The sequence below is a fragment of the Staurois parvus genome, unplaced genomic scaffold, assembly GCF_062004578.1.
Source record: "Staurois parvus isolate SC_StPar_1 unplaced genomic scaffold, SC_StPar_1.0 ptg001334l, whole genome shotgun sequence".
Taxonomy (NCBI): Eukaryota; Metazoa; Chordata; class Amphibia; order Anura; family Ranidae; genus Staurois; species Staurois parvus.
Genome location: NW_028319130.1, coordinates 86,692 through 158,780, shown reverse-complemented (window position 1 = coordinate 158,780; position 72,089 = coordinate 86,692). Strand labels below are relative to the sequence as shown.

Below are 72,089 nucleotides of genomic sequence, written 5' to 3'. Positions count from 1 at the left end.
TTGTCTTTACAACCCAGCAAGATCAGTCCCCCATGAAGATCTGCCCCCCTTGTCATTACCCACCAGCAAGATCAGTCCCCCGTGAAGATCTGCCCCCCTTGTCATTACAACCCAGCAAGATCAGTCCCTCATGAAGATCTGCCACCCTTGTCATTACTCCCCAGCAAGATCAGTCCCCTTCCGTGAAGATCTGCCCCCTTTGTACATACCGCCCAGCAAGATCAGTGCGCCGTGAAGATCTGCCCCCCTTGTCATTACCCACCTGCAAGATCAGTCCCCCATGAAGATCTGCCCCCCTTGTCATTACCCCCCAGCAAGATCAGTCCCCCGTGAAGATCGGCCCCCCTTTTCATTACACACCAGCAAGAACAGTCCCCCGTGAAGATCTGCCCCCTTTCTACATACCGCCCAGCAAGATCAGTGCACCGTGAAGATCTGCCCCCCTTGTTATTACAACCCAGCAAGATCAGTCCCCCGTGAAGATCTGCCCCCCCTTGTCATTACCCCCCAGCAAAATCAGTGCGCCGTGAAGATCTGCTCCCCTTGTCATTACCCACCAGCAAGATCAGTCATCCGTGAAGATCTGCCCCCCTTGTCATTACCCACCAGCAAGATCAGTCCCCCATGAAAATCTGGCCCCCTTGTCCATACACCCCAGCAAGATCAGTCCCCTGTGAAGATCTGCCCCCTTGTCCATACACCCCAGCAAGATCAGTCCCCCGTGCAGATCTGCCCCCCCTGGACACAACCCCCCCCCCCATAGCAGCAAGCTCAGTCCACCGTGAAGATCTGCCCCCCCTTGACGCAACCCCACCCCCCGTAGCAGCAAGCTTAAGTGCCCCGTGAAGATCTGCCCCACTGGATGCAAGCAACCCCCCCCCCCCCCCGTAGCAGCAAGCTTAAGTGGCCCGTGAAGATCTGCCCCCCTTGACGCAAGCAACCCCCCCCATAGCAGCAAGCTCAGTCCCCGTGCAGATCTGCCCCCCCTTGACGCAACCCCCTCCCACCCCCATAGCAGAAAGCTCAGTCCCCCGTGAAAATCTGCCCCCCTTGTCCATACACCCCAGCAAGATCAGTCCCCCGTGAAGATCTGCCCCCCTTGTCATTACAACCCAGCAAGATCAGTCCCCCATGAAGATCTGCCACCCTTGTCATTACCCCCCCCCCCCCATCCCAGCAAGATCAGTCCCCTTCCGTGAAGATCTGCCCCCCTTGTCATTACCCACCAGCAAGATCAGTCCCCCGTGTAGATCTGACCCTTGTCATTACCCCCCAGCAAGATCAGTCCCCTTCCGTGAAGATCTGCCCCCCTTGTCTTTACAACCCAGCAAGATCAGTCCCCCATGAAGATCTGCCCCCCTTGTCATTACCCCCCAGCAAAATCAGTCCCCCGTGAAGATCTACCTCCTTGTCATTACAACCCAGCAAGATCAGTACCCCGTGAAGATCTGCCCCCCTTGTCATTACAACCCAGCAAGATCTGTCCCCCATGATCTGCCCCCCTTGTCATTACCCACCAGCAAGATCAGTCCCCCGTGAAGATCTGCCCCCCTTGCCATTACAACCCAGCAAGATCAGTCCCCCATGAAGATCTGCCCCCCTTGCCATTACAAACCAGCAAGATCAGTCCCCCATGAAGATCTGCCACCCTTGTCATTACCCACCAGCAAGATCAGTCCCCCGTGTAGATCTGACCCTTGTCATTACCCCCCAGCAAGATCAGTCCCCTTCTGTGAAGATCTGGCCACCTTGTCTTTACAACCCAGCAAGATCAGTCCCCCATGAAGATCTGCCCCCCTTGTCATTACCTCCCAGCAAAATCAGTCCCCCCGTGAAGATCTGCACCCCTTGTCATTACCCACCAGCAAGATCAGTCCCCCGTGAAAATCTGCCCCCCTTGTCCATACACCCCAGCAAGATCAGTCCCCCGTGAAGATCTGCCCCCCTTGTCATTACAACCCAGCAAGATCAGTCCCCCATGAAGATCTGCCACCCTTGTCATTACCCCCCCCCCCCCCTGCAAGATCAGTCCCCTTCCGTGAAGATCTGCCCCCCTTGTCATTACCCACCAGCAAGATCAGTCCCCCGTGTAGATCTGACCCTTGTCATTACCCCCCAGCAAGATCAGTCCCCTTCCGTGAAGATCTGCCCCCCTTGTCTTTACAACCCAGCAAGATCCGTCCCCCATGAAGATCTGCCCCCCTTGTCATTACCCACCAGCAAGATCAGTCCCTCGTGAAGATCTGCCCCCCTTGTCATTACAACCTAGCAAGATCTGTCCCCCATGAAGATCTGCCACCCTTGTCATTACTCCCCAGCAAGATCAGTCCCCTTCCGTGAAGATCTGCCCCCTTTGTACATACCGCCCAGCAAGATCAGTGCGCCGTGAAGATCTGCCCCCCTTGTCATTACCCACCAGCAAGATCAGTCCCCCATGAAGATCTGCCCCCCTTGTCATTACCCCCCAGCAAGATCAGTCCCCCGTGAAGATCGGCCCCCCTTTTCATTGCACACCAGCAAGAACAGTCCCCCGTGAAGATCTGCCCCCTTTGTACATACCGCCCAGCAAGATCAGTGCACCGTGAAGATCTGCCCCCCTTGTTATTACAACCCAGCAAGATCAGTCCCCCGTGAAGATCTGCCCCCCCTTGTCATTACCCCCCAGCAAAATCAGTGCGCCGTGAAGATCTGCTCCCCTTGTCATTACCCACCAGCAAGATCAGTCATCCGTGAAGATCTGCCCCCCTTGTCATTACCCACCAGCAAGATCAGTCCCCCATGAAAATCTGGCCCCCTTGTCCATACACCCCAGCAAGATCGGTCCCCTGTGAAGATCTGCCCCCCTTGTCCATACACCCCAGCAAGATCAGTCCCCCGTGCAGATCTGCCCCCCCTGGACACACCCCCCCCCCCCCCATAGCAGCAAGCTCAGTCCACCGTGAATATCTGCCCCCCCTTGACGCAACCCCACCCCCCGTAGCAGCAAGCTTAAGTGGCCCGTGAAGATCTGCCCCCCTTGACGCAAGCAACCCCCCCCCCCCCATAGCAGCAAGCTCAGTCCCCGTACAGATCTGCCCCCCCTTGACGCAACCCCCTCCCACCCCCATAGCAGAAAGCTCAGTCCCCTGTGAAAATGTGCCCCCCATTGACGCAAGCAACCCCCCACCCGTACCAGCAAGCTCAGTCCCCGTGCAGATCTGCCCCCCCTTGACGCAACCCCCTCCCACCCCCATAGCAGCAAGCTCAGTCCCCATGCAGATCTGCCCCCCCTTGACGCAACCCCCTCCCACCCCCATAGCAGAAAGCTCAGTCCCCCGTGAAAATGTGCCCCCCATTGACGCAAGCAACCCCCCACCCGTAGCAGCAAGCTCAGTCCCCAGTGATAATCTGCCACCCTTGATGGAAATCCCCCCCCCATGTGACTGGCCCCCCAAATGTAACTGCACCACCAACACGTTACTGATGTCACTGATCCCCCCACATGTGACTGTACTCGCCATGTCCCAACCCTCTGCAGCTTGTAGACATCTTGCAGTTCATGTGGGTTGAATCCAGCATACAAGGGGTTACCAGTGTGACAGCGAGAATACATCTTGTGGGAGGATCGTCAGCCCCAGTGATCCGAGGGATGGGATTCAGCGGTTCATATACCTTGCATCCGGCATAAAACGGGTTAACAGTGTGAGAGGAGGAAATCGCCGATCGGCTGCTAATGCCTGAAACTGGCACATGCGCAGATACGTCGAGGGGGCCAGATCTTCATAGGAGACAGATTTTCATGCTACACCGCCAATAGTAGTAGCGAGAGAGGGTAAAAAAAAAAAAAAAAAAAAAATCCCGATCGAAGTGCGCATGCGCGGGTTTATAGGGTCACACATGCGCAGTAGCGGCCGGGAAAATCCCGATCGAACTGCGTATGCGCGGGTTCACGGGGTCACGCATGCGCAGTAACGGGCGGGGAAATCAGGAGTGAGATATTTGGACATTTAGGTGGGCACAAAAATTGTAGCTAAGCCTCCTATTTTTTCCAGCCCCCCGTGATTGTCTGTCACTGTGGTCACATGATCAGCAGCTGGTCCCCAATCATTAATGTGATGGCTCAGTCACTGTGCTGGGAGCGCGCTCACCGATGACAGCTGTTGCCATGGATACACACATATGTGGTCTGTGCACATGGGTGTTATATATATATGATTATGAAGTTCCGGGTAGAGAGCGTGCCACCATTCACGGCCTGTCGATTGCCAAGTCCAGGTGTGCTCTCTGTATGTACCACACTCCTGAACGCCGCACTCTGTACGCCGCGCACTCCTGAACACTGCACAATGTAGACAGTACACTCCTGAATGCTGCACTCTGTACGCCGCGCACTCCTGAACGCTGCACTCTGTACGCCGCGCACTCCTGAACACTGCACAATGTAGACAGTACACTCCTGAATGCTGCACTCTGTATGTACCACACTGCACTCTGTAGACAGCGCACTCTGTAGACAGCGCACTCCAGAACGCTGCACTCTGTACGCCGCGCACTCCTGAACGCTGCACTCTGTACGCCGCGCACTCCTGAACACTGCACTCTGTACGCCGCGCACTCCTGAACACTGCACAATGTAGACAGTACACTCCTGAATGCTGCACTCTGTATGTACCACACTATTGAACGCTGCACTCTGTACGCCGCGCACTCCTGAACGCTGCACTCTGTACGCCGCGCACTCCTGAACGCTGCACTCTGTTCGCCGCGCACTCCTGAATGCTGAACACTGCACTCTGTACGTACCACGCTATTGAACGCTGCATTCTCTATGTTGCACACTCCTGAATGCTGCACTCTGTACGTACCTGTAATGCCTATGAAATGTGTTGGCCTTGGACCTTTTTGTTTTTGGGTAATTTTTACAGAAAGCGTTGTTGCCCAGATGCCGGGGGATGACAGGTGACTGAGGTGTCACTTTCTCTAGATCAAAGGAACAGAATTCCAGGATATTCTGCTGACAGCGAGATAACGCCTTGTATATGGAATGAAACGCGTTGCTGACCTCTAGTGACCTCACATTAGGAGATAACCTGTTTAATGGCGTCTCAGTTAGGATTCCTTAGTCTGGGGGAGATGTGAAGATGTTTTCGGGAAGCAAAACTGTGACTTTTCAGATCACGAATATGGCGGTTGAACGTGACTCTTATCCTCGCGGAACCCTTCTGCTAGCTCCTCCCATGGTGGGTGTGGCGCCGCTCACTATTGGACAGCTTCCAGAAAATTGGTTTATAAGGCGGAGGTCCAGGCGAGAGCAGTAGAAGCCCCCTTTAGTGTGCAGAGGACGCTCTGATGCTGGGATTTTTACCAAGGCTGTATGGGCTCATCGACTGGTCACGCCTACAGCTTCCCCGTGACCCCCCCCCCCCCCGGGGCTGTTTGGTTCTGATGGGATTTGTTCCTCCCGGCTTCTAACATTGCTTTGGTAATGTATGAATCCTGTGCTGTGACGCTGTCCAACGACATGTTGATTGCGTGTATATGACTTGCTTGTAGTTATTGCACCCAGCATCTCTTTTACAGTAGTGCACTCCTGAACGCTGCACTCTGTACACAGAGCACTCCTGAACGCTGCACTCTGTACACAGAGCACTCCTGAACGCTGCACTCTGTACACAGAGCACTCCTGAACGCTGCGCTCTGTACACAGAGCACTCCTGAACGCTGCGCTCTGTACACAGAGCACTCCTGAACGCTGCACTCTGTACACAGGGCACTCCTGAACGCTGCACTCTGTACACAGAGCACTCCTGAACGCTGCGCTCTGTACACAGAGCACTCCTGAACGCTGCACTCTGTACACAGAGCACTGCTGAACGCTGCACTCTGTACACAGAGCACTCCTGAACGCTGCACTCTGTACACAGAGCACTCCTGAACGCTGCGCTCTGTACACAGAGCACTCCTGAACGCTGCACTCTGTACACAGAGCACTCCTGAACGCTGCGCTCTGTACACAGAGCACTCCTGAACGCTGCACTCTGTACACAGAGCACTCCTGAACGCTGCACTCTGTACACAGAGCACTCCTGAACGCTGCGCTCTGTACACAGAGCACACTTGAACGCTGCACTCTGTATGTACCGCACTATTGAACGCTGCACTCTGTATGTAGCGCACTCCGGAATTTGGCAAGTCTGTACATACCGCACTCCTGAACACTGCACGTAGTGCACTCTTGAACACAGCACACTGTACAAAGCGCAGTCCTGAACGCTGCACTCTGTAGACAGCGCAGTCCTTAACGCTGCACCCTGTAGGCAGCGCACTCCAGAACGCTGCACTCTGTACGTAGCGCTCTCCTGAACGCTGCCCACTGTACGTAGCGCACTCCTGAACGCTGCCCACTGTACGTAGCGCACTCCTGAACGCTGCCCACTGTACGTAGCGCACTCCTGAACGCTGCCCACTGTACGTAGCGCACTCCTGAACGCTGCCCACTGTACGTAGCGCAGAACGCTGCACTCTGTAGACAGCGCACTGCAGAACGCTGCACTCTGTAGACAGCGCACTGCAGAACGCTGCACTCTGTAGACAGCGCACTGCAAAACGCTGCACTCTGTAAGACAGAGCACTCCTGAGCGCTGCACCCTGTAGGCAGCACACTCCTGAGCGCTGCACCCTGTACGCAACGCACTCTTGAACGTTGCACCCTGTAGACAGCGCACTCCAGAACGCTGCACTCTGTACGTAGCGCACTCCAGAACGCTGCACTCTGTACGTAGCGCACTCCAGAACGCTGCACTCTGTACGTAGCGCACTCCAGAACGCTGCACTCTGTACGTAGCGCACTCCAGAACGCTGCACTCTGAACGTAGCGCACTCCAGAACGCTGCAAACTGTACGTAGCGCTCTCCTGAACGCTGCACACTGTACGCAACACACTCTTGAACGTTGCACCCTGTAGACAGCGCACTCCAGAACGCTGCACTCTGTACGTAGCGCACTCCAGAACGCTGCACTCTGTACGTAGCGCACTCCAGAACGCTGCACTCTGTACGTAGCGCACTCCAGAACGCTGCACTCTGTACGTAGCGCACTCCAGAACGCTGCACTCTGAACGTAGTGCACTCCAGAACGCTGCAAACTGTACGTAGCGCTCTCCTGAACGCTGCACCCTGTACGCAACGCACTCTTGAACGTTGCACCCTGTAGACAGCGCACTCCAGAACGCTGCACTCTGTACGTAGCGCACTCCAGAACGCTGCACTCTGTACGTAGCGCACTCCAGAACGCTGCACTCTGTACGTAGCGCACTCCAGAACGCTGCACTCTGTACGTAGCGCACTCCAGAACGCTGCACTCTGAACGTAGCGCACTCCAGAACGCTGCAAACTGTACGTAGCGCTCTCCTGAACGCTGCACACTGTACGCAACACACTCTTGAACGTTGCACCCTGTAGACAGCGCACTCCAGAACGCTGCACTCTGTACGTAGCGCACTCCAGAACGCTGCACTCTGTACGTAGCGCACTCCAGAACGCTGCACTCTGTACGTAGCGCACTCCAGAACGCTGCACTCTGTACGTAGCGCACTCCAGAACGCTGCACTCTGAACGTAGTGCACTCCAGAACGCTGCAAACTGTACGTAGCGCTCTCCTGAACGCTGCACCCTGTACGCAACGCACTCTTGAACGTTGCACCCTGTAGACAGCGCACTCCAGAACGCTGCACTCTGTACGTAGCGCACTCCAGAACGCTGCACTCTGTACGTAGCGCACTCCAGAACGCTGCACTCTGTACGTAGCGCACTCCAGAACGCTGCACTCTGTACGTAGCGCACTCCAGAACGCTGCACTTTGTACGTAGCGCACTCCAGAACGCTGCACTCTGAACGTAGCGCACTCCAGAACGCTGCAAACTGTACGTAGCGCTCTCCTGAACGCTGCACACTGTACGTAGCGGTCTCCTGAACGCTGCCCACTGTACGTAGCGCACTCCTGAACGCTGCCCACTGTACGTAGCGCAGAACGCTGCACTCTGTAGACAGCGCACTCCAGAACGCTGCACTCTGTAGACAGGGCACTCCAGAACGCTGCACTCTGTAGACAGCGCACTCCAGAACGCTGCACTCTGTAGACAGCGCACTCCAGAACGCTGCACTCTGTAGACAGCGCACTCTGTAGACAGCGCACTCCAGAACGCTGCACTCTGTAGACAGCGCACTCCAGAACGCTGCACCCTGTAGGCAGCGCACTCCTGAGCGCTGCACCCTGTAGGCAGCACACTCCTGAGCGCTGCACCCTGTACGCAACGCACTCTTGAACGTTGCACCCTGTAGACAGCGCACTCCAGAACGCTGCACTCTGTACGTAGCGCACTCCAGAACGCTGCACTCTGTACGTAGCGCACTCCAGAACGCTGCACTCTGTACGTAGCGCACTCCAGAACGCTGCACTCTGTACGTAGCGCACTCCAGAACGCTGCACTCTGAACGTAGCGCACTCCAGAACGCTGCAAACTGTACGTAGCGCTCTCCTGAACGCTGCACACTGTACGCAACACACTCTTGAACGTTGCACCCTGTAGACAGCGCACTCCAGAACGCTGCACTCTGTACGTAGCGCACTCCAGAACGCTGCACTCTGTACGTAGCGCACTCCAGAACGCTGCACTCTGTACGTAGCGCACTCCAGAACGCTGCACTCTGTACGTAGCGCACTCCAGAACGCTGCACTCTGAACGTAGTGCACTCCAGAACGCTGCAAACTGTACGTAGCGCTCTCCTGAACGCTGCACCCTGTACGCAACGCACTCTTGAACGTTGCACCCTGTAGACAGCGCACTCCAGAACGCTGCACTCTGTACGTAGCGCACTCCAGAACGCTGCACTCTGTACGTAGCGCACTCCAGAACGCTGCACTCTGTACGTAGCGCACTCCAGAACGCTGCACTCTGTACGTAGCGCACTCCAGAACGCTGCACTCTGAACGTAGCGCACTCCAGAACGCTGCAAACTGTACGTAGCGCTCTCCTGAACGCTGCACACTGTACGCAACACACTCTTGAACGTTGCACCCTGTAGACAGCGCACTCCAGAACGCTGCACTCTGTACGTAGCGCACTCCAGAACGCTGCACTCTGTACGTAGCGCACTCCAGAACGCTGCACTCTGTACGTAGCGCACTCCAGAACGCTGCACTCTGTACGTAGCGCACTCCAGAACGCTGCACTCTGAACGTAGTGCACTCCAGAACGCTGCAAACTGTACGTAGCGCTCTCCTGAACGCTGCACCCTGTACGCAACGCACTCTTGAACGTTGCACCCTGTAGACAGCGCACTCCAGAACGCTGCACTCTGTACGTAGCGCACTCCAGAACGCTGCACTCTGTACGTAGCGCACTCCAGAACGCTGCACTCTGTACGTAGCGCACTCCAGAACGCTGCACTCTGTACGTAGCGCACTCCAGAACGCTGCACTTTGTACGTAGCGCACTCCAGAACGCTGCACTCTGAACGTAGCGCACTCCAGAACGCTGCAAACTGTACGTAGCGCTCTCCTGAACGCTGCACACTGTACGTAGCGGTCTCCTGAACGCTGCCCACTGTACGTAGCGCACTCCTGAACGCTGCCCACTGTACGTAGCGCAGAACGCTGCACTCTGTAGACAGCGCACTCCAGAACGCTGCACTCTGTAGACAGCGCACTCCAGAACGCTGCACTCTGTAGACAGGGCACTCCAGAACGCTGCACTCTGTAGACAGCGCACTCCAGAACGCTGCACTCTGTAGACAGCGCACTCCAGAACGCTGCACTCTGTAGACAGCGCACTCTGTAGACAGCGCACTCCAGAACGCTGCACTCTGTAGACAGCGCACTCCAGAACGCTGCACCCTGTAGGCAGCGCACTCCTGAGCGCTGCACCCTGTAGGCAGCACACTCCTGAGCGCTGCACCCTGTACGCAACGCACTCTTGAACGTTGCACCCTGTAGACAGCGCACTCCAGAACGCTGCACTCTGTACGTAGCGCACTCCAGAACGCTGCACTCTGTACGTAGCGCACTCCAGAACGCTGCACTCTGTACGTAGCGCACTCCAGAACGCTGCACTCTGTACGTAGCGCACTCCAGAACGCTGCACTCTGTACGTAGCGCACTCCAGAACGCTGCACTCTGTACGTAGCGCACTCCAGAACGCTGCACTCTGTACGTAGGGCACTCTGTAGGCAGCGCGCTCCAGAACGCTGCACTCTGTAGGCAGCGCGCTCCAGAACGCTGCACTCTGTAGGCAGCGCGCTCCAGAACGCTGCACTCTGTAGGCAGCGCGCTCCAGAACGCTGCACTCTGTAGGCAGCGCGCTCCAGAACGCTGCACTCTGTAGGCAGCGTGCTCCAGAACGCTGCACTCTGTAGGCAGCGCGCTCCAGACCGCTGTAGACAGCGCACTCCGGAAGGCTGCACTCTGTATGCGGCGCACTCCGGAAGGCTGCACCCTGTACGCGGCGCACTCCGGAAGGCTGCACTCTGTACGCGGCGCACTCCGGAAGGCTGCACTCTGTACGCGGCGCACTCCTGAAGGCTGCACTCTGTACGCGGCGCACTCCTGTACGCTGCACTCTGTACGCAGCGCACTCCGGAAGGCTGCACTCTGTACGCGGCGCACTCCGGAACGCTGCACTCTGTAGACAGCGCACTCCAGAACGCTGCACTCTGTAGACAGCGCACTCCAGAACGCTGCACCCTGTAGGCAGCGCACTCCTGAGCGCTGCACCCTGTAGGCAGCACACTCCTGAGCGCTGCACCCTGTACGCAACGCACTCTTGAACGTTGCACCCTGTAGACAGCGCACTCCAGAACGCTGCACTCTGTACGTAGCGCACTCCAGAACGCTGCACTCTGTACGTAGCGCACTCCAGAACGCTGCACTCTGTACGTAGCGCACTCCAGAACGCTGCACTCTGTACGTAGCGCACTCCAGAACGCTGCACTCTGTACGTAGCGCACTCCAGAACGCTGCAAACTGTACGTAGCGGTCTCCTGAACGCTGCCCACTGTACGTAGCGCAGAACTCTGTACTCTGTAGACAGCGCACTCCAGAACGCTGCACTCTGTAGACAGCGCACTCCAGAACGCTGCACTCTGTAGACAGGGCACTCCAGAACGCTGCACTCTGTAGATAGCGCACTCCAGAACGCTGCACTCTGTAGACAGCGCGCTCCAGAACGCTGCACTCTGTAGACAGCGCGCTCCAGAACGCTGCACTCTGTAGACAGCGCGCTCCAGAACGCTGCACTCTGTAGACAGCGCACTCCAGAACGCTGCACTCTGTAGACAGCGCACTCCAGAACGCTGCACTCTGCAGACAGCGCACTCCAGAACGCTGCACTCTGCAGACAGCGCACTCCAGAACGCTGCACTCTGCAGACAGCGCACTCCAGAACGCTGCACTCTGCAGACAGCGCACTCCAGAACGCTGCACTCTGCAGACAGCGCACTCCAGAACGCTGTACTCTGCAGACAGCGCACTCCAGAACGCTGCAATCTGCAGACAGCGCACTCCAGAACGCTGCACTCTGTAGACAGCGCACTCCAGAACGCTGCACTCTGTAGACAGCGCACTCCTGAACGCTGCACACTGTAGACAGCGCACTCCTGAATGCTGCAGTCTGTACGCGGCGCACTCCTGAACGCGGCGCACTCCTGAACGCTGCACTGTGTGCGCGGCGCACTCCTGAACGCTGCACTGTGTGCGCGGCGCACTCCTGAACGCTGCACTGTGTGCGCGGCGCACTCCTGAACGCTGCACTGTGTGCGCGGCGCACTCCTGAACGCTGCACTGTGTGCGCGGCGCACTCCTGAACGCTGCACTGTGTGCGCGGCGCACTCCGGAAGGCTGCAGTCTGTAGGCGGCGCACTCCTGAACGCTGCAGTCTGTAGGCGGCGCACTCCTGAACGCTGCAGTCTGTAGGCGGCGCACTCCTGAACGCTGCTGTCTGTAGGCGGTGCACTCCTGAACGCTGCTGTCTGTAGGCGGCGCACTCCTGAACGCTGCAGTCTGTAGGCGGCGCACTCCTGAACGCTGCAGTCTGTAGGCGGCGCACTCCTGAACGCTGCAGTCTGTAGGCGGCGCAATCCTGAACGCTGCAGTCTGTAGGCGGCGCACTCCTGAACGTTGCACTCTGTAGGCGGCGCACTCCTGAATGCTACAGCGGAGAGGTGACTGATCCTCACAACTTCTAACATTGCTTTAGTAATGTATTAATTCTATGCTGTGACGCTGTCCAATGATGTGTCTATTTCATACTGTGACGCTCACATTATAATTTTTGTTTTATTATGCAGTTTGTGATGACTACAAGATACTCCTGAACGCTGCCCTCTGTACATACCGCACAATTGAATGCTCCACTCTGTACACAGTGTTCTCCTGAGCGCTGCGCTCTTTACATGGTGTTCTCCTGAACGCTGCACTCCTGTACATGGCGGTCTCCTGAACGCTGCGCTCTGTACGCGGCGCTCTCCTTAACGCTGCGCTCTGTACGCGACGCTCTCCTGAACGCTGCGCTCTGTACGCGGCGCACTCCGGAATGCTGCACTCTGTACGCGGCGCACTCCGGAAGGCTGCACTCTGTACGCGGCGCACTCCGGAAGGCTGCACTCTGTACGCGGCGCACTCCTGTACGCTGCACTCTGTACGCGGCGCACTCCTGAACACTGCGCACTCCTAAACGCTGCACTGTGTAGGCGGCGCACTCGTGAGCGCTGCACTGTGTAGGCGGCGCACTCGTGAGCGCTGCACTGTGTAGGCGGCGCACTCGTGAACGCTGCACTATTGAATGCTCCACTCTGAACACGGTGTTCTCCTGAGCGCTGCGCTCTTTACACGGTGTTCTCCTGAACGCTGCACTCCTGTACGCGGCCCTCTCCTGAATGCTGCGCTCTGTACGCGGCGCTCTCCTGAACGCTGCGCTCTGTACAGTCCTGAACGCTGCACTCTGTATGTAGCGCACTCCTTAGCGCTGCACACTGTACACAGCGCACTCCTTAACGCTGTAATTTGTACGTAGCTCACTTCTGAACGCTGCACTCTGTATGTACCGCACTATTGAACTCTGCACTCTGTAGACAGTGCACTCCTGAACGCTTTACGTAGCGTATTACTGATCCCTGAACTCTTATTGTAGCACACTCCTGGACCCTGCTCTCTGAACACAGCGCTCTCCTGAACCCTGCATACTGTACACTTCGCACTCCTCAGTCCTGCAATCTTTAGAACACCGCTGAATTCTGTGCTTTGTACATATCCACATCTCAATTCTTCACTCTGTTTTCAGCGCACTGCTAAAACCTTGCACTCCAACTGTAACACACTTCTCAACCCTGCTCTCTGTACAAAGGGAACCTCTGAATTCTGCACTTTTTATGGGTAATACACTTCTGAATCCTGCACTCTGTAAGTTACGCATGAACATTCTGTATGTACCACAATGGGGGGTGTTGTTTATGATGTTGATGGCGATTGGTGCAATGGGGGAGTGATAGTTTCTGCACCTATTTTCTGAGAAGAAAGCCCTGTAGCCTCATTTACACTTGTATTTCTAACTGCTCCCCATTCTATTGGATGCACTTGAAAACAAAGCTGCATTTTGTTTTGAGACAGGGGAGGGACAAGGGGTGTGGTCAAGGGTGGGGCCAGGGGGTCGAAGGTAGCATCGTCAGGTAGACCCTGCATGTTACATGTTCCACCCTAAAAACGGATGTAACATGTTCCAAAGGTGAACTTATCCTTTAACTAAGTGGTGGGGCCTTACTAGAGGTGGTACACAGAACCGGCTGGACCATATGAATCCACAGTGTAGAGTTCTCCAGTCTAATACATCTTCATGCTGCATCTCATGCCTGGTAGCAATCAAAAGGAAAGATGTCAGTCGAAGAAAATACTCTGAATAAAGCCTGACCTGGTAGAGATTCAGGCATTGATGTTGTTAGCTTATCAATTGTTATAGCTCCTAGACTGGCTACATTCATCCAGATGACTATGGGTGCATAGAGCTAAATGCTGTCTATGGACGCAGCAATACGCTGTGCTACGGCTGTAGTCCGAGGACTTCAGATTTCAAATAAGAATGCAGCCAGCAGCACAAGGGACTTTCCACACTGTATGTAAATACTATCCCTTGTGCTGCTGGCTTCTTTCTTACTTGAAGTCCGAAGTCATCGAACTACAGCCATAGCACAGCATATTGCTCATAATTGATGTCAGTGGGAGGAATGGTGCCCCATCGTTGGTGTCAGCGGGAGGAATAATATCCTATCAGTGGTTTCAGTTAAATGAACAATGCCCCATTGTTGATTTCATTGGGAGGAGTAGTGCCTCATCATTGGTGTCAGTTGTAGGAATAATGCTCCATTGTTGGTGTCAGTGGTAGGAATATCGCCTCATCATTGGTGTTCGTGGGAGGAATGGTGCCCCATCATTGGTTTTGGTGGGAGGAATAATGCCCCATCATTGGTGTCAGTTGTAGGAATAATGCTCCATTGTTGGTGTCAGTGGTAGGAATATTGCCTCATCATTGGTGTCAGTGAGAAGAATGGGGCCCGTCATTGGTGTCAGTGGTAGGAATATTGCCTCATCATTGGTGTCAGTAAGAGGAATGGAGCCCGTCATTGGTGTCAGTTGAAGGAATTGTGCCCCATCGTTGGTGTCATTAGGAGGAATAGTGCCTCATCTTTGGTGTCAGTGGGAGGAACAGTGCCCCATCATTGCTGTCATTGGGAGCAATAGTGCCTAATCATTGTTGTCAGTGGGAGGAAGGTTGCCCCCCTCATTGGTGTCAGTTATAGGAATAATGCCCGACTGTTTGTGTCAGTGGGAAAAATGTGCCTCATCCTTGGTGTCAGTGGGAGGAATGGTGCCCCGTTGTTGGTGTCATTCGTTGGTGTTGGTGGGAGCAATAATGCTCCAATGTTGGTGTCAGTGGGAGGAATGGTGCCCCATCATTGGTCTCAGTGGGAGGAATAATACCCCATCATTGATGTCAATTGTAGGAATAATGCCCCATTGTTGGTGTCAGTGGCAGGAATGGTGCCTCATCATTGGTGTCAGTTGAAGAAATAATGCTCCATTGTTGGTGTCAGAGGGAGGAATATTGCCTCACCATTGGTGTCAGTGGGAGGAATGGTGCCCCATCATTGGTGTCAGTGGAAGGAACAATGCCCCATCATTGGTGTCAGTTATAGGAATAATGCCCCTTTGTTGGTGTCAATGGGAGGAATGGTGCCTTATCATTGGTGTCAGTGGGAGGAATAGTGCCCCATATTAGTGGGAGGGACAGTACCTCAAGGACCAGATAAAGACAAGCATGGGGCTGCACTGTGGAGACTGTCCAAAACTAGATTCTAGTAGTGAGTGACATGACCCCCGATGTTGTTACTTTATACCTTGTGTGATGTAGAAGTCAGAATTACAAGTCAGTACAAAAGTCAGATGTAATGCAAATGTATGTAATTATTATTATTATTATTATTATTATTACAGGTTCTTACTATTGTGCTCAGAAGTTTGCAGCTCTGGCAGAAACTGTAAAATTTTGCCATTTATATTGAAAATTTGACCGATCATTCCAAACAAACCCGTCTTTTATTTGTCAGTAGTGATCATATGAAGCCAGTTATTATCACATGGTTGTTTGGCTCCTTTTTAAATCGTAATGATAACAGAAATCACCCAAATGGTCCGGATCAGAAGTTCCCCTCCCCTGGAATGTTTGGCCTTGGTACAGACACACAAGGTGACACACACGGGTTAAAATGGCAACAGACTCCAATAAGCCCCCCGCCCACAGACCTCCACAACCACAGGTCAGGGTTGTGGGGAAGAGGCCCTTGTCCCCATCAACATGGGGACAAGGTGCTTTGGTGGGGAACCCCCCAATGCTCCCCCCCATGTTGAGGGTATGTGTCCTGGTATAGTTCAGAAGGGGGGGCCCTCGCTTGTCCCCCCCCTTACTTGAACTGCCAGGCTGCATGCTAAGATTAGGGTCTGGTATGGATCTTGGGGGGGCCCACGCCATTTTTTTTTTAAATGTTGGTGTAGGGGTTCCCCTCAAAACCTATACCAGACCCCAAGGGCTTAGTGTGAATGGAGGGGGGGACCCCACAAAGTTGTTTTATTATTTTTAATGCCCTTTCTATGCAGCTGAGCTGCAATATGTAGGTGGGGTGTTGTGTGGGTGTGGCTTGAGTGTGGGCGGAGACACAGGGGGCCCCATTATCTCTTATTGCCCGGGGGCCCCTTAGTCAGTCCGCCCCTGCCTGTCACGTGTCTATTGCTGTCACTGGGGATTTTTATACTGTTTTTTTGTGTCTGGTCACCAGTTGGAAAATGCTGCCCAGCTGTGCAGGAAATAAGGGGACCCAAAACCAACGGTTCTCAAGGGGGTAGCGCTACACAAACACACCATAACAGAAAATTTCCTATCAAATACTTACCTTAATTTTCCTTTCCTGATGGATTCCATGGCAGCATACATATGGGTTAGCCCCGCCCTCCCCTCTCCTATAGGACCCCACTCCCGTAAATCTTTGCTCCCCACCATAACGTGTTCCATAACTAGCCTATTTATGGCATTGGGAGGGTACGCCTGCTGCTATGGAGTCCATCAGGAAAGGAAAATTACGTAAGTATTTGATAGGAAATTTTCAGTTTTCCTGACAGACTCTGTGGCAACATACATATGGGAAATAACGAGCCATACACACAGGAGCGAGCAGTTACTCAAAGACTTTATTTGCCCCACCAACCGACAGGACTTTCAAACCAAAATTAACAGAATATAAGGAAGTAGGCTCTACACAGAAATGAGCCATAAAACTGTTGATTGAGGACCATGAGGCCATCTCAGGGGATACATGCCAGGAAGCCGCCCAGGACGTAGACACACTTCTGGTTGAGTGTGCAGTCACTGCCTCCGGAGGTGCCAAGCCATCAGCTCTGTAGGCCATTTGGATGGCCTGGACAATCCAGGCTGCGATTGACCCGGAAGAAGCCCCGTCTCCTTTACTCTTCCAATGGAAAAGGATGAATAGACAGTCCAACCTACGGAAGGGTGCTGTGACCTGCAAGTACAGCTTTAAGGTCTCACCTACGTCCAAGGGGTGAACGCCATTGCCTCCAGAGGCTCTAAACAATGGCAGGACAATCTCCTGGTTTTCATGGAAGACCAGGTCAATCGCAGGCTGGATTGTCCAGGCCATCCACATGGCCTACAGAGCTAAGGGCTTGTTGCCTCCAGAGGCAGTGACCGCACACTCAACCAGAAGTGTGTCTACGTCCTGGTCACTTTAGGATTCGAACCTAGCATAGGAATGAGGACCACTCAATCCGGGAAGAATGTCAAAAACTGTTTTTGCAGCCAAGGCTCCTGATTTCAGAGACTCTTTTTGCAGATGTAACCGCCACCAGAAAAGCTGCCTTAATGAAGAGCTTCCTAACAATGGGTGAACCAGACAATTCCAGAGAAGAAGTCAAGGACAAGCAGGAGGTCCCATTTAGGCAACCTCAGTTTTCCCTGGGGCCTCAACCTTACCGCCCCCTTGAAGAATTGCCGGACAAGAGAGTGGTTGACCCATGATAATCCAGTGAAGGCCCAGATAGCTGACACTTGAACCCTGAGGGTGCTGACCGATGTGGACAGATCCAGGCCTGACTGCAGGAATTCCAGGACATCCTGAACCCTTGGAATACTATAGGATCCGCCCATGGCCGAGATTTAGTCCACAAACTTAGACCAGATTTTTCCATAGACCCTGTTGGTACTCGATCTTCTGGCATTCATCAGGGTAGGGATGAATCTTGTATATGGGAACAAGGTAAGACTTACAACGCACTAGGTCCATAGGAGGAGGACAAAAAAGGAACATGGCCTCTGGTGGGGAGATAAGATTTATGGGAGAGGGGTCCTAGAGGAGAGGGCGGGGCTAACCCATACCTATGCTGCCATGGAGTCTGTCAGGAAAATGGTGTTTCCCAGCATTCAGCCTTTTAGGCAGTAAAGGAAATCTGAAATAAAACTTGTTTCTAACTGGTTTCTTCTCTGTTGTGGGAATGTAATTAGATGTAATGTGTGAAACCTACCGTATTTTTCGCTCCATAAGACGCACTTTTTTCCCCCCAAAAAAAGGGGGGAAAATGTCAGTGCGTCTTATGGAGCGAATATAAAGCGGCCGGTCCGGTATTTCTGCCGCCACCATGTCAGAATACCGGGCCGGCCGCTCAGCTGTTCTCTCCTGCAGGGCCTTACCTGTTCCTCGCTCCAGTGCTGCACAGTCTTCCCGCGCCGGCTTCTGTGACAGCCGGGCGCCCACTGCGCATGCGCTGCGCTTTGTGAATGGTCTGGTGTCTTCTGGGACACGACAGGTCCCAGAAGGCGCCGGGCCATTCACAAAGCGCAGCGCTTCTCGCGCATGCGCAGTGGGCACCCGGCTGTCACAGAAGCCGGCGCGGGACGAAGAGGGAAGGACAACTCCGCGGAAGTGGGAGCGGGTACCTGTCAAATTCAGGTACCCGCTCCCCCTCCCTCCCCAAAGGTCTGCAGTCTCTGATCATCCCCTGCACTGTCTGCAGTCTCTGGTCATCTGTACTGTGTCCCTGGTATTTTCCCTGTACTATGACCGCAGTCTCTGGTCATCTCCTGTACTGTGACCGCAGTCTCTGGTCATCTCCTGTACTATGTCCGCAGTCTCTGGTCATCTCCTGTACTGTGACCGCAGTCTCTGGTCATCTCCTGTACTATGTCCCCAGTCTCTGGTCATCTCCTGTACTATGTCCCCAGTCTCTGGTCATCTCCTGTACTACGTCCGCAGTCTCTGGTCATCCCCTGTACTACGTCCGCAGTCTCTGGTCATCCCCTGTACTGTGTCCGCAGTCTCTGGTCATCCCCTGTACTGTGTCCGCAGTCTCTGGTCATCCCCTGTACTGTGTCCGCAGTCTCTGGTCATCCCCTGTACTGTGTCCGCAGTCTCTGGTCATCCCCTGTACTGTGTCCGCAGTCTCTGGTCATCCCCTGTACTGTGTCCGCAGTCTCTGGTCATCCCCTGTACTGTGTCCGCAGTCTCTGGTCATCCCCTGTACTGTGTCCGCAGTCTCTGGTCATCCCCTGTACTGTGTCCGCAGTCTCTGGTCATCCCCTGTACTGTGTCCGCAGTCTCTGGTCATCCCCTGTACTGTGTCCGCAGTCTCTGGTCATCCCCTGTACTGTGTCCGCAGTCTCTGGTCATCTCCTGTACTGTGTCCGCAGTCTCTGGTCATCCCCTGTACTATGTCTGCAGTCCATTGGTTCAGAATATTTTTTTTCTTGTTTTTCGCCTCTAAAACCTAGGTGCGTCTTATGGTCAGGTGCGTCTTATGGAGCAAAAAATACGGTAACTTTAAACAGAAAAAGAGTACTATTAGTTTACATTTCAGTTGGTTGCTTGGTTAGAAAAAATGTAATTTGCTTTTTTTTGTTTTTTTTATTTCAGTGGTGTCCACAGCAAGAGCTTCTGCATCAGAAAATTCAGCACAAAAAAATTTTACATCAGAAACTATAAAACAAAAAGGTAACTTTCTCTCTTTTATTGAAGGAAATAAAAGCTCACATTTTCTAGCAAACTTGTTTCCTATATTCTTTCAAATGATGCTGTAGATCAGATATCTCATAATTGGTTACTATACATGAGAACACATTCACGTCATCTTCTTGGGCCCCTTTCACACGGGTGTTCCGTATGTCCGTTTATCATCTTCCCGTTTACGGATGAATAACGGACACCCATGTATTTCTATGGACTAGCGGATGTAAACGGATGATCATCTGGTTACATCCATTAACCACTTGCCCTCCAGAGGATTTACCCCACTTCCTGACCAGGCCATTTTTTTGCAATATGGCGCTGCGTTACTTTAACTGGTAATTGCGTGGTCATGCAACGCTGCACCCAAATGAAATTTATGGCCTTTTTTTCACGCAAATAGAGCTTTCATTCTGTGGTATTTGATTGCCTGTACGTTTTTATTTGTATGCGCTATAAACAAAAAAAGACCGAAAATTTTGAGAAAAAAAACAATACTTTTGACTTTTTGCTATAAAACATGTCCAGTAAGAAAAAAATTTTAAAAAATCAAATTTCATCATAAATTTAGGCCAGAATGTATTCTGCGACATGTCTTTGCTAAAAAAAAAAAAATCCCAATAGGTGCAAATTAATTGGTTTACGTGAAAGTTATAGCATTTACAAATGGCGGTATATATACTGGAATTTATTTTTTTATACTAGTAATGGCAGCGATCAGCGGCTTACAGCAGGACTGCGGCAGGCATTCTGACACTGGGGTGAACTGTCACCCCCATTGACACCAATACAGTGATCAGTGCTAATAAAAAGCACTGACCCTGTACTAATGGCACTGGGCAGGAAGGGGTTAATATCTGGGGCGATCAAAGGGTTAATTGTGTGCTGTTTTACTATTGTGTATGTGAGTGTTGTACTGTGTAAGCACATTGCTTTGTATTGCTCTGCTATGCAGAGCAATACAAAGCAGTGTGCTGGAGCTGACAGGGGAAAGATATGTATTGTTTACACATCCAGTGCCTCCTCATTAATGCCCCCCAGTGCCGCCTCATCAGCGCCACATCATCTGTGCCGCCTATCAGTGCTGCCTCATCAACGCACATCAGTGAAGGAGAAATATTATCTTTTTTGAAGTTTGCAAAATTTTATAATAGAAACAAAGAAAAACTTTTTTTTGTTTTCAAATTTTTTGCTCTTTTTTTGTTTATGGTGCAAAAAATAAAACCCCCAATGGCAATTAAATACCACCAAAAGAACGCTCTATTTTTGTGTGAAATAAATTATTTCATATGGGTGCAGTATTGTATGACCGCGCAATTGTCATTCAAAGTGCAACAGCACTGAAAGCTGAAGATTGGCCTGGGCAGGAAGTGGGTAAAAGTGCCCTTTAGGCAAGTGGTTAAAGTGGTTGCAAACCTCAGACATGAAATACGAACAAAGCATATCCCTCTGTAGTGTGTACTTGTCTCAATCCAGAGCACTAAGTGTCATTTCTGTCTGCTGCCTCATTCCTCTGCTATCAGCATAAATAACTTCTGACAAGTTTTCCTGACACCAAGAGAAAAATGGTGACAGGGAAGGGAGCTCCACCTGATTGACAGCCTCAGCTGTGTTTCTGTGAGCTGTTTGAAGGGGGGGGGGGGGTGTCCCTTCCCAACAATCAGCTCTCAGAGCTCTCCTCACTGAGATCTGCAGTGTATAATTTAATCTCTCTGCCCCCTTTTTTATGAACTCAAAAACAAGCTTTATAAATTAAGCACTTTGAATGGATGTAGAGCAGAGAAGACTGCAGATCAACAGGTACAACTTTTGTAGAAGGATTAGTGTGTATCTGTGTGTATCACCTGAGGCCAGTCACTTCACTGGGTATATGTAAGGGTTTACAACCACGGTAAACCAGAGGATCAGAGTAAGAGTGATCTGTCATTTTTAGAAGGAGGTCATCTGTGACAGCCCCTCCATCCCAGGCCTGGTCACACAGTATGTATTATAGTGTTGCTAAACCCAGGACCCTTCATTCACTAGATCTGGTCTCCCACAGTACACAGAACATGGAACTGCAATTTTTGTAGTAGATATAAACTGCTAAATACCTTTTCTCATCCAAAGTATATAGCAGTCTTGTGACTTCTATCAGTGTCCAGCCGAGCACTTATTAAAGCTTGTAGGAGGAGTTTTCATTTTGCTCTAGGAGGATGCAGAACCCCTGACCTCTGTCTGGACAGTTCTGATTGGCCCTGTGATGATCACATGCACGCTCCCAAGAAAAAAAAAACTCTCTAGCAATATACACCAAACTGAGCATGTGCAGAGTGACTCCACACAATATGTCTTATGAGGAGATAAGAGGGGGACACTGGAAGAAGGGGAGGATCAGAGAAGACAGGATCAAACAGCCTTTTTACACAATGCAGAGGATTAACCCCTTAGGTTCCACAGTGAGTATAACAAGCATGCTTTACTGCATATACAGACTGATTTTACTGTTGTGGGTTTAATAACACTTTAAATGTACAGTTGCAAGAAAAAGTATGTGAACCCCTTGGGATTACGTGGAGTTTTGCATGAATTGGGCATAAAATGTGCTCTGAACGTCATCTAAGTCACAACAATAGAATAACACAGTCTGCTGAACATAATACTACACAAACATTAGATGTTGCCATGGTTTAATTGCACATAACATGTAAACATTCACAGTGCAGGGAGGAAAAAGTATGTGCGGCCCTAGCTTAATGACTTCTCCCAGAGCTAATTGGAGCCAGGAGTGAGCCAACCTTGACTCCAATCAGTGTGATGATATTGGACGTGTTGCTGACAGCTGTCCTGCCCTTAAAAAACACACACCTGTTTTGGGTTTACTGGTTTCAAGAAGCACTGTCTGATGTAAACCATGCCTCGCAGAAAAGAGCTCTCAGAAGACCTGCGATCAAGAATTGTTGACTTGCATGAAGCTGGAAAGGGTTACAAAAGTATCTCCAAAAGCCTTGATGTTCATGTGTCCACGGTAAGACAGACTGTCTACAAATGGAGAAAGTTTAGCACTGTTGCTACTCTCCCTAGGCGTGGTCATCCTGTGGTTCACATACTTTTTCTTGCAACTGTATAATTTAAAAGGCCATACACAAACATTTGTCACCTGAATCCCCACTCATGATTGGTGGACAGTGAAGCTCCACCTCCGGCAGATAGATTTATGCCCGGTTTCAATGTATTCCTCAGTGTCAGGCTGCCAATCTCCAGCCTCGGAAAGTCAGGCCCCAAGCTGTGGCAGGGGAAACAATGTCATCACCGTAGGGGCCCAAACCTCCTAATTATATCACAGCTTCTGGAGAGAATACAACCAACAACATGAATGAAGGAGCCAAGATCTAGTGATGCCCAATACTGCCAGGTTCTTAATAATTTCCATTTCAAAATGGAGTGTTGTAAATTATTACCACCTATGGAGAACATTGGAAAACGTAAAACTACATAACACATGGTTACAGCACCGAGTTCAATGATATATAAAGTATATGTGAAACCTTCACCTTGTAAAACAACCCATTCAGTTTAAAATAGAAATGAAAGGTAAAACATTTGTCACGCCCCTGACGACGACCTCAATTGGATGACGAAACGTGTCGGATGGAGCTTCGGCATGTGACATCACGTTTTTTTTGGAGGGATGGCGGCCATTTTCCTGGTTGGAAACTTGATTCAAATACTGGTAACCATCCAAAACAATATACGAGCAACTTGTAATTAAACAGGGTGATTTTATTACTGAAATACTACACTGAGTGGCCTTTTTATTTTATTCCTTATCTAAATATTGGGTGGGAGTCTTCTTTTAGGACCATTTCCAGTTCTTTGAAAGGAGGATTAATATCTAACTGGATGAGGATTGCTGGTTCAATGATTTACATACCTATTTTCCGGCGTATAAGACGACTTTTCATCCCAAGAAAAACTTCTGAAAGGTCGGGGGTCGTCTTATATGCCGGTATACGGCGAGCCGGTGTCAGGGCGGCACTTTTTTGAGGGGAGGCGCCGCCCCCCCTCCTCCTCCAACGGACACTAAGTACAGGGGTGGGCAGAGGGGCTGCTGTACCTTACCTGGCTCCGGTCCCGGTCCCACGACGATCCGGTCCAGGAAGTGCGGCTGCTCCTTCTTTCAGTTCGGCCGCTCGATGGTCGCGCAGCCGCTCGGCTCCGCCTCCTCACCGGTGATTGGGCGCCAGCACTGGAAAGGCACACAGGCGACCAATCACCGGCCAGGAGGCGGAGCCGAGCGGCCCCGCGAAAATCTGAAAGAAGGAGCAGCCGCTCCTCTCCCCCACTGACATTAACGATGGGCCACTATTCCTCCTCCACACTGACACCAACGATGAGGCACTGTTCCTTCCCCACTGACACCAACGATGGGGCACTATTCCTCCTCCCCACTGACACCAACAATGGGGCACTATTCCTCCTCCCCACTGACACCAACGATGGGGCACTATTCCTCCTCCCCACTGACACCAACGCTGGGGCACTATTCCTTCCACTGATACCAATGCTGGGGCGCAATTCCTTCCACTGACACCAATGATGGGGCGCAATTCCTGCCACTGATACCAATGATGGGGCGCAATTCCTGCCACTGATACCAATGATGGGGCGCTATTCCTCCCACTGACACCAATGATGGGGTGCTATTCCTCCCACTGACACCAATGATGGAGCACTATTCCTCCCACTGACACTAATGATGGGGCACTATTCCTCCCACTGACACCAATGATGGGACACTATTCCTCCCACTGACTAATGATGGGGCACTATTCTTCCCACTGATACCAATGATGGGACACTATTCCTCTCACTGACACTAATGATGGGGCACCATCATTGGTGTCAGTGGGAGGAATAGTGCCCCATCATTAGTCAGTGGGAGGAATAGTGCCCCATCATTGGTGTCAATGGATGAAATCGTGCCCCATCATTGGTGTCAGTGGGAGGAATTGCACCCCATCATTGGAATACCATACTGAAATAGCATACCATATTGAAATCAAATCTGATGTTTTTTCATTTTTATTTGGTGTGCGTTGGAAGAGGGGTGGTCTTATACGGCGAGTATAGCTCAAACCCTATATTTTAACAGGAAAAGTAGGGGGTCGTCTTATACGCTGGAAAATACGGTATATTCATCTCCCATTTGAGTTGCTTATATTGACCGGTGTGTTTCGGTCTGAATTTCTTCACCGCCTAAGGTTCAACCGTATTCCTCAAACTAATCCTTTTTATCCTTTAAAAACTTTTATTGCACAGTAAACGGTAAGAAATGCAGTCACATTCAGTAGGTGTATAACCCCCCCAGGTACCATGAACATCCAGTAATGTGCTTCTTTAGGCACAAGATGGCAATATTATCCCCGGCACCATAGACCAGTCCGGGCTCCATAACGTCACCACACAGTGAATAATGCAAGGAAAAGTACGGGCCCACAAATCAGCCCCCGTGATTCTGTGTTTAGCAGATTCGTCACCCCTGTGCACACCACTATGTATCTTAAGGCCACTTACCAGACCTCAGAGTGTAGGAGGTCTGACCGCATTTTAGAGATGGATGGATGATCTCCTCCTGTCCTGCACTGAGGTCAGTGAGTGGATGGGTGGAAAGTAAGCCTCTATATCAGTGGTTCTCAACCTTCCTAATGCCGTGACCCTTTAATACAGTTCCTCATGTTGTGGTGACCCCCCAACCATAAAATTATTTACCCAGTAATTATAATTCATGAGTGTCGTTTTACCTCCAATACTGCTGCTTTCAACACAGTAGCTGCTTTTAACAGAGTAGCTGCTTTCAACACAGCAGCTGCTTTCTACACAGTAGCTGCTCTTTACACATCGGAAATATGTTTTCTGATGGTCTTAGGGGACCCCTGTGAAAGGGTCGTTCGACCCCCAAAGGGGTCACGACCCACAGGTTGAGAACCACTGCTCTATATGGATGGATGAATGGAAAGTGAGTCTTCACTAACTCCGCCATCACGTGGCGCATATACCGCCAACCGCACTGATCCACCCCGGGACATGCCAGCGATCACTCATCACAGTACCACATGCAGGAGGAAGGAAAGTGCTCATGGTGAAGGATAAAAACAGGTTTATTTAAAACTAGGTGTCTGCTCACAATAAAAGATGATATAATGGCAAATCACGAATGTAGGATCCAACACCCTGGTGGGCATGATGACGTCACTACTGTAACTCCACCCAAGGTGTTTTGTCCGGATGGTTGACATCACTGGGGCAATAGAGAGGGCAATCCAATTTGGGATTAGTTGAAAATTGTTACTGCTGTGATTCGGATACATCTGAATCTCTGAATAACAGAAATTTTGTCCGAATCTCATGGCCGCCATGACTGTCACAGGCTGACCACGCAAAGCCATTGCCTTGTGATAACCAGCAGCGTAGTCAGTCAGCCTCCCACGTGTTCTCCTTCAGTTGCCTGTGAGGCTGCCTATCAGAAGGTGCGAGCATGGAGAGCCCTGAACAAGCAGGAGGAAGGCACAGGGCGAACATGCCGAATTACGCTCCCCCCACCCAAGATGTATGAGCATTATGTGCCAACAAAAATCCCCCCTCCCCCCCAAAAAAAAGCACTAATCTGCATGCTTACCCCCTAAGCATAAATTCCCTCTCCTCCCAGTACAAGTCCAACCTGCTGCTGAGATCCCCCTCCCAGCACAAATCATTACCCCCCCACCTCATCCTCCCAGCACAAATCATTAACCCCCCCCCACCTCATCCTCCCTCCCAGCAGAAATCATTACCCCCACCCACACCGCATCCTCCCAGCACAAATCATTACCCCCCACCACCTCATGCTCCCAGTGCAAATCATTACCCCCCCCATCTCATCCTCCCAGCGCAAATCATTGCCCCTCCCCCACACCCCATCCTCCCAGCACAATTCATTACCGCCCCCCCCCCATCCTCCCAGAACAAATCATTGCCCCCCCACCTCATCCTCCCAGCACAAATCATTGCTCCCCCCACCTCATACTCCCAGCACAAATCATTGCTCCCCCCACCTCATCCTCCCAGCGCAAATCATTACCCCCTCCCACCTCATCCTCCCAGTGCAAATCATTACCCCCCCCCACCTCATCCTCCCAGTGCAAATCATTACTCCCCCCTCACCTCATCCTCCCAGTGCAAATCATTGCTCCCCCCCACCTCATCCTCCCAGTGCAAATCATTGCCCCCCCCACCTCATCTTCCCAGCACAAATCATTGCTCCCCCCCACCTCATCCTCCCAGCACAAATCATTGCCCCCACACCCCATCCTCCCAGCACGAATCACTACCCCCCCCCCCCACACCCCATCCTCTCAGCACAAATCATTGCCTCCCCACCTCATCCTCCCAGCACAAATCATTAACCCCCCCATCCTCCCAGCTCAAATCTTCTTTCCCCATATGCCTCCAGTACAAATCCCCCCCCCCCCGCCCCCGCAAAAAAAAAAAACCCTCTCCTAGTGCAAATCATCTACCCCTCAATTTTCCCCACCAAGCACAAATCCTCTCCCCCCTACTTCAAATGCACCCCCCCAATTCCCCCCCAAAAAAGCCTCCTCCTAGCACAAGTACCCCTCCAATCACCCCTACTAGCCCCTTCCCTCCCCCCAAAAAATGTCCCCTCCTATCACAAATTCCCCCCCCTCCACCATATCACCCTTTCTGGCACAAACCCCCAAAATTCCCCCTCCTAGCACAAATCCTCTTCCCTCCCAACAGAAATCACCACTTCTAGCACACCTCCCCAAATTTTCCCTCTTAGAACAATTCTCTACCCCCTGCCGCCCCCCAAATTCCCCCTTCCAGCACAAATCCCCTCCTCCGAAACTCCTTGTGGTGCCCCCCCCCCACACACACATCACATGGCACCACAGTGCCCAGGGCAACCAACCCTCCTGCCCACCCCTTGTCCTGGCCCTGCTTGCATGGCGAACTCCATATTCCAGTTCCATGGAGAATCTGCTGAAATGCATGATAGTGCGTTTTTGCAGCGATTTTGCATTGCTAGTCATGCACACGGGACGTTTTTGCAGCTGCTGTTTTTGGCGTCCTTTTTTAGAGCCCGTAAACTCCCCTGCATGTTATCCTATGTGTCCATGCACACACAGGCTTTAATTAGCGTTTTTTGGCTGGAAAAAAACCCAGAACTAGCAGGTTTCTAGAGAGTATTTTAGCTGTAAAAATGCTCTAATGCTAAAAAATGTGGCAAACCGGCGTTTTTTGGACTTTTTATGAGCAAAAAAAAATTTTTTGTGTGAAAAAAAAAAAAAATGCTGAAAAACGCAGCTAAACGCTAATGCAAAAAACGCAGAAAAAGTCATGTTTTTGACACAATTTTACACAGCTAACGCTAACAGCGTTATTAAAACTCCCCGTGTGCATGGACCTTTATTCTGCCCAGCACAAAAAATCCCACTTTATTCATTTTGTTCAGCTTTTTTTTTCTTTTTTTTTTTTTAAGTGTCAAAAAAGCACTGCAAAATGGACAAAAAGCAAACTGCATAGGTGTGAACAGAGCCTTATGCAGGCCATAGACGGGGAGAAAACCGGCCAATTTTTTAACGAAAAATCGGTCGTTCAATAGGCCGACGTTACCACCAACACTAAAAAAAAATTGTCCGATTTTCGTCCCGTCTACGGCCGGCATTTAATTACTTCTGTCCCTGCAGAGAGCTCCGCTATTATATTTGACATTAAAAAGTATTGCAGTTGCAACTTTGTATCTATTTGTATCCATTTCGGATACAGATGTTTTTTCGGATACAAATGGATACAATGTTGCAACCACAATACTTTTTAATGTCAAATATATTCTTCCTCTTCTTTCTCTTCCTCTTCTTTCTCTTCTTCGTCCTCTTCTTTCTCTTCTTCTTCCTCTTCCTCCTCTTCTTCTTCCTCTTCCTCTTCCTCCTCTTCTTCCTCTTCATTCTCTTCTTCCTCTTCATTCTCTTCTTCCTCTTCTTTCTCTTCTTCCTCTTCTTTCTCTTCTTCCTCTTCTTCCTCTTCTTCTTTCTCTTCTTTCTCTTCTTCTTCTTCCTCCTCTTCTTCTTCTTCCTCCTCTTCTTCCTCCTCTTCTTTCTCTTTCTCTTCTTCCTCCTCTTCTTCCTCCTCTTCTTTCTCCCTCCTCTTCCTCCTCTTCTTTCTCTTCCTCCTCTGCTTCCTCTTCTTTCTCTTCTTCCTCTTCTTCTTTCTCTTCCTCCTCTTCTTTCTCTTCTTCCTCTTCTTCTTTCTCTTCTTCCTCCTCTTCTTCTTCTTCCTCCTCTTCTTCTTCCTCCTCTTCTTTCTCTTCTTCTTTCTCTTCTTCCTCCTCTTCTTCTTCTTCCTCCTCTTCTTTCTCTTCTTCCTCCTCTTCTTCTTTCTCTTCCTCCTCTTCTTCCTCTTCTTCCTCTTCTTCCTCCTCTTCTTTCTCTTCCTCCTCTTCTTTCTCTTCTTCCTCTTCTTCTTCCTCTTCTACTTCTTCCTCCTCTTCTTTCTCTTCTTCCTCCTCTTCTTCCTTCTCTTCTTCCTCTTCTTACTCCTCTTCTTCCTCCTCTTCTTTCTCTTCCTCCTCTTCTTTCTCTTCTTCCTCCTCCTTCTTTCTCTTCTTCCTCCTCTTCTTCTTTCTCTTCTTCCTCCTCTTCTTTCTCTTCTTCCGCCTCTTCTTTCTCTTCTTCCTCTTCTTCCTCCTCTTCTTCCTCCTCTTCTTTCTCTTCCTCCTCTTCTTTCTCTTCCTCCTCTTCTTCCTCTTCTTCTTCTTCTTCCTCCTCTTCTTCTTCTTCCTCCTCTTCTTTCTCCTCTTTTTCCTCCTCTTCTTTCTCTTCCTTCTCTTCTTTCTCTTCCTCCTCTTCTTTCTCTTCCTCCTCTTCTTCTTCCTCCTCTTCTTTCTCTTCCTCCTCTTCTTTCTCTTCTTCCTCCTCTTCTTCCTTCTCTTCTTCCTCTTCTTCCTCTTCTTCTTCCTCTTCTTTCTCTTCTTCTCCTTCCTCTTCTTCTCCTTCTTCTTCTTTTTCTTGCAGGTCACGGCTCATGCGCAGATTTTTTTATCGGTAAAAAGATCGGCCGATTTTTTTCCCCAACTTTACCGATGACAAAATCCAGAAAACCGGCCGACCAATTAACCCATTAACGGTGCAAAAATTGTCCGATTTTCGTCCCGTCTACGGCCGGCATTTAATTACTTCTGTCCCTGCAGAGAGCTCCGCTATTATATTTGACATTAAAAAGTATTGCAGTTGCAACTTTGTATCTATTTGTATCCATTTCGGATACAGATGTTTTTTCGGATACAAATGGATACAATGTTGCAACCACAATACTTTTTAATGTCAAATATATTCTTCCTCTTCTTTCTCTTCCTCTTCTTTCTCTTCTTCGTCCTCTTCTTTCTCTTCTTCTTCCTCCTCTTCTTCTTCCTCTTCCTCCTCTTCTTCCTCTTCATTCTCTTCTTCCTCTTCATTCTCTTCTTCCTCTTCTTCCTCTTCTTCTTTCTCTTCTTCCTCTTCTTCTTCTTCCTCCTCTTCTTCTTCTTCCTCCTCTTCTTTCTCTTCTTCCTCCTCTTCTTTCTCTTCCTCCTCTTCTTTCTCTTCTTCCTCCTCTTCTTCCTTCTCTTCTTCCTCCTCTTCTTTCTCCCTCCTCTTCTTTCTCTTCTTCCTCCTCTTCTTTCTCTTCTTCCTCCTCTTCTTTCTCTTCCTCCTCTGCTTCCTCTTCTTTCTCTTATTCCTCTTCTTCCTCCTCTTCTTTCTCTTCCTCCTCTTCTTTCTCTTCTTCCTCTTCTTCTTTCTCTTCTTCCTCCTCTTCTTCTTCCTCCTCTTCTTCTTCTTCTTCCTCCTCTTCTTTCTCTTCTTCCTCCTCTTCTTCTTCTTCCTCCTCTTCTTTCTCTTCTTCCTCCTCTTCTTTCTCTTCCTCCTCTTCTTCCTCTTCTTCCTCCTCTTCTTTCTCTTCCTCCTCTTCTTTCTCTTCTTCTTCCTCCTCTTCTTTCTCTTCTTCCTCTTCTTCCTCCTCTTCTTTCTCTTCCTCCTCTTCTTTCTCTTCTTCCTCCTCCTTCTTTCTCTTCTTCCTCCTCTTCTTTCTCTTCTTCTTTCTCTTCTTCCTCCTCTTCTTTCTCTTCTTCCTCCTCTTCTTTCTCTTCTTCCTCTTCTTCCTCCTCTTCTTCCTCCTCTTCTTTCTCTTCCTCCTCTTCTTTCTCTTCCTCCTCTTCTTCTTCTTCCTCCTCTTCTTCTTCTTCCTCCTCTTCTTCTTCTTCCTCCTCTTCTTTCTCCTCTTTTTCCTCCTCTTCTTTCTCTTCCTTCTCTTCTTTCTCTTCCTCCTCTTCTTCTTCCTCCTCTTCTTCCTCCTCTTCTTTCTCTTCCTCCTCTTCTTTCTCTTCTTCCTCTTCTTCCTCGTCTTCTTCCTTCTCTTCTTCCTCTTCTTTCTCTTCTTCTCCTTCCTCTTCTTCTCCTTCTTCTTCTTTTTCTTGCAGGTCACGGCTCATGCGCAGATTTTTTTAACGGTAAAAAGATCGGCCGATTTTTTTCCCCAACTTTACCGATCAAAAAAATCTGACAAAATCCAGAAAACCGGCCGACCAATTAACCCATTAACGGTGCAAAAATCGGCCGATTTTCAACCCATCTATGGCCTGCATTAGTCTAGGTTCACACTTATGCAGGTTGTGTTTGATGCTTTTCTGCATTGCGGTTTTCGGGGGGGGGGGGTTCATTTTTTTTCTTTTTTGTTGCTAGGCAGATTTTAAACGCAAAATTGCATAAAAACGCAGCAAAAAAGCAATCCATGCTTTTCCGCAGCATTCCCATTGAAATCTATAGAACCAAAAATGCAACATTTTGCGTTCAGAAAAGTCCTTGACCCTTTCCAAAAAACGCAGCAGGTGAAAATGCAGAGATGTGAACCTGTCTCGTAGGATACCATGTTAACACCCCGGTCACATCAAGCCTGACTTTGAAATCGTGCAACTTACAGTGAAGTCGCACGATTTCAAAGACGGGAGACCTGCCGATTTCAGGTGACACAGATGTCTATGCAAATCACATGTGAATTCTGTGCGGTGCGATTTGAACCATACATTTTGTATGGCTCAAATCACACCACATTCACACCAAAAAGGTGCAGGACCCTTTTTTTTGGTCCGCACTAGAATCGGATCACATGGGTGTTCGGAGCCATGCGATCCGATTCTGCACATTGCACCGCATTTTGCGGACTGATTTTGGGGAGTTAACTTAAAATACACCCCCCCCCCGCAATGGTTCGTGTGAACGGGGTGCGATTGTGATGCGGTGCAGAAATCGCTGCAAATTTTGCGCCGCAATAGTGTGAACCCGGGCCCAAAGTCGGATGACATGCCAATATCAGGTGCGATTTTCAAGACATCTAACACAGATGTCTATGCAAATCGCACCAAAAGTAGAGCATGTACTACTTTAGAGATTGGAATCGCACTGATATATCCGTTGTAAATGCGGAGAATAGGGTGCAACTTGGCATGCGATTGTCAAGTCGCATAGCATGCAAGTCGGAATCGCACTGATATATCCGTTGTAAATGCGGAGAATAGGGTGCAACTTGGCATGCGATTTTCAAGTCGCATAGCATGCATATCGCATGCCAGGTCGCACCCGATGTGACTGGGGTCTTACAGTGAAGTTTCACGATTTCAGCCTGGGTTCACACTTGTGCGGTGCAGCCTACCGCATGTGATTTGCACAGGAACCGCACCCCTGCACAAATCACATGTGAATTCTGTGCGGTGCGATTTGAGCTGTACATTTTGTATGGCTCAAATCGCACCAAAAAGGTGCAGGACCCTTTTTTTGGTCCGCACTAGAATTGGTTTTCAGACCCATGCGATCCAATTCTGCACATCGCACCGCATTTTGCGAACTGATTTCGGGGTGTTAACTTAAAATACACACCCACAATGGTTCATGTAAACGGGGTGCGATTATGATGCTGTGCAGAAATCGCACAGAAACCGCTGCAAATTTTGCACTGCATCAATGTGAACCTGGGTTCAAAGTCGGGTGACATGCCAACCGATATCAGGTGCGATTTGCAAGATATAGGACACAGATGTCTGCAGATCGCACCAAAAGTAGCACATGAACTACTTTAGAAATCGTGTCAGTGACCAAGTTGGAAACGCACCGATATGAGCGCTGTAATTGCGGACAATAGGGTGCGAAGTGACATGCGATTTGCAAGTCGCATCCGATGTGACTAGGGACTTACAGTGAAGTTGCAGGATTTGCGCCTGGGTTCACACTTGTACGGTGCAGCATACTGAGTGTGATTTGTACAGGAACCGCATTCCTGCGCAAATCATATGCAAATTCTGTGTGGTGCGATTTGAGGAATACATTTTGCATGGCTGAAATCGCACCAAAAAGGTGCAGGACCCTTTTTTTTGGTCTGCACTAGAATTGGTGTTCAGACCCATGCGATCCTATTCTGCACATCAGACCGCATTTTGTGAACTGATTTCAGGGTGTCGTTAACTTAAAATACACCCCCCCCCCCCCCGCAATGGTTCCTGTGAATGGGGTGCGATCAGCGGCGGACTGACCATTTGGAAACTCAGGCACTGCCCGAGGGCCCGGGGTCAGTAGGGGGCCCCATGAGATGCCCCTGGTACCTCTTCAATAGGCTTTTATGAGTTGCTCAAGGGCACAGGGGCCCCATGGTGCCCTATTGCCCGGGGGCCCCATGAGTTGTCAGTCCACCCCTGGGTGCGATTATGATGCGGTGTGGAAATCGCACAAAAACCGCTGCAAATTTTGCACCACATCAGTGTGAACCCCGGCTCACAGTCGGGTGGCATGCCGATTTCAGGTGCGATTTGCAAGATGTCTGACACAGATCTCTATGCAAATCGCACCAAAAGTAGCGCATGTACTGCTTTCGAACTTTGTGCGGTTCCGACCAACTCAGAACCGAACTGATATGAGTGATGTAATTGCGGACAAAAGGGTGCGACTTGACATGCGATTTGCAAGTCGGATGAAATGCAGATCGCATGCCAAATCGCATCGTGTGACCGAGCTGTACATGGATTGTACTGCCTTCCTGCAAAACGCCTAGCTGTGAACCGAGGATAACGAAAGACGGAGCCAATGACAAGTCTGCGATGACCGATCCCCGTTATATCCGACATTCGGGGGTCTCCCCCATAGAACGGACACAATGTACACCGAATGAGGCGCGGACATGAACCCCTTCACCACCGAGGACAGCCTGAGCACCGACATTCCTGCCCCCTGTGTGCCGGGGCGGGGGGGTGGTGAAGGGACGGACGTGACCCGGGGGCAGGAAGCGGGCTGCGGCGGCGGAGGAGTTAATGCTGCCGCCACATTCACACTTCATCCTCAGCGAACGTTTCCGTATTGTCACCATTTCCGCTCCGACCGAGGAGAGAGCATGGGGGACCCCGAGACCGAGCCCCCCCGAGCCGCCCTCCGAGCCCTCATCCCCGGGAGGGACTTCATCGCATCCCGCAAGGGGCAACTCCTGCTGGCCGAGTGGGTGAGTACCGCTCCCCTCCCCCTCCGATCATCCTCCCATGTGTCTGCCGGATCCCCCCTCAACCGACCCAACTCTGTCCGAGGATCCCTCCTCACCTCAACATCCCACCGGATCCCCCCTCACCTCACCATCCCACCGGATCCCTCCTCACCCCACCGGATCCCTCCTCACCTCACCATCCCACCCGATCACTCCTCACCATCCCACCCGATCACTCCTCACCCCACCGGATCCCTCCTCACCATCCCACCCAATCCCTCCTCACCATCCCACCGGATCCCTCCTCACCCCACCGGATCCCTCCTCACCCCACCGGATCCCCCCTCACCTCACCATCCCACCCATCCCTCCTCACCTCACCATCCCACCCGATCCCTCCTCACCTCACCATCCCACCGGATCCCCCCTCAGCTCACCATCCCACCGGATCCCTCCTCACCTCACCATCCCACCCGATCACTCCTCACCATCCCACCCGATCACTCCTCACCCCACCGGATCCCTCCTCACCATCCCACCCAATCCCTCCTCACCATCCCACCGGATCCCTCCTCACCCCACCGGATCCCCCCTCACCTCACCATCCCAACCGATCCCTCCTCACCTCACCATCCCACCCGATCCCTCCTCACCTCACCATCCCACCCGATTCCTCCTCACCTCACCATCCCACCGGATCCCCCCTCACCCCACCGGATCCCCCCTCACCTCACCATCCCACCCGATCCCTCCTCACCTCACCATCCCACCCGATCCCTCCTCACCTCACCATCCCACCCGATCCCTCCTCACCTCACCATCCCACCCGATCCCTCCTCACCTCACCATCCCACCGGATCCCCCCTCAGCTCACCATCCCACCGGATCCCTTAGAGGATCGGATTGTAATCCTGCTTGGCTTCTGTCAGTGGATCCCTCCTGTGACCCGGTCCTAGCTCTACTCAGACATTTGCAGTGGATCCATCATGATCCCTGGCCTGATCTTCAATCTGGAAGGGGATCCTTTGTACAATCGGGTTCTACATCTGCTCAGTGTCAGTCAGTGGATCCCACATGTGGTCTGCTTGCAGCTTATCAGTAGATCCTTTATGTGCTATACCCGTCTGTCAGTGGATCATTCCTATCTTCATCTGGCAGTGGATCCCTCATATCAGTTGCAGACAGTGGATCCCTCAGATCAGCATCTGTCAGTGGATCCCTTGTATTCTATCATCTTGTGTCAGCAGATCCCTAATCTGGCATCAGCTTCTGTCAGTGGATCCCTCATGTGATTAGCTTCTATCAGTTGATCCCTCACCTGATCGCTTCTGTCAGTGGATCCCTTGTATTCTATCATCTTGTGTCAGCAGATCCCTAATCGGGCATCAACTTCTGTCAGTGGATCCCTCATGTGATTAGCTTCTATCAGTGGATCCCTCACCTGATCGCTTCTGTTAGTGGATCTCTCATATCAACATCTGTCAATGGATCCCTCATCTTATATAAATTTCTGTCAGAAGCTGATTTCAGATGAGGGATCCACTGACAGAAATTTATATAAGATGAGGGATCCATTGACAGATGCTGATATGAGGGATCCACTAACAGAAGCTGATATAAGATGAGGGATCCCTTGACAGAAGCTAATAGCATACAAGTGATCCACTCTGATTGGATCCTTTATAATAGGATCTGATCTCATTTCCTTCTCATCACTGCTGTTTCAATCCGGCCGCAGACACCGGGCTCACCACACACCATACAATCCGGCTGTTCAATCAGCTTTAGATTTCCCAAAATGTAATATGAGAACTTCCCGATCCCCCCCTTCAGATCTCAGGATCCACTCTGCCTCTATGTCTCAGTAGATCTGATCACCATGCTTGTAGTCATTAACCATCTCCAGCATGCCTATAGTCTCTGACCATCTCCCGCAGCACGCTCGTAGTCTCTGACCCTCTCCTGCAGCACGCTCGTAGTCTCTGACCATCTCCCGCAGCACGCTCGTAGTCTCTGACCTCCTGCAGCACGCTCGTAGTCTCTGACCCTCTCCTGCAGCACGCTCGTAGTCTCTGACCCTCTCCTGCAGCACGCTCGTAGTCTCTGACCATCTCCCGCAGCACGCTCGTAGTCTCTGACCATCTCCCGCAGCACGCTCGTAGTCTCTGACCCTCTCCTGCAGCACGCTCGTATTCTCTGACCTCCTGCAGCATGCTCGTAGTCTCTGACCTCCTGCAGCACGCTCGTAGTCTCTGACCTCCTGCAGCACGCTCGTAGTCTCTGACCTCCTGCAGCACGCTCGTAGTCTCTGACCATCTCCTGCAGCACGCTCGTATTCTCTGACCTCCTGCAGCATGCTCGTAGTCTCTGACCATCTCCTGCAACACGCTTGTATTCTCTGACCTCCTGCAGCACGCTCGTAGTCTCTGACCTCCTGCAGCACGCTCGTAGTCTCTGACCATCTCCTGCAGCACGCTCGTAGTCTCTGACCTCCTGCAGCACGCTCGTAGTCTCTGACCATCTACTGCAGCACGCTCGTAGTCTCTGACCTCCTGCAGCATGCTCGTAGTCTCTGACCATCTCCTGCAGCACGCTCGTATTCTCTGACCTCCTGCAGCACGCTCGTAGTCTCTGACCTCCTGCAGCACGCTCGTAGTCTCTGACCATCTCCTGCAGCACGCTCGTATTCTCTGACCTCCTGCAGCACGCTCGTAGTCTCTGACCTCCTGCAGCACGCTCGTAGTCTCTGACCATCTCCTGCAGCACGCTCGTAGTCTCTGACCATCTCCTGCAGCATGCTCGTAGTCTCTGACCATCTCCTGCACCACGCTCGTAGTCTCTGACCATCTCCCGCAGCATGCTCGTATTCTCTGACCTCCTGCAGCATGCTCATAGTCTCTGACCATCTCCCGCAGCACGCTCGTAGTCTCTGACCATCTCCCGCAGCACGCTCCTAGTCTCTGACCATCTCCCGAAGCACGCTCGTAGTCTCTGACCATCTCCTGCAGCACGCTCGTAGTCTCTGACCATCTCCTGCAGCACGCTCGTAGTCTCTGACCATCTCCCGCAGCACGCTCGTAGTCTCTGACCTTCTCCTGCAGCACGCACGTAGTCTCTGACCTTATCCCGCAGCATGCTCGTAGTCTCTGACCATCTCCTGCAGCACGCTCGTAGTCTCTGACCTTCTCCTGCAGCACGCTCGTAGTCTCTGACCTTCTCCCGCAGCATGCCTATAGTCTCTGATGTTCTCCTGCAGCATGCTCATAGTCTCTGACCTTCTCCTGCAGCATGCTCATAGTCTCTGACCCCCTCCTGCAGCACGCTCGTAGTCTCTGACCTTCTCCTGCAGCACGCTCGTAGTCTCTGACCTTCTGCAGCATGCTCCTAGTCTCTGACCTTCTCCTGCAGCATGCCTATAGTCTCTGACGTTCTCCTGCATCATGCTCATAGTCTCTGACCTTCTCCTGCAGCATGCTCATAGTCTCTAGCCATCTCCCGCAGCACGCTCGTAGTCTCTGACCATCTCCTGCAGCACGCTCGTAGTCTCTGACCATCTCCTGCAGCACGCTCGTAGTCTCTGACCATCTCCTGCAGCACGCCCGTAGTCTCTGACCATCTCCTGCAGCACGCTCGTAGTCTCTGACCATCTCCTGCAGCACGCTCGTAGTCTCTGACCATCTCCCGCAGCACGCTCGTAGTCTCTGACCATCTCCTGCAGCACGCTCGTAGTCTCTGACCTCCTGCAGCACGCTCGTAGTCTCTGACCTCCTGCAGCATGTCTGCCATTTCTGACAGCTGTTTGTAGTATTGCATTGACTGAACAATATGTGTGGCCCCTTGGTGATTTTAGGGGCCACACTTGAGGTCCCCTCTATGAGGAAAGTTGTCCATCCCTGCACTATTGTCTTGCACAGCACAGCTGACTCCATCCTGGTTCATGAGCCATCTTATCTGTGGCTGCAGAAATTGCCTCATTATTATCACGTAATGCAATCCACATGTGTGGGGGGAGGAAGGCGGGGGAGGGGATCGACTTTCCAGATGGGGATGTGTTCTCACTTTCATCATGGCTGGTTGACATCAGGACAGCAGGGAGTTGGGGGATCAGATGGTCAGTGACCACACCCAGTATTACTAGATGGATGAGTCCTGAATGTGGAGCACTCTGGGGCGGGGGGGGGGGGGGCGGGGGATCAGCCATGAAGTTTATGTCACATCAGATTATAAAGATATAATAAAAGAAAAACAGAATATCTAAACCCTTGTAGGACACGGCGATGCAAAGCGGGTCACATGTGAAGCCGGGTCATGGAGTTCTATAGAACAATGATGACAAGGCTTTAACTGATCGTTGCTGAGTAATGGGGGCCATAGACGGGTTGAAAATCAGCCGATTTTCGCACCGTTAGTGGGTTAAATGGTCGGCCGTATTTCGGGCTTTTTGCAAATTTTTTTTTATCGAGCATGTTGGAAAATTTGCAGCTGATTTTGATGATCGGCTGATTTTCCCGGCAATGATGGGCAAATCGGCCCATCGTTTTACTGATAAAAAAATCTGCGCATGAGCCGAGACCTGAAAGAGGAAGAAAAAGAAGGAAGAAGAAAGAAAAGGAAGAATAAGAAAGAAGGAAGTAAAGGAAGAAGAAGAAGGAAGGAGAAGAAAAAGAAGAAGAAAAGGAAGGAGAAGAAAAGAAGGAGAAGAAGAAGGAAGAGGAAGAAGGAAAAAGAAGAAGAAAAAGGAAGGAGAAGAAAAAGAAGAAGGAAGGAGAAGAAAAGAAGAGGAAAAAGAAGGAAGAGGAAGAAGAAGGAAGAGGAAGAAAAAGAAGAAGGAAGGAGAAGAAAAGAAGAGGAAAAAGAAGGAAGAGGAAGAAGAAGAAGAAGGAAGAAGAAGAAAAAGAAGAAGGAAGGAGAAGAAAAAGAAGAAGAAAAGGAAGGAGAAGAAAAAGAAGAAGAAGGAGAAGAAAAAGAAGAAGAAAGAGGAAGGATAAGAAAAAGAAGAAGAAAAGGAAGGAGAAGAAAAAGAAGAAGAAGAAGGAGAAGAAAAAGCAGTAGGAAGAGGAAGAAAAAGAAGAGCAAGAAGAAGAAGAAAAAAGAAGCAAGAAGGAAGAAAAGAAGAAGGAAGAAAAAGAAGAAGGAAGAAAAAGAAGAGAACAAGAAGAAGAAAAAGAAGCAAGAAAAAAGAAAAAAACGAAGAAGAGGAATTCCAGTCCGCTATTCTATTTTATATGAAAAGTTTTGCGGTGGCAACAATGTATCCATTTGTATCCAAATAAAAACATCTGTATCCCAAATGGATACAAATGGATACATTGTTGCAACCGCAAGACTTTCATGTAAAATATAATAGTGGAGCTCTCTGCAGGGACAGAATTATGGGGTTAAATACGGGCCGTAGATGGGACGAAAATCGGCTGATTTTTTTTCACTGTTGGTAACGTCGGCCGATCGAACAACCAATTTTTTTTTCTTAAAACGTCCGGTTTTCGACCCGTCTATGGCCTACATAAGTAGCAGTGGAAAATCTTTTATTTTTGTTGCCCCTTTGTCTTCGTTTCCAGCACTGTTGCCTTTTCATAACTGGTTTACAGTATCAGATTCAATTCCAAAATTACGCCAACTTCCACCGCCATCAGTACCAGGACAGGTTGGTCCAGCACCCAGAGCAGAGATGCAGAACTGCGCCCTCCACGTCTAATGCATGCTGTAGTATGGGTGTGCTGCCCACCAACTATTCTCTGCTCGCTTGGCTCCAGCCGCCCGTGGTTGGCATTGGGCATTCACTGCACATCTGTGGCCAATCACTTGCTTTCTAGCAGCTAGAAGGTGTGTTTGTAGTGACAGCTGTGGGCGGATGGGGTGGAGAGTGAGCGTGCTGGAGACAACAATAGCTTGTCAGAGCAGATGAAGCCGCAGCCCACTGGTTCTGGAGCTGGTAAGGGGGTGTTGTACCCCCCTACTGCTGCACCCTGGGCAGCTGACCCTCCTGCCCACCCCTTGTCCCGGCCGTGACCACCACTGCCAACCCAAGTTGTACACAATTCCTCCCACCCAGGAAGGAATAGTGCCCCATCATTTGTGTCAGTGGAAGGAATAGTGCCCCATCATTGGTGTCAGTGGAAGGAATAGTGCCCCATCATTGGTGTCAGTGGAAGGAATAGTGCCCCATCATTGGTATCAGTGGGAGGAATAGTGCCCCATCATTGGTATCAGTGGGAGGAATAGTGCCCCATCATTGGTATCAGTGGGAGGAATAGTGCCCCGTCATTGGTGTCAGTGGGAGGAATAGTGCCCCATCATTGGTGTCAGTGGCGGGAATAGTGCCCCATCATTGGTGTCAGTGGGGGGAATAGTTCCCCATCATTGGTGTCAGTGGGGGGAATAGTTCCCCATCATTGGTGTCAGTGGGGGGAATAGTTCCCCATCATTGGTGTCAGTGGGGGGAATAGTTCCCCATCATTGGTGTCAAGTGAGAGGAATAGTGCCCCATCATTGGTGTCAGTGGCGGGAATAGTTCCCCATCATTGGTGTCAGTGGGGGGAATAGTTCCCCATCATTGGTATCAGTGGAAGAAATAGTGCCCCATCATTGGTGTCAGTGGGGGGAATAGTGCCCCATCATTGGTATCAGTGGGAGGAATAGTGCCCCATCATTGGTGTCAGTGGGATGAATAGTGCCCCATCATTGGTGTCAGTGGTGGGAGGAATAGTGCCCCATCATTGGTGTCACTGGGGCACCAATTTTATTTTATTTTTTTTTATTTATTTTGTTATAGGGAGTGGGAAGAAGGCAGGGGTGAGCAACAAAAAACCCCAAAAAGCAAAGGATGAAGGTCCACTTGCGTCATTTCAATTCATTTAGCAAGATGTACAATTCCCAGCGATGGGTCCCGGGGCCACAGAGCACAGGATGATGTCTTCCTTGGGGCAGCCTTATGATACCAGTCCAGTGTGTTGATGTCATTCTCTGTAGTAGAGAAATAGTTTTGTTCTTCGGGGTGTGAGCAGCTTCTTCCATTGGAACGCTGCCATGAGCAGACTCTGTGGGTCTTGTGTAATACGGGGGCCACACTGAGCACATCATGTGTTGGGCAGAGCCCGGCTTTCTGAATACAATGCTCTCGTCTGATGGGGAGGTCACCCCTCATCTCTTGTAATGGTCACTATACAATATACTCCAGATTAGCCTCAGCATGCCTTTGCTAGCGAAAGCATTTAGATTGTAAGCTCTTCTGAACAGGGCCCTCCTAACCCTCTTGTCTTGAACTGCATTTTAACTGTACTGCCCTTTATTTTGTATAGTGCGGTGCAAATCATTGCCGCTGTATACAGTAGATATACAAAGTCTTCACACCCCTGTTAAAATGTCCGGTTTCTGTGATGTAAAAAAATGAGTTATAGCTTATAAAAACCCAAATATGCAGAAACGAATTATACATATAAATTGTGAGAAAATCCACTACCCAAAAATGTGAACACAAAAAAATAAAATGATATATAAAAAAATAATCATACGAGTCACTAGTGTCCAAAAAAAAATAATTAAATTACAGTTCTTCCAATCTTTGATTCCAATGTGAAAATGTCCGGTTCTTTGATAGCGAGCCTACCTGTTAGGGATCCAGGTATGATCAGAAATGTGTGGGAACACAGGCGTAGTCAGGGCTGGAGAGGTGGAATGGTCAGGCAGGCCGTTAGGTACCGTCAGGCACCGCCCGGCGGGATCTCTAGTACCCACAGAATGGGATTCCCCAGGGCGCAGAGTCTAAGCCCCCAGTCTGCCTTTTCACCAGAGCCCCTGATGGTGGGGATGGACTTGGCGCAGGACTGAGACCAGGTTGCGGCCCCTGAGTGCACCCAACTGTGGTAGAGGGGTCCGCCGAGGGTATGTACCGGGGGAAAGCCTAACATGAAGAGGCTGGCAGACCTGGTAACCAGGACAGATCCGTGCAGGATGGATGGATGGATCGTCTGGGTAGCGTCAGGCATAGTCAGGCAGGCCAGGTCAGCAGCGTGCGGGCAGCGAGGTACCGGAGGAGCAGGCAGAGAATAGTCAGGGTCACAAGCCGGGTTCAGTAACTCACGGGCAGCGCGGTACAGAGGATCAGGCAGAAGGATGGTCAGGTAAGCCAAGGATCAAGCAGGAGAAGTCAGCAGAGGTCAGGATCAGGCAGGGTCGGCAACAAATCAGATAGTCAGCAGAACAGGACCACAGGATACACGGTACAGGGGGCTCATGGGAAACATACACCAAGGCCCTGACTGCTGTTCTGGCCATTCCTTAAATACACCTCCTGCAATCAGCTTCAGGTGATGGCTGATTGCAGGAGTGAGCATCTGACTGCTGAGAGCACCCGCTGGCCAGCCCTGGTACTGCAGCCCACACAGCAGGTGAGTCCCACCACGAGTGCTGAGTCCATTCCTGACACTACCTATTGGCTGCCCCAGAAAATAAGAACCAAAAAACAACAATAAACACGCCTTAAAAATCGCTGATGTATTATATAACACTCCTCAAATGAAAATCCTTCCAAGCCTGAATCTCGCTCTTTAAGATGTCATCAACCACCTTCCCTTAGATGTCATCATGGCTGATTAGGAGGCACTCCATATTGCTGACAGTACCCATATTTCCATCGATATGCGGATGGTATATAAGAAAATATATAATGTAATACCGTGTGGCATTAACAAAATATACTTTAATTAAATCCTTACATTAAAATCGTTTCAAATTGCCTTATTCCCATGCCCTCAGACCTCTCTGGTCACCAAGCAGCTTCCTAGATGTTTGGTATGTATTTTTCCAGTGTCCAAGATGGCTGATCCGCCACTTCCGGTTCCTCTCTGTGTGTCCGACGTCACTTCCCTTGACGCGTTTCGTCACTTTCAGGACTTAGTCATAAGGGGTCTGTGATGTAAAAAAAAATGAGACAAAGATAAATCATCTCATAACTTTTTCCACCTTTATTGTGACCTATAAACTGAAATCTTTTAGGGGTGGAAGTAGACATAAATAAACTAAAATAATGTGTTTGCATAAGTGTGCACACCCTCTTATAACTGGGGATGTAGCTGTGTTCAGAATTAAGCAATCACATCCAAAATCATGTTAAATAGGAGTCAGTACACACCCGCCATAATTTAAAGTGCCTCTGATTAACCCCCAAATAAAGTTCAGCTGTTCTAGTAGGTCTTTCCTGACATTTTCTTAGTTGCATCCTACAGCAGAAGCCGTGGTCCGCAGAGAGCTTCCAAAGCTTCAGAGGGATCTCATTGTTAAAAAGTATCAGTCAGGAGAAGGATACAAAACAATATCCAAGGCATTAAATATACCATGGAACACAGTGAAGACAGTCATCATCAAGTGGAGTAAATATGGCGCATCAGTGACATCACCAAGAACTGGACGTCCCTCCAAAATTGGTGAAAAGACGAGAAGAAAACTGGTCTGGGAGGCGGCCAAGAGGCCTACAGCAACTTGAAAGGAGCTGCAGGAATATCTGGCAAGTACTGGCTATGTGGTACATGTGACAACAATCTCCCGTGTTCTTCATATGTCTGGGCTATGGGGTAGAGTGGCAAGATGGAAGCCTTTTCTTATGAAGAAAAACATCCAAGCCCGGCTAAATTTTGAAAAAACTCATCTGAAGTCTCCTAAAAGCATGTGGGAAACTGTGTTCTGGTCTGATGACACCAAGGTTGAACTTTTTGGCAATAATTCCAAAAGATATGTTTGGCGCAAAAACAACATTGCACATCACCAAAAGAATACCATACCCACTGTGAAGCATGGTGGTGGCAGCATCATGCTTTGGGGCTGTTTTTGTTCAGCAGGAACTGGGGTCTCAGTCAAGGTAGAGGGAATTATGAACAGTTTCAAATACCAGTCAATATTGGTACAAACCCTGCAGGCTTCTGCTAGAAAGGTGAACATGAAGAGGAACTTCATCTTTCAGCATGACAACGACCCAAAACATACATCCAAATCAACAAAGGAATTACTTCACCAGAAGAGGATGAAAGTTTTGGATTGGCCCAGCCAGAGCCCAGACCTGAATCCGATCGTAAATCTGTGGGGTGATCTGAAGAGGGCTGTGCACAGGAGATGCCCTCGCAATCTGACAGATTTGGAGTGTTTATGCAAGGAAGAGCGGGCAAAAATTGTCAAGTCAAGATGTGCCATGCTGATAGACTCCTCCCCAAAAAGACTGAGTGCAGGAATCCCATCAAAAGGTGCTTCAACCATGTATTAGTGTAAGGGTGTGAACACTTATGCAACCGTATTATTTTAGTTTTTTATTTTTAATTCCCTCCACCTAAAAGATTTCATTTTTTTGTTCAACTGAGTTGTACAGTTTATAGGTCACATTAAAGGTGGAAATGTTCTGAAATTATTTATTTGTCTCATTTTTTTACATCACAGAAACCTGACATTTTAACAGGGGTGTGTAGACTTTTTATAGTATATCCACTGTAAATCCTTTATAATAGTAATGATAATAAAAACAAAGCGTTTCAACTGCCATACAATACTGGCCAAGCGTGCATGTTTATTCTCCATACAGACACTTCCAAATGTTACCTTAGAGCTGGGGTCTCAAGACTTTTTAGTCAAAGGGCCAGTTTACTGTCCTTCAGACTTTAGGGGGGCTAGACTAGGGCCAGGGGGAGTAGAAAATATCCTAACATCCAGTGAGAATAAACAATGCCCTATCTTTGGTGTCAGTAGGAAGACTAGTACTCCATCATTGGTGTCAGTGGAAGGAATACTGCCCCATCAATGATTTCAGGTGGGAGGAATAGTGCCCCGTCACTGATATCAATAGAAAGAATTGTGCCCCATCGTTGTTGCCAATAGAATAAATCTTGCCCATCGTTGGTGTCAGTGGGAAGAATAGTTCCCCATTGTTGGTGTCAGTGGGAGGAATAGTGCCCCATCATTGGTATCAGTGGGAGGAATAGTGCCCCATCATTGGTGTCAGTGGGAGGAAAAGTGCCCCATCAGTGGTGTCAGTGGGAGGAATAGTGCCCCATCATTGTTGTCAGTGGGAGGAATAGTGCCCCATCATTGTTGTCAGTGGGAGGAAAAGTGCCCCATCAGTGGTGTCAGTGGGAGGAATAGTGCCCCGTCACTGGTGTCAATGGAAAGAATTGTGCCCCATCGTTGGTGCCAATAGAATAAATCTTGCCCATCGTTGGTGTCAGTGGGAAGAATAGTGCCCCATTGTTGGTGTCAGTGGGAGGAATAGTGCCCCATCATTGGTGTCAGTGGGAAGAATAGTGCCCCATCATTGGTATCAGTGGGAGGAATAGTGCCCCATCATTGGTATCAGTGGGAGGAATAGTGCCCCATCATTGGTGTCAGTGGGAAGAATAGTGCCCCATCATTGGTATCAGTGGGAGGAATAGTACCCCATCATTGGTGTCAGTGGGAAGAATAGTGCCCCATTGTTGGTGTCAGCGGGAGGAATAGTGCCCCATCATTGGTGTCAGTGGGAAGAATAGTGCCCCATCATTGGTATCAGTGGGAGGAATAGTGCCCCATCATTGGTGTCAGTGGGAGGAATAGTGCCCCATCATTGGTGTCAGTGGGAGGAATAGTGCCCCATCATTGGTGTCAGTGGGAGGAATAGTGCCCCATCATTGCCATTTTTCTCATGGACCACCATTGTAATGGACATTTTCCTCACTGGCCACCAGTGTAAAACAAGGCACTCCTTCCACTGACCACCAGTGTTACAGGGGCATTATTTCCACTGACCACCACTGCAAAGAGGACCTTCTCTTGTTGTCCACCAGTGTGGTGTGGCTAATGAATAATGAGCTGTAGCTATAATCTTTTTTTTTTTTTTTCTTTTTAACAGGGATTCCCTGAGACCTGACTACAATTCTAAGGGATCCTCCATGGTAAAAAGTTTGAGAGAGACTGCTAAAATGGGTCATTTGAGTTGGTCAGGCTGCCGACATCACATCCAAGATGGCGGGGCCAACCATCATTCTCAGCGTCTTTGGATGTCTTTGGGCAACACAGTGGCTAAATGGTTAGCACTTTCGTCTGGCATCACTAGGGTCAATGGTTCGAATCCCAACCACGGCACCACCTGCCTGGAGTTTGCATGTTCTCTCTGTGCCTGCGTGGGTTTCCTCCAGGTACTCTGGATTCCACCCACACAGGGCGGACTGACCATTTGGAAACTCGGGCACTGCCTGAGGGCCTGGGGTCAGTAGGGGTCCCCATGAAATGCCCCTGGTACATTTTTTATAGGCTTTTTTGAGTTTGGGCAAGGACACAGGGGCCCCATGATCCCCTATTGCCGGGGGCCCCATGAGTTGTCAGTCTGCCCCTGCTCCCACACTCCAAAGACATGCTGGTAGGTTAATTGGCTCCTGTCTAAACTGGCCCTAGTATGTGTATGTATGAATGTGAGTTAGGGACCTTAGATTGTACGCCCCTTGAGGGTTAGGGACTGATGTGAATGTACAATATATATGTAAAGTGCTGCGTAAATTGACGGCGCTATATAAGTACCTGAAATAAATAAATGTCTGAACAAGGCAGGCTTTTACATATAACTAACGTGCACATGTTATCTTTTGGGAAGATTCATGTTGAAGGAATCTGTCTGGTGACAACAGGGTCTCTTTAATCACAATGGGTGAAGCAGTATTTGTAAAAAAAAAAGAAAAGAAACAAAAAGTAACTTTCAGGTTTTATTTCAGTTGCTTTTTCTCCATTAAAATTCTTTTCTGATTCTTGTGTTGGCAGGTGGTGGCAGGTAAAGTGCTGCGTAAATTGACGGCGCTATATAGGTACCTGAAATCACAATGGGTGAAGCAGTATTTGTAAAAAAAAAAAAAAAAAAAAGAAACAAAAAGTAACTTTCAGGTTTTATTTCAGTTGCATTTTCTCCATTAAAATTCTTTTCTGATTCTTGTTTTGGCAGGTGGTGTCTTTTCTGACGTTCATCTGTTACATCGTATCGACCGCTGTCAGTCTGATGACCGTCCCTCTCATAGAGTTCCTTTGGGCTCTTTTTACATTTTTTGCATATTCTACTAAACTGAACGAGCAGCTGAAGGGAATCTTGTGGCCTCTGCTGGTAAGTGGTGACGTCATCCTGCAGAATGTAAGAATCCCCTTCTTATAACCAGCCAAGTGACTCTGCAAGAATTGTGTTTCCCCTTTCCTAACCATGGCTTCTCCTTTTCATACAAGCTGTTCCTCCAGTCTACATTGAGTCACAGGAAAAGGTAAAATGGAAAGTTTTTGGTTCTGTGTGGTTGAATCGCATGCTGGCGTTTTGGTGGTTTTCAAAGCTGAAGTTTAATTTTCCTATATTTTGCCAACCTTGGTCATGTCTTTCCCCCTCATCAGGATGCTGATGGAATTTATACCTCATTTTAACTGTTTCCGGGCCATCTGCTTGCACTGTCCTGCAGATTTGCGGATACGGCAATGTACTGGCACGTTGTGCCTACTTCTGGGTATAGGGCATGGGCATGCTCGCCCCCCCCTGCTGTGATTGTACACACTGGGGTGTCTGTTAGGAAGTCCCAGCCAATGATTGACCCTAGGTTCACCTGCGGACCCGTGGGCGTGTGCCATTGTTGGTTTCAGTGGGAGAAATAGTGCCTCATCGTTGGTGTCATTGGGAGGAATAGTACCTCATCGTTGGTGTCATTTGGAAGAATGGTGCCTAATGGTTGGTGTCACTGGGAGGAATAGTGCCCCATCGTTGGTGTCATTTGGAAGAATTATTATTATACAGTATTTATAAAGCGCCAATAGTTCGCTCAGCGCTGTACATTACAAAGGGGGACAGAACATGTGACAGAACAATACCAATACAATGCAACACATGAGGGGATCGAGGGCCCTGCTCTTTCGAGCTTACAATCTAGGAGGGAGGGGATGGTGGTACAGGAGGAGATAGCTGTGGGGGATGGAGTGGTAGGAAGAGTGGAGGAGGTCGGCAGGTTAGCAGGGGGTGGGGTAGGCTTCCCTGAAGAGATGGGTTTTCAGGGTGCGCCTAAAGGAGAGGAGAGTAGGTGATAATCTGATGGGTTGGGGCAGGGAGTTCCAGAGGATGGGTGACACCCTGGAGAAGTCCTGGAGGCGGGCATGGGAGGAGGAGACCAGGGAACTAGAGAGAAGGAGGTCTTGTGAGGAGCGGAGTGTGCATGCTGGGCGGTACTTGGATATTAGGTCAGTGATGTAGTTCGGGGCAGTATGGTGGACGGCTTTGTATGTCAGTGTTAGGATTTTGAATTTGATCCGTTGCGCAATCGGAAGCCAGTGGAGGGATTGGCAGAGGGGGGTGGCGGAGATGGAGCGGTTGGAAAGGTGAATGAGTCTGGCAGCCGTATTCAGGATGGACTGAAGCGGGGATAGCCAGCGGCGAGGCAGGCCAGTGAGGAGGGAGTTGCAGTAGTCGAGTCGTGATATGATGAGGGAGTGGATGAGCTGTTTAGTGGTTTCTGGGGTTAGGAACGTGCGGATTTTGGCGATGTTGCGGAGGTGGAGTCTGCACGAGTTTGTTAAAGATTGGACTTGGGGCTGGAAGGATAGGTTGGAGTCCAGAATGACACCAAGTACTCTGGCCTGCGGGGCGGGTTTGATGGTGGCGTTGTTGGATGTGATGGAGAAGTCAATGGGGGGTGGTGTCCGGGCTGGGGGGAAGACAAGAAACTCGGTTTTGGAGAGGTTCAGTTTAAGGAAGTGGAGTGACATCCAGTCTGATATGTTGCTCAGTAGGTGTGTGAATGGCGCCTAATGGTTGGTGTCATTGGGAGGAATAGTGCCTCATATCAGTGGAAGGAACAGAGCCCCAAGGGCTGGATAAAACCCGGCAGAGGGCCACATCTGGCCCTCTGGCCACAGTTTGGAGACCCCTGATCTAGTAAATATCAGCAGTGCCGGGCATTAATGAGTCCTAGAGCTCTGATTGGCTGCATGCTTTGTAAAAACTGGCGTCCATTGCATTAATACAAAACTATAGTAACTAAAGTCCTTTTTGATGATAACAGTAACATAAATCCATTCCTCATACTTCCAGCAACATGTAACCACCGGCATGTTCATTGGGTTGGCTGCCATTGCCAACATCCTGTTGAAAATGCTAGTTCCCTGGCTGTTCCCAGCTGCAATACTTTCCCACTGACCCAAAACAAGCATGCCTCAAATCACATGTCACAGTATAGAGAATTCCTGATCTGCATGCTGTTTTTGGTTCACTGCCAGCAAAAATATTGAAGCCAGCGGATCAGCATGACAACTAGCAGCCATGTCACATGATCATCTGCGCAATGATTTTTCACCCGTGCCGCCATGTTTACAAGCCAAAGTGGCTCATGTAGGTAACCTGACATGATAAGAACTTAAAGGCTGCCACTGACATCTTCTGCTTCTGAAAATGCCGGGTGCCTGGCTGTGACACTAGCCCTTTAATTTCAGTACTTTGAGACACCGATCAGTGAGAAGTATGCAATATAGGAAAGTCAGATGCCTGTATACTTTTTGCAGGTTTCTGTCTGTTGAAGCCAGAGGATCGAGATGACGACCAGCTAGGTTGCATTTTCAGAAAGAGAAAGTATAGCAGTGGCATCCTTCACAGTTCTCTCATTGCAGGTTTTTTTCAGTGTCCGGACGGATGACACCATGTGTTTATGTAGAAGTCTTGGGAAGTGAAATGATAGCGCTGGCGTGATCATGTGACTTGGCGCATTTCATCCGCACAGAACATCCCGCCACTTGTGTTTGGATGAAAGTGCATTAACCGCGCGCCTGTCCCGGGACGAATGATCTGTGTTTACACATTCACTGACTCATTGTTAACCTAGAGATGTTTCCTGCAGGACTTCATTCGCTGTGTATCGGCCGCCATCATCTACTTCGTGGTGTCTCTTGTAGCCGTGTCCAAATACTCCTGTGCGGCATCCAAAGCTGCTGCGGTAAGTGATCTCCTTCAACCTGAGGATCATTATGTGTCCATTAAATGAAGTCTACTACATGATTGATAGATACAGTAGATGCCCCATTCACACGGGCGTATTGGAGTGTACACCTATGTGGGTGGGTTTCCTCCAGGTACTCCGGTTTCCTTCCGCACTCCAAAGACATGCTGGTAGGTGGTAGGTGGCTAAATGGTTAGCACTTCTGCCTGGCAGGGGTTCCCTGAGACCTGAATAGAATTCTAAGGGATCCTCCATGATAAAAATTTTGAGAGAGACTGCTAAAATGGGTTATTTGAGTTGGTCAGGCTGCCGACATCTCATCCAAGATGGCGGGGCCAACCATCATTCTCTTTGGATGTCTTTGGGCAACATAGTGGCTAAATGGTTAGCACTTCCGTCTGACATCACTAGGGTCGTTGGTTCAAATCCCAACCACAGCACCACCTGCCTGGAGTTTGCATGTAGTGCCTGTGTCAGTTTTCTCCAGCTACTCTGGTTTCCTCCCAAACTCCAAAGACATGCTGATAGTTGAATTGGCTTCTGTCTAAATTGGCCCTAGTATATGTATGAATGTGAGTTAGGGACCTTAGATTGTACACCCCTTGAGTGCACATTCCTGCTTGTGATGGCCTTGTGGAAGAGGCTGACACTGTAACTACTAAAGAGTAAAATGTTCTCATTAGGGTCTCAAAAGGGAGAAAAAAAAGCAGCTCACTGTTGTCCATCCAAAATTGGGAGGAGTTGGCTGCTATGTAATATTTTGTATTTTGCTGCATCGTGACTGATCGCCCCTTTCTGATTTGCAGGTTTTAGGTTTTATAGCAACAATTGTTTTTGCAATAGACTTCTACATTATCTTCAATGACCTCATCAAGTTCCTGAAGAAAGGAGGATCTGAGGAGGAGGAACCACAACGGCAGAAATCAGATGGTAAGTGTTATTGACTATTAAAGTGACTGTAAACCCTCACCTTGTAAAACAACCCAATCAGTTTAAACTAGAAATGAAAGGCAAAACATTTGTGTGTATATATATATAAAAACATTATAAACACATGCCCCCTGTTCCCAGCTGCATAAGACTGTACCGGATTGTCATCCTTTCTGGTGGTACAGCAAGATTAGACAGTCAATAGCTAAAGACCTCCAAACTTGGTGTGACCTTCAGATTATCACAACAACAGTGCATAGAGAGCTTCATGGAATGGGTTTCCATGGCCGAGCAGCTGCATCCAAGCCTTACATCAAGTGCAATGCAAAGCGTCAGATGCCATGGTGTAAAGCACGCCGCCACTGGACTCTAGAGCAACGGAGATGTGCTCTCTGGAGTGACCAATCACGTTTCTCCGTCTGGCAATCTGATGGATGTATCTGGGTTTGGTGGTTGCCAGGAGAACGGTACTTGCCTGATTGCATTGTGCCAAGTGTAAAGTTTGGTGGAGGGGGGGGGATTATGATGTGGGGTTGTTTGTCAGGGGTTGGGCTTGGCCCCCTAGTTCCAGTGAAGGGAACTCTTAAGGCGTCAGCATACCAAGACGTTTTGGACAATTTCATGCCCCCAACTTTGTGGGAAGAGTTTGGGGATGGCCCCTTCCTGTTCCAACATGACTGCACACCAGTTCACAAAGCAAGGTCCATAAAGACATGGATGAGCATGTTTGGGATGGAGGAACTTGACTGGCCTGCACAGAGTCCTGACCTCAACCCCATACAACACCTTTGGGATGAATTAGAGCGGAGACTGTGAGCCAGGCCTCCTCCCCCGACATCAGTGCCTGACCTCACAAATGTGCTTCTGGAAGAATGGTCCAACCTTCCCATAGTCACCCTCCTAAACCTTGTGGACGGCCTTCCCAGGAGAGTTGAAGCTGTTATAGCTGCAAAGGGCGGGGCCAACTCAATATTGAACCCTACGGACTAAGACTGGGAGGCCATTAAAGTTCATGTGCGTGTAAAGGCCGGCCGACCAATACTTTTTGAATATAGTGCATACAGTAGCACTCTTCAAAAGACAGGGATTCTTTAGTTTGCAATAAAAGCCTTAGAGACAGTTTAACACTTTTCAAAAGTAGGTTTAATAATGAAAAGGTCTAAATGGTGCCAATAAAATATTTACAGAAAAAAGGTGTTATAATGAAATAAAGAAACCATAAAGCAACAGACAATTAAGAAGGAGCTGAAAATGGAGAATATGTGCAAATCCCTTGGTGTTGCCAGAGTTCAGTCAATAAACAAGGTGTCATCGGTGTCAAGGTGTCTCATAACTTGACAGATGTTCCTTCATTGATGGTAAAAGGAGAGATTGACCACAGCTCCTGCCATTTCCTTTTTTTGTGATATCAATGGGGTGTTGACAGTGACCATCTGCCCAATTATCTGGTTTAAGGGGTGGGTGTTGGGAGGTCACCATGTTTATGACCAAGTCCCAAATACAGTTTTCTAGAAGTATTTATATTACTGTATTTATATTTGTAATTATTTATTATATTTATATTACTGAATACCTACCATTTACAGTCTGCTACCATGCAGATTTTTGTCCAGCATGAATTTAGCTTCAAAATGGATATAAATATGGCAGGTCTTGGACATTCATTTCTGATAGGAGTGGTGTGGAGGCATAATCCACTCTGCTACCTCCTAGCATAGGGATGTTTAGGTTCAAAATGCTACCCGATAACTGAGAGAAGGAAATAACGCCTTACTATGGCTGTGCCTATTGTATTTCATAAGTTATGGGGCATGCTGAATTTTTAGAATCTTGGCTGATAATCTATCAGACATGTGTATTCCACAGCCTCCCACTAAGGAATTTATGACCCAATGTCTGTTAGTTCTCCAGACTGCTCAAGCTGCCAAGGGTAACAGTTTTATTATGGTTTCTAGCCTGAAGTTGTGGATTGAGTAATGGGAGAGGTCTGTGTGTCTGATCAATGGATTGATCCTGGCATCAGTTAACAGTTTGTGTATTGCACCAGAGGCTTCCTGGGGAGGGGGGGGGGTGAAGAGCAGGTAACCAATGCTGCTATTCACCAAATTGTGTCACAAACTGTCATTACTATTATTATTATACAGTATTTATAAAGCGCCAATAGTTTGCTCAGTGCTGTACATTACAAAGGGGGACAGAACATGTGACAGAACAATACCAATACAATGCAAAACATGAGGGGTTCGAGGGCCCTGCTCCTTGGAGCTTACAATCTAGGAGGGAGGGGATGGTGGCACAGGAGGAGATAGCTGTGGGGGATGGAGTGGTAGGAAGAGTGGAGGAGGTCGGCAAGTTAGCAGGGGGTGGGGTAGGCTTCCCTGAAGAGATGGGTTTTCAGGGTGTGCCTAAAGGAGAGGAGAGTAGGTGATAATCTGATGGGTTGGGGCAGGGAGTTCCAGAGGATGGGTGACACCCTGGAGAAGTCCTGGAGGCGGGCATGGGAGGAGGAGACCAGGGAACTAGAGAGAAGGAGGTCTTGTGAGGAGCGGAGTGTGCGTGCTGGGCGGTACTTGGCTATTAGGTCAGTGATGTAGTTCGGGGCAGTATGGTGGACGGCTTTGTACGTCAGTGTTAGGATTTTGAATTTGATCCGTTGCGCAATCGGAAGCCAGTGGAGGGATTGGCAGAGGGGGGTGGCGGAAACGGAGCGGTTGGAAAGGTGAATGAGTCTGGCAGCCATATTCAGGATCTACTGAAGCGGGGATAGCCAGCGGCGAGGCAGGCCAGTGAGGAGGGAGTTGCAGTAGTCGAGTCGTGATATGATGAGGGAGTGGATGAGCTGTTTAGTGGTTTCTGGGGTTAGGAACGTGCGGATTTTGGCGATGTTGCGGAGGTGGAGTCTGCATGAGTTTGTTAAAGATTGGACTTGGGGCTGGAAGGATAGGTTGGAGTCCAGAATGACACCAAGTACTCTGGCCTGCGGGGCGGGTTTGATGGTGACGTTGTTGGACATGATGGAGAAGTCAATGGGGGGTGGTGTCCGGGCTGGGGGGAAGACAATGGCTGCAATCTGTACAACATGGCATCCTTGCCCATTCACACAACTTGTGAGGGTTCAGTACGCATTCCCATTACACTACCTACTATACCAGGAGACAGAGAATCCAGAGCCAAGGGAGCCATGCCATGTTTGGCCTTGTGGAAGGAGATCAAGCAGAGGTATAGCTTCAAACCTTGGGGTCCTACAGAAGAATTTTGATGGTACCCCATTGTGCTTAGGCCACACCTGGAACGCTTTACCCATAAAAACCTCTTTAGCTTTCTCCTCATTCCTGCTCCCTCGCTTTTAAAGAATTGGGTGTTGTTTATGGCCTAGCTCAGAATGGCATTGGACCAAGCTGCCTCCTGGGATCCTCCACCATGTGCTGCTGAGTGCATGCGCACCATGAGATTTTGCATTTATGCAGATATGGCAAAGACCTGCAGCACATCTGTGTACACGGGGTTTCTGCACCCCAACAAAAAAGCCACAGAGCACCCACAAGCTTCACCGTCAAAAACCACACGTGTGCAAAATGCCACATACATGTGCAGATATCTGGCAGGTCTTTAGATCTTCTACACATCTGAGCACATTCAAGATAATAAAAGATGGTGATGCTGAAGAGGTGCAAGTAATCTTGAATATTTGTTACTACCTTTCCACCATGGGGAGAAATAGTTTATTAGCAAATGGATGACTGTGCTGGGCTGGGTGGGTGGATGGGTGTGTGGGTGGGTAGGGAGATGTCCCTCCAGTCAGTTGTGCCCAATGGTGGATACTGGCGGTAAACCCTCTTAGGATTTGGGCTGCTGCCTTTCTGGTACGGCCTTAAGGTCGTTTCCACATGTACACTTGGAGTAATAGGAAAGAAGGCACGCCTGATGTCCACAAGAATGCACTTTGCTGGCAGATTAGGAGGCATTTTTTGAGAACAACAAGTACATCAAACCAACTTGTTTCGGGAGAAAAGACTCTCCCTTCTTCAGGGCTTTTGCTGCACACTAATCAATGGGAAAGATTCCCATGCCAGAGGAAAACCACTCTGTCAGTTTCTCCTCCGAAACCTGGAAAATATATAACTGGCATGGGAATCTTTTCCATTTAATAGTGTGCAGCAACAGCCCTGAAGAAGGGAGAGTCCTTTGTCCCGAAACGTGTTGGTTTGATGTACTTGTCGTTATTCTCAATAAATACCTCTTAATCTGTCATCAAAAGTGCATTCTTTTGGACATCAAGTGCTCCATTTTTCCTAATATTCCAAATCTTGGAAAACATATGGCAGGGAAACCGCCTGCTGCCCGCTAAAGAGCTCATCCTTTAACCCCTTCACGCCGGCGCCTCCTGGCCCTTTAAGGGTTTCAGAAGCTGGGAGATGGGGCGGGGTTTAGGGTCATGTGACCGCCTTGACACGCCGTCACATGACCGAGAAAGGTCCCGATCGAAAGAGGAAATCGGGACCTTTCCATGAGTACCAGACATGTGTGCTGGGAGCGCGCAGGGTGCGCGCTCTCAGCACATATGTTCTTTTTTAATAGAATACAAATTTGCTCAGCGTCTAGGCCCAGACGCCGGGAGGCAGCACATTTGCGTTCGGCTGGCGTGAAGAGGTTAACATTAACATCAGCCAACCAGAGTGCAGGGCCATACACATGTGTAGGCATCAAGGTGAAGATGTCGGTCTTTTCCTTGGACAGGGAGGTAAAGGAAATAGAAGCGCGTAGCTGCGGTGATCACTGGCTGTGTGAACAGGCACTAATAGCTGCAGCCACCGACAGCCTGTCACTGCAGTGTTTGGACTTGACGACTGCTGCTATCTGCATGCGCCTGTCAATCCCAGTAGCAGAAATCAATAAAATCCCGATGCTGCAATTGGCAGCGTGGCAAAACGTCCATGTGAATGGGGTCTAAAGCTTTTCTGAAAATGTAGAGGTAGTAACATGACACAGGACCCAGGAAGGGTGGGCGGTGGGTGTGGTTTGGGGATGGGGGGCCCCGCCGGCCCCATAGCAGCCACTTATGTTCTTGTGCTGGAGATATATTTCCTTTACTGATTCTCAGGTTTATTGGAACTTTACACACAATTTATAATAGAATGCAAGGTGACGTGTGAATAGTAACCATGACTAGTAAGACCTCTTTATCCCCCTAATGACGAAGGTCCAGGCTAATCTCCGTGCCTGAAACCAGTTTTGCAAGTTTGGCCTGTGATAGTAACATGGTCGGTGTCAGCGAAGTACTTCGTGTGTCCGGGTGACTCTGCCAGACTCTGGCTGTGTGATGTGTGGTGGAGGAGACACACGGGAAGGCATTTGTTCTTTACACTTACTGGAAGATACTGGCCTGGACTATGGTCACACTATGAACCGTAAATGGCATACCGATACTTACTATTCAAATGGAATGGAATTTATTTATTTGTATGATGAAATGCTGATTGATGTATTTATTTATTAATTCTGTTATTTGCACCTGCATGTTATGGTATATAAAGGTATCACTTACTGATATCATTGTGGAAGCACACCTATTCACTCTGAGATTGGGGAACTATCCCGCCCACTGATACCAACAATGGGGCACTATTCTTCCCACTGACACCAACGATGGGGCACTATTCCTCCCACTAAAACCATTGATGGGGCACTATTCCTCCCACTGATACCAATGATGGGGCACTATTCCTTCCACTAAAACCATTGATGGGGCACTATTCCTTCCACTGACACCAACAATGGGGCACTATTCCTCCCACTGACACCAACGATGGGGCATTATTCCTCCCACTGACACCAACAATGGGGCACTATTCCTTCCACTAATACCATTGATAGGGCACTATTCCTCCCATTAAAATCAATGATGGGGCACTACTTCTCCCACTGACTCCAATGATGGGGCACTATTCCTTCCACTAATACCATTGATGGGGCACTACTTCTCCCACTGACACCAATGATGGGGCATTATTCCTCCCTCTGATACAAATGATGGGGCACTATTCCTCCCACTGACACCAACGATGCGGTACTATTCCTCCCACTGAAAGCAATGATGGGGCACTATTCCTCCCACTGACATCAATGATGGGGCACTATTCCTCCCATTAATATCAATGATGGGGCACTATTCCTCCCACTGAAATCAATGATGGGGAACTATTCCTCCCACTGACACCAATGATGAGGCACTATTCCTCCCACTGACACCAATGATAAGGCACTATTCCTCCCACTGACACCAATGATGAGGCACTATTCTTCCCACTAATACCAATGATGGGGCACTATTCCTCCTACTGACATTAACGATGGGGCACTCTTTCTCTTATTAATATCAACTATGGGGCACTATTCCTCCCACTGACACCAAGGATGGGGCACTATTCCTCCCACTGACACCAATGATGGGGCACTATTCCTCTCACTGACACCAATGATGGGGCACTATTCCTCCCACTGGCACCAATGATGGGGCACTATTCCTCCCACTGGCACCAATGATGGGGCACTATTCCTCCCACTGACACCAATGATGGGGCACTATTCCTCCCACTGACACCAATGATGGGGCACTATTCCTCCCATTGACACCAGTGATGGGGTACTATTCCTCCCACTGACACCAATGATGGGGCACTATTCCTCCCACTGACACCAATGATGGGGCACTATTCCTCCCACTGACAACAGTGATTGGGCACTATTCCTCCCACTGACATCAATGATGGGGTACTATTCCTCCCACTGACACCAATGATGGGGCACTATTCCTCCCACTGACACCAATGATGGGGCACTATTCCTCCCACTGACACCAATGATGGGGCACTATTCCTTCCACTGACACCAATGATGGGGCACTATTCATCCCACTGACATCAATGATGGGGCACCTTTCCTAACACTGACAACAAGGGTTGGGCACTATTCCTCCCCCTAATATCAATGATGGTGCAGGCACTATCCCTCCCACTGACACCAACAATGGGGCACTATTCCTCCTACCATTACCAATGATGGGGGGGGCATTTTTATCACCTATTGGCCATAGTGAAGGACAATAAACTGGCCCTTTGTTTAAAAACCTTGGAGACCCTTATTTCATATCAGGGGTCTCCACACTTTTCAAAAAAGGGCCAGCATACTGTCCTTCAGACTTTAGGAGGGCCGGATTAGGGCCAGTGAGGATAGAAAATGTCCCAGGCCCAGCATCAGTGAGCATAAACATGGCCTCAGGGTTGTTGGTCACTAGGAGGAGGAGTGCCCCGCCATTGGTATTAGTGGGAAGAATGGTACACCACCATTGGTTTCATGGGAAGAAATACTGCCCCATTGTTGGTCTCAGTTGAAGGAATAGTGCCCCAAGGGCCGGAAAGGGTAGCAAAGGGCCACATCTGGCCCTCGGGCTGCAGTTTGGAGACCCCCGGTTTAGATTGTAAGCTCTTATTACCAGAGCTCTCCTATAGATTTGTATTGTAACTGTACTGTCACCCTTTATTTTGTAAAGTGCTGTGCAGACTGTTGGGGCCATTTAATTCCGGAATAATAATAATATAAGAGAGGGAAATCTCTGTGATGGAGATCTGGATAGCAGCAAAAACACGAAAAGTGTTAAAAGCGTGAGTTTTTCAGCTTATTTTAGCGTTTACTGGCATTTTGATGCGATTAGCTGCGTTTGCATTTTTTGTTTTATGAAAAAAACATTTTTTTATTTGGTCAAACAAATGTCCAAAAACACCAGTTTGCTGCGTTTTTCAGCGTTCGAGAGTTTTTACAGCTAAAGAACTCCTCTAGAAACCCGCTAGTTCTGGTGTTTTTTTCCAGCCAAAAATCGTTGCTTAGTCTATGTGTGAATGGACACATGGGAGAACATGCTGGGGGGTTTACTGGCTTTAGATTAAAAAAAACAAAAGAAGCCAAATACAGCCGCTGTAAAAACATCCCGTGTGCATGAAGACTTAAGTGAAATGAGATCTTGTTTCCTGGATTGTTCTGGGTGTTGGTGTTCCTCTGCTAGGAGATCTGTCAGTGTTCTCCGGTAATCAGAGTCAGCTGCACGTCCTGCCTCTGCTCTCCGAGGGTGACCTGATCCATTCAGGAAATGATGCTGCAAGGATGAAACTATGGCACGCATGACACAGAAGAAAACAGGAAATTGTGTAGAAAGTACAGGCCGGGCCGCTAACTCGTGTCTCATGTCAGATTATTATGTAAGGACTCCCCAACACCAGCAGCTGAATATTTAATTTGCACCCATGCAGTGGGGCCTGTGCCTGCACTGCATGGGTTAATGGCTCGTTTTGTTTAGGGGCGCACCGGAAGGCTATATCTACCTGATCCTTCGGAAAACTGCGCTCCCCCACGTCCAGCGGTGGACTGCTCCCTCAACTCTCACGAGCAGAGCCGGTCTATGAGCGCGATGACGTCAGGAACAGTCCATTCTAGCGTGCACGGGGGGCAGGAGCGGTGGGGACCGGTCTTGCGCTTGGAGGATTTACAGATTAGGTAAGTATATCTCCGCTCTGAAATCCTCTAGACAAAAATTAGCTGTTAACCCATGCAGTGCTGGCACAGCTCCACTGCAAGGGAGAAAAATACTTTTGCCCGGAATTCTTTAACACAGGTGATGAGGAGGTGCCATATCACCTCTGAAAAACAGTCCAGTGATGATCGCTTTAGGGTGCCTTCACACTGAGGAGTTTTTGAAGCGTTTTTGCTGTAAAACAAGTGCCTGAAAAGCTCAAGAAAAACACTTCCCTATATACAGGATCTCACATTTGTGTAAATATTTGATTCTATCTTTTCATGTGACAACACTGAAGAAATGACACTTTGGTACAATGTGATGTAGTCAGTGTACAGCTTGTATAACATGTAAATTTGCTGTCGCCTCAAAATAACTCAACACACAGCCATTCATGTCTAAACCGCTGGCAACAAAAGTGAGTCCACCCCTTAGTGACAAGGTCCAAATTGGGCCCAATTAGCCATTTTCCCTCCCCGGTGTCATGTGACTGGTTAGTATTACAAGGTCTCAGGTGTGAATGGGGAGCAGGTGTGTTCAATTTGGTGTGATCGCTCGCACTCTCTCATACTGGTCACTGGAAGTTCAACATGGCACCTCATGGCACAGCTGCACCAGATTCTGAGTGAACTAGCTTTAGTAAATCCCCCATCCACAATGTCTATGAAGGAAATCAGCAATAGGCAGCAATATTGGGCAGCACAGTGGCTAAATGGTTAGCACTTCCACCTTGCAGCACTAAGGTCATTGGTTCAAATCCCAACCACGGCACCACCTGCCTGGAGTTTACATGTTCTCCCTGTGACTGTGTGGGTTTCCTCTGGGTACTCCGGTTTCCTCCCACACTCCAAGGACATGCTGGTAGCTTAATTGGATCCTGTTTAAATTTGCCCTAGTATGTATTTATGTTAGTTACGGACCTTATACACCCATTGAGGGTTAGGGACTGATGTGAATATATATATGTAAAGCGCTGCGTATATATTGACAGTGCTGTATAAGTACCTGTAATAAATAAATAATATGTTTCCATTTCAAATTTGTTTTGGATTTCATTTTCAAAGTCATTTCAAATCCGATTCGAATTTGGCTGAAATTTAGTTTCTTTAGTTCGGATTCGTTTAAATTCATTACTAATATAATTAGTATTCAGATCCATCCAAATCTCCGAATAACAAAAATTTTGTCTGAATTTCGATCCGGAGCAAAACAAATCGCACACGTCTAGTGTTCAATGAAGAATTTTTATTTAATCCACTGAAAACTGTCCTGTGTGACCCGTCTATCAGATTTCCTCTGCATTCATTTTATGTAAAGTAGCCTTATTACTATGGGAGTGCCAGGGGGCCACTGCTGACCTTCTCCTGAAAATGACAGTTGCCTGGCTGTTATGGTACTTCAGTCCTGTCCGAGTCACTGAGCCGCCAGCATGTGCAGAGTACTAGGTGTAATCCTAGACTCCCATCTGTTCTATCACCCCCAAATCTAATCACTGTCCAAATCTTGTAGACTTCACCTCCGCAACATCTCCAAGACACGCCCGTTCCTAACCTCGGAAACCAATAAGCAACTTATTCACTCCCTGATTATCTCTCTCCTTGACTATTGTAACTCCCTCCTCATTGGCTGACCTCATCGCAGGCTATCCCCTCTTCAGTCTATCATGAGTGCTGCTGCCAGACTCATCCACCTTACTAACCGTTCCATATCTGCCATCCCTCTCTGCCAATCCCTCCACTGGCTTCCCATTCAGTGTCCTCCACCCCTCTCTGCCAATCACTCCACTGGCCTCCATTCAGTGTCCTCCATCCCTCTCTGCCAATCCCTCCACTGGCTTCCCATTCAGTGTCCTCCACCCCTCTCTGCCAATCCCTCCACTGGCCTCCATTCAGTGTCCTCCATCCCTCTCTGCCAATCCCTCCACTGGCTTCCCATTCAGTGTCCTCCACCCCTCTCTGCCAATCCCTCCACTGGCTTCCCATTCAGTGTCCTCCACCCCTCTCTGCCAATCCCTCCACTGGCCTCCATTCAGTGTCCTCCATCCCTCTCTGCCAATCCCTCCACTGGCTTCCCAATCAGTGTCCTCCATCCCTCTCTGCCAATCCCTCCACTGGCTTCCCATTGCCCAACAAATAAAATTAAAAACATTAACAGTCACATATAAATCCATTTATAACTTTTCCCCAAATTACATCACCAATCTTGTCTCCAAATATCACCCAAACCGTCCTCTCCGCTCCTCGCACAACCTCCTGCTCTCTAGCTCCCTTGTCTGCTCCTCCCATGCATGTCTCCAGGACTTGTTCGGAGCCTCCCCCCATCCTCTGGAACTCTCTACCCCAATCTATCGCCTACTCTGCTCACTTTTAGGCGATCTCTGAAAACCTATCTCTTCTGGGAAGTCTATCCTGCCTTCAGCTAATAATGGAATCTTTTATTCCTCCTACCAGTCCATCCCCCACAGTTATTACCTTTTGTACCACTAGCCCCTCCCTCTTAGATTGTAAGCTCCAAGGATCAGGGCCCTCCTAGCCCTCTTGTATTGAACTGTGTTGTTGCTGTTTTGTCTCCCTTTGTATTGTAAAGTGCTGAGCAAACTGTTGGCGCTATATAAATCCTGTATAATAATAATAATGTGCAGATCAGGAAGGCCAGAAGTCCATCCCAGCATGCTTCATCCAGGTCATCGACTTCCGCCGCCATTGGATCAGCATGTCAGGCAGGCATCTGTGATTTTCAGCCATAGCAGTTAATGTTTCTCCTTTCAAAGACGCGGCCGGCTCTTCCCACAATCCTTTGTGTTACAGTGAAATGTTTTTGAGGCCCCAGCTGGCAGCCACATGTTCCTCTTCAAAGTCAGCGGTTCCCCAGAGTGTATATTTTATATCCCGCATTCACATAAACCGAAGGTGACCTTGTCTTTACCTTGTAGATGACGACTTTGACTCCGATTCCGACTGAGCGAACTTTCCTCGCCTGCCAGAGGCCGTGCTATGTCTGCGTGCCACGAGGAGGAGGTGATGTCTCCATCGCACCTACCGCTGTGAATTGTCATCCCGACATCCGAAAACACAAACTGCTTTTTTTTATATATATTCCATCAGAAGGACAACTCACAACTGTGATTTTTTGTTTTTTTTTTAAGGAGGAACTCCGCTCCGATCAGACGGTGGGATCATGTTTAGAAATGAATAGCTGTTTAAATCATGGGATTTGATTTATCTCTTTTTTTCACCTCTTTCCTTTCAATGGGAGAGAAGCAAATATTCAGCCTAGAGCGACAATCTGAAGAATTGTGTCTATGTCTGCCCCTTAGCTTGCCTGATAGACGAATGAATTTAAGAATGAACCCCAATATCATGTCCTGGGGGCTCCACCCCAATAAATATCGAATTCCAGTGGGAACAGCAGGTAAAAGAGACTATTTAATGTAGCTGGGAGACCAGAGATAGTGACCATTATACATACACACAAGTATTCATACAGTTTGATGGTACTGGATTTATACGAGCAAGGATTACAAAACAGGAATGACGCACCCGATCTTCAGCTGGTCATGCTGGATGTGGGAGGGGGTAGCCTTTCCTGGGTGGTGGGGATAGGGGGCATGCATTTCTGGTGGGATTTCTGGTGCCATTGGCGAGGAGGGACCCCAGGGAGGTATTTATAGAGGCGCGCTGATTCCCACCCTATGTGATGATAATTCAGGTGATAATGAAAGCCCCTATATGTGAGGTGATACTCCATATGTCTAGATCAGGGGTCTCCAAACTGTATCCTGGGGGGCAGGTGGCCCTTTGCTTGCCTTTTTCTGGCCCTTGGGGCACCATTCCATCCACTTACTCCAACAACAGGGCATTATTTTTCCCACTGATACCAGCGATGAGAATGATAGGGCACAGTTTCTGCCATTGATAGGAATGATGTGGCAGTATTGCTGACCACTGACACCAATGATGGGGCACTATTCCTCCCACTGATACCAATGATGGGACCCCATTCCTCCAATTGATACCAATGATGGGGCACTATTCCTCCCACTGACACCAATGATGGGGCACTATTCCTTACACTGATACCAATGATGGGGCACTATTCCTCCCACTGATACCAATGATGGGGCACTATTCCTCCCACTGATACCAATGATGGGGCACTATTCCTCCCACTGATACCAATGATGGGGCACTATTCCTCCCATTGATACCAATGATGGGGCACTATTCCTCCCACTGACACCAATGATGGGGCACTATTCCTCCCACTGACACCAATGATGGGGCACTATTCCTCCCATTGATACCAATGATGGGGCACTATTCCTCCTACTGATATTAATGATGGGGCACTATTCCTTACACTGATACCAATGATGGGGCACTATTCCTCCCACTGATACCAATGATGGGGCACTATTCCTCCCACTGATACCAATGATGGGGCACTATTCCTCCCACTGATACCAATGATGGGGCACTATTCCTCCCACTGACACCAATGATGGGGCACTATTCCTCCCATTGATACCAATGATGGGGCACTATTCCTCCTACTGATATTAATGATGGGGCACTATTCCTCCCACTGACACCAATGATGGGGCACTATTCCTCCCACTGATACCAATGATGGGGCACTATTCCTCCCACTAACACCAATGATGGGGCACTATTCCTCCCACTGATACCAATGATGGGACCCCATTCCTCCCATTGATACCAGTGATGGGGCACTATTCCTCCCACTGACACCAATGATGAGGCACTATTCCTCCCACTGACACCAACAATGGGGCACTATTCCTCCCACTGATACCAATGATGGGACCCCATTCCTCCCACTGACACCAATGATGGGGCCCTATTTCTCCCACTGATACCAATGATGGGACCCCATTCCTCTCATTGATACCAACAATGGGGCACTATTCCTCCCACTGACACCAATGATGGGGCCCTATTTCTCCCACTGATACCAATTATAGGACCCCATTCCTCCCACTGACACCAATGATGGGGCACGATTCCTCCCATAATACCAAAGAAGAGGCATTTTCTATTCCCCTTAGCCACAGTTTGGCCATCCTAATGTCTGAAAGACAGTAAACTGGCCCTTTGTTTAGTACGTTTCGAGACCCCTGGTCGAGATGGTTTTAGCAGTTGCTAGCAGTTTTTGGTTCCCTTCTACAGCTGTGGAGGATTTGCGATCTAAGATCTATGTATGAGGTCTATAGAGTATAATATATATATATATATATATATACACAGTCACCAGCCCCTTTATTAGATTCACCTGATCAGTTACTTGGCTAACCAGCCAACCACATGGCAGCAACGTAATGCATTTTAGGCATCTAGATGTGGTGAAGATGACTTGTGGAAGTTCAATCCAAGCATCAGAATGGGGAAGAAAGAAGATTTAAGTGACTTTGAACATGGCATGGTTGTTGGTGCCAGACAGGCTGGTCTGAGTATTTCAACAACTGGTTATCTACTGGGATTTGCACACACAACCATCTCTAGGGGAATCGAGACTCATCAAACCAGGCAACGTTTTTCCATTCTATTGTCCAATTTTGGTGATCTGTGCGAATTGTAGCCTCCATTTCCTGTTCTTAGCTGACAGGAGTGGCACTCAGTGTGGTCTTCTGCTGCTGTAGCCCATCTGCTTCAAGGTTCGATGTGTTGTGCATTCAGAGATAGTATTCTGCCTACCTTGGTTTTAGCGAGGGGTTATTTGAGTTACTGTTCCCTTTCTACCATCTCAGACAAATCTGCCCATTCTTCTCTGACATCAATGAAGCATTTTCGTCCACACAACTGCCACTCACTGGATATTTTCTCTTTTTTGGACCATTCTCTGTAAACCCTAGAGATGGTTGTGCGTGAAAATCCCAGTAGATCAGCAGACCAGCCCACCTAACACCAACAACCATGCCACGTTCAAAGTCACTTAAATCCCCTTTCTTCCCCATTCTGATGCTCGGTTTGAACTTCAGCAACTTGTCTTCACCACATCTAGATGCCTAAAATGCATTGAGTTGCTGTCATGTGAAAAAACCCAAAACTCAAAAAAGATACTCGAGCTTCTTTGCTGCACTTGTCATGTGTGGGGCAGCCCATTGAAATGAATGCGTAAAAACACACAAAAAAAAGCATGCAAACCTCCATACACACAATGTGCCACATAGTGTGAATGGAGGCTCAGCGCCCAACTCTTGGAAAGGTTAATTGCTCGTTGAGTTTGTGGAGTTGTGGAAGAGGTTGCATTCATTTCCTGACTTCAGCAGGCTGCGGGTGGTCCCGCTGCTTCATCACTTACATTGCAGGGCTATTATGCAGGCCATACATGGTTCGAATTCCGAACGATTTGTCATCCGAAAATCAAAAACGTTTGCTCGGTAAGCCAATGGTGCCATCAATGATTTCGGCCGACCAAGTCATAAAGTTCGCCCCATATAACAGGCGAAACCTCTGTTCCTCCCCGGTCACGTCTCATGTGCATATTCTTTTCGGAAAAACGATCGTACAATTTGGCCTTCATTGAGTTGAAAATTGTTCGTTTTTTGATGAATTTTCCAACGTGCCTGATCACCGAAAAGGGGAGGAGCCACGAAAATTGGCCGGTGCCATTGACCCACTAACAGAAAGAAAATCGGCCAATTACTCTTATGTCCGGTTTTTGGACAAAAAATCGGTCGAATTTTGACCCATGTATGGCCGGCCTTAGACTTGTATTGTACATGGTGAGAAGTCTGTGGGGAACCAGCCACACAGATCGAGGGAGCCTGCTGGAGTTAGGAGAAGGTGTGCAGCATTCCCCCAGCCCCCCCCCCCCTCAATCCTTACCTGAGCCCCATCAAGATCCATTGATGTGAATGACCGCCTTGGCTGTCACAGGTCTCCGCCTCTTCAATGGCTGAGACAGCAAGCGGGAGCCATTGGCTCCCTCTGCTCTCAATCACAGTCAGCCAATGAGGAGAGAGAGGGCGGAGCCAAGCCGCAGCTCCGTGTGTGAATGGACATACGGAGCAGCAGGTGCCCCCATAGCAAGCTGCTTGCTATGGGGGCACCCAACAGAAAGGAGCCAGGAGAGCCTGCGGAGGACCAGAGAAGAGGAGGATTCAGGCTGCTCTGTGCAAAACCACCGCACACAGCTGGTAAGTACAGACATGTTTGTTATTTTACAAAAAGAAAAAAATGAATCTTTAGTATCGCTTTAAATGAGACATTTCTGGCAATTTTAATGAACATTTGTAATTTTTGGTAATCCATAGGTAAATGTGAACATGCAGTGCATACAATCAACCTAAGGCAGGCTATACATAGATCGACTTCAGTACAGCCAGCATGGATCTAAATTTGTCCAGTTCCTGCTAAACAGGCTGAATTTCGGTCCATTTCTGGCCGACTTAAGAACATTTAATATGCAAGCTGATAAAAGCTTTCTAAAGGCAGCACTCAGATCTGGTGTTCTAAGAGTGTAGCGGAGGAGTGCTTTACATTACAGTGGTTGTAAACCTCAGACATGAAATATGAACAAAGCATATCCCTCTATAGTGTGTACTTGTCTCAATCCAGAGCACTAAGTGTCATTTCTGTCTGCTGCTTCATTCCTCTGCCATAACCATAAGTCGCTTCTGACAAGTTTTCCTGACACCAAGGCAAAAATGGTGACGGGGAGGGCACAATCTATGATTGACAGCCTCAGCGCTGTACCTTCCAGGAAGGAAAACTCCTATTGGCTCGTGACTTTTCTCGCTTCTGATTCAGCCTTCTCACCGCTGGCGTGCTACAGAGGGGGGGTGACCACATACTGACCATCTTTCTTTTTTTTTTAATTAATATCTCTAATTGTACGGGAACCAAAAGAAGAAGTGGTTTTGTCCACATCAACGGTTGATGACACTGAAATTACACAGCGGTTATGTTATGCAGTATTATAGTGACCAGAATTGATTGGAAGGTTTATTTTTTTTTTTTTTATGTTTTTTTTGCAGAATTTTCTGCATAATGCACGGGTGTCAAACTGGCGGCCCTCCAGCTGTTGCCAAACTACAAGTCCCATGAGGCATTGCAAGATTGACAGTTGCAAGCATGACTCCCAAAGGCAGAGACATGATGGGATTTGTAGTTTCGCAACAGCTGGGGGGCTGCCAGTTTGACACCCCTGGCATAATGGATCCTTTACCTGTACACACGTGAGTGGAATCCTCAGGGATGACATTTAGAGGGAGATTTACTGGAGAGTGATGCAGCTCTGCATAGAAACAATTTAGCTTCCAGGTTTTATAGTGAAAGCTTAAAGTGGTTGTAAACCTGAAATATGTACAAAGCATATCCCTCTATAGTGTGTATAGTGCTGCCTCCGCTATCAGCGTCAGACACTTCTGACGAGTTTTCCTGACACCAAGAGAGAAATAGTGACAGAGGAGGGATCTTCAGCTGATTGACAGCTTCAGCTCTGTCCCTATGTGCTGTGTGAAGGGGGTGTGTCCTCTCCCTCCAATCAGCTCTCTTCCTGTGTGCGGGGGTGTGTGTGTGTCCTCTCCCTCCAATCAGCTCTCTTCCTGTGTGCGGGGGGGTGTGTCCTCTCCCTCCAATCAGCTCTCTTCCTGTGTGCGGGGGGGTGTGTCCTCTCCCTCCAATCAGCTCTCTTCCTGTGTGCAGGAGGGGGGGGGGTGTCCTCTCCCTCCAATCAGCTCTCATCCTGTGTGCGGGGGGTGTGTGTGTCCTCTCCCTCCAATCAGCTCTCTTCCTGTGTGTGTGTGGGGGGGGGGGGTGTCCTCTCCCTGCAATCAGCTCTCTTCCTGTGTGCAGGGGGGGGGGTGTCCTCTCCCTCCAATCAGCTCTCTTCCTGTGTGCGGGGGTGTGTGTGTGTGTTCTCTCCCTCCAATCAGCTCTCTTTCTGTGTGTGGGTGTGTGTGTGTCCCCTCTCCCTCCAATCAGCTCTCTTCCTGTGTTCGGGGGTGTGTGTGTCCTCTCCCTCCAATCAGCTCTCTTCCTGTGTGCGGGGGGGGGGGGGGGGTTTCTCCCTCCAATCAGCTCTCTTCCAGTGTGCGGGGGTGTGTGTGTGTGTCCTCTCCCTCCAATCAGCTCTCTTCCTGTGTGCGGGTGTGTGTGAGTGTGTGTCCTCTCCCTCCAATCAGCTCTGAGAGCTCTGATCACTGAATGTAACCTCGGCTCCCCTCCCCCTGCTTTCCAGAGCTGAGAGATCTTGTGTAAACTCTGCACTTTGAATGGATGTAGAGAAAAGACGGCTCAGATAAACAGGTACAACTTTGGCTTGGTTAACACTGCTGCAACTTTGGATCCGGCTTGTGAGACCCAAAGTCACATGACATGTGAAATCCCATGTTAGTCAATGAGAGCTGTCTTAATTAGCACTACTGAAGTCGCTCCGACTTTAGAAAAGGTTCCTGTGCTACTTCAAAGCGACTTCTATCTGACTCGTGCCCATAGACTTTAATGGAAGTCAGATCCTCACCTATATTGATGTGATTTGGATCCGACATTACAGGAAGATTACCCAGCATTCCCTGAAAGTCGCTTCAAAGTAGTACTGAAGTCGCCTGGCAAAGTCGCACTGCAAGTCGTGCGACTTTCAGGTGTCAGTAGTGTGATCCGAGGCGGAGGATTTGTTTCCTCTCTGTGTATCACCGCAGGCCAATCACATCACTGCGTATATGGAGGTTACAAACACAAGCGGAAGTTATTATAATACAGGATTTATATAGCGCCAACAGTGTGCGCAGCGCTGTACAAAACGAAGGCAGAAATTACAGGTCCAATACAATCTGGTACAAGAGGACACAGAGGGCCCTGATCCTGGGAGCTTACAATCTAGGAGATGGAAGCTGATTGGCTCCCATGCACAGATGCAGCAGATTCGGATTGCTCCAGTTTTAGTAAATCCCCCCCAAGGCTCGGTTCACACCTATGCAGTTTGCATTTGATCCATTTCTGCAGTGCGTTTTGTGTTGCGTTTATGCACTTTTATTTTTTGCGTTTTGCCGTTTTTTTTTTGCTAGGCAGATTAAAACACATCAAAAATGCAGCAAAAACGCACTACATGCTTTTCTGCAGCGTTTCCACTGAAGTCTATAGAACCAAAAACGCAACTTTTTGCGCTTAAAAAAGTCCCTGACCCTTTCCAAAAAACGCACCGGGTGAAAACACGGAGATGTGAACGCATCCCATAGGAAGTCATGTTAAATGGACTGTCCTGCGTTTCTGCAAAATGCTGGGTAAACCGCTTAGGTGTGAACCTGTGGGACGGCTCGCACCTATACAGTTTGTGTTTGATCCGGTTCTGCAGTGCGTTTGCATTTTTGCTGCGTTTTTCATTTTTTTTCTTGTTACTAGGCAGATTTAAAATGCAAAACGCATCAAAAACACACTTCATACTTTTCAGCAGCGTCTCCATTGAAGTCTATAGAACCAAAAATGCAACTTTTTGCGCTTAAAAAAGTTTCTGACCCCTTCCAAAAAACGTACCGGGTGAAAACGCGGAGATGTGATCATGTCCCAAAGGAAATCATGTTAAATGGACTGTCCTGCGTTTCTGCAAAATGCTGGGGAAACCGCTTATGTGTGAACCTGGGGGAAGGCTAGGCTCGCACCTATGCAGTTTGTGTTTGATCCGGTTCTGCAGTGCGTTTGCATTTTTGCACGTGTTTTTGCTGCGTTTTTTTTTTTCTTGTTACTAGGCAGATTTAAAATGCAAAACGCATCAAAAATGCACTTCATGCTTTTCTGCAGCGTTTCCATTGAAGTCTATAGAAAACGCAACTTTTTGCGCTTAAAAAAGTCCCTGACCCTTTCCAAAAAACGCACTGTGTGAAAACGCGGAGATGTGATCATGTCCCATAGGAAATCATGTTAAATGGACTGTCCTGCGTTTCTGCAAAATGCTGGGGAAACCGCTTAGGTGTGAACCTGGGGGAAGGCTAGGCTCGCACCTATGCAGTTTGTGTTTGATCCGGTTCTGCAGTGTGTTTGCATTTTTGATGCGGTTTGCATTTTTTTCTTGTTACTAGCCAGATTTAAAATGCAAAACGCATCGAGAATGTGGCAAAAATGCACTTCATGTTTTTCTGCAGCGTTTCAATTGAAGTCCATAGAACCAAAAACTCTTAACTTTTTGCATTTAAAAAAGTCCCTGACCCTTTCCAAAAACTGCACCGGGTGAAAACGCACAGATGTGAACGCGTCCCATAGGAAATCATGTTAAATGGACTGTAGTGCGTTTCTGAAAACGCTTAGGTGTGAACCCGGGGGAAGGCTTTCTTGTCTCCATGGAGACCTCAGTGGCTGCCATCACCTTGCAGCTGTCACAGAGTAGCACTTTGCTGCAGGTGGATCCAGCGTGTGTCACAGATATGGACATTTTCTCTCACTGTGAACAATGATCAGTATTTGTTACTTTTTTTTACTTTTGCACTTGAATACTTTTTAATAATAAATCACATAGCGATCTGTATCTGCTTCTTGTTCTGCCTGTGTGACGTGTGACTGACAACCATCTCATTTTTTATCATTTGTTTTCCCACAAATACAGCTTTCTTTCTGTGGTTTGTACTCCTCGCTGGGGGGATTTATTTTTTGCACTATAAACAATAAAAGAGCAAAAAATTTGAAAGAAAAAGTTTTTCTTTGTTTCTATTATAAAAGGTAATTTTTCTCCTGATGGGCACTGATGAGGTGGCACAGATAGGCAGCACTGATGAGGTGGCACAGATGGGCAGCACTGATGAGGTGGCATAGATGGGCAGCACTGATGAGGTGGCATAGATGGGCAGCACTGATGAGGTGGCACAGATGGGCAGCACTGATGAGGTGGCACAGATGGGCAGCACTGATGAGGTGACACAGATAGGCAGCACTGATGAGGTGGCACAGATGGGCAGCACTGATGAGGTGGCACAGATAGGCATCACTGATGAGGTGGCACAGATGGGCAGCACTGATGAGGTGGCATAGATGGGCAGCACTGATGAGGTGGCACAGATGGGCAGCACTGATGAGGCGGCATAGATGGGCAGCACTGATGAGGTGGCATAGATGGGCAGCACTGATGAAGTGGCACAGATGGGCAGCACTGATGGGCACTGATAGGCAGCACTGATGAGGTGGCACAGATAGGCAGCACTGATGAGGTGACACAGATGGGCACTGATAGGCAGCACTGATGAGGTGGCACAGATAGGCAGCACTGATGAGGTGGCACAGATGGGCGGCACTGATGTGAACTACGACACTGACAACCATATCACCTACTTTCTGTGCATTTTGGATGCAGAAAAAAAGCAACTGAAACGCATGCAGTGTGAACAGTGCCATACAAATACATGAGATGCAATTTCAGGTGCAATTTGTGAATTGCATGTCGCAGCTGAAGTCGCAGCGGTGTGAACCAGGGCTTAGGAGATACTTACTGCACCTATGGGTAAGCTTTATTATAGGATCACCTGTAGGTACAAGAGAAAAAAAATGAATTTACTGCCACTTTAACCCCTTC

The 72,089-nt window shown here is 49.1% G+C and overlaps 1 protein-coding gene across 1 annotated transcript; it reads left to right on the top strand.

Annotated features, from left to right (window-relative positions):
- The first annotated feature begins 33,735 nt into the window (after positions 1 to 33,735).
- Positions 33,736 to 62,975, top strand: CMTM3 (CKLF like MARVEL transmembrane domain containing 3). Its single transcript, XM_089661410.1, has 5 exons — positions 33,736 to 34,142; positions 47,065 to 47,220; positions 49,976 to 50,071; positions 50,881 to 51,004; positions 62,503 to 62,975. The coding sequence occupies exons 1-5, from the start codon at positions 33,828 to 33,830 to the stop codon at positions 62,529 to 62,531; spliced, it is 720 nt and encodes a 239-aa protein (XP_089517536.1). The 5' UTR covers positions 33,736 to 33,827; the 3' UTR covers positions 62,532 to 62,975.
- The last annotated feature ends 9,114 nt before the right edge of the window (positions 62,976 to 72,089 follow it).

Coding starts and splice junctions, on each gene's coding strand:
- CMTM3 (XM_089661410.1), top strand. CDS start 33,828: ATGAACCCCTTCACCACCGAGGACAGCCTGAGCACCGACATTCCTGCC. Junction 34,143..47,064: donor AACTCCTGCTGGCCGAGTGG/GTGAGTACCGCT, acceptor TTGTTTTGGCAG/GTGGTGTCTTTTCTGACGTT. Junction 51,005..62,502: donor ACAACGGCAGAAATCAGATG/GTAAGTGTTATT, acceptor TTTACCTTGTAG/ATGACGACTTTGACTCCGAT.